The sequence below is a fragment of the Orbicella faveolata genome, unplaced genomic scaffold (assembly GCF_042242905.1).
Source record: "Orbicella faveolata isolate gen_17 unplaced genomic scaffold, um_ofav_v1 contig_24, whole genome shotgun sequence".
In the NCBI taxonomy this organism is placed as follows: domain Eukaryota; kingdom Metazoa; phylum Cnidaria; class Anthozoa; order Scleractinia; family Merulinidae; genus Orbicella; species Orbicella faveolata.
In genome coordinates this window covers 7232374-7300684 of record NW_028301552.1, presented here as the reverse complement: position 1 = coordinate 7300684, position 68311 = coordinate 7232374, and the positions used below count along the sequence as shown (strand labels likewise).

The following is a 68311-nucleotide window of genomic DNA, read 5'->3' as shown; positions in this document are numbered from 1 at the left end:
GCCTTCACATGCTGGGGCTCTACTACTGTGTATCATAAATCCATGCTTTCAAAAAGGATTCATCGTAGAAACAAAATAAAACTAAAAAACAGACAACGACAACAAAAAAGACAACAACGAGGTAATCACTTACTTGCTTAATTCGTACGCTTTATCGCAAGAGTCTGCAACAACTGAAAAAGCGAAAAACATTGCCTCGTCAAGGATGAATAAAACAAATTAAAAAAATTTAGTCACTTTTACCAGTCTTCCGGGCTAAACTAACTAAAATAAATAAATAAATAAAAAAACGCTGAAAATTTTGAAACGAAACATTTCTTCTAATGGCAGAGTCAGAATGGAACCAAACTTTTATAGCAAAGTTACGCTGTTCTTCTATGAGGTGACAGTACCGCCTGGTTAGAACACAACTTGGAAAGGCCGCTCAATTGAATAAAAGGGGGATAAGCAAAAACATTATAGTGTTGTTAATTCAATGCACCTTTTTCACAGTATTCTCCGGCGAAGTTGTTTTTGCAATGGCATTTAAACTTGTCGTGTCTGTAGCTCGGCAGACAAGTACCTCCATTTTGACACGGCGAGGACGAACAAGGTGACTGCAGAAAAAAAGACATATTTAGTCTGCCATTGACCGCGAGTTTGTAAATACTGTAGCTGTGTTGATGCTGTCTTATGCTCATTCACCATCATTATTTCAATCGTGAAGGAAAATCTTCTACATATTAAGGAACTAAAAAAAAATCTCACCACAATGGAAAAGTGATGCGAACTCTTATTTCCCCCGTAGTCTTCGGGGTTTCTGTGTCTATCAGAAGAAAGCAGCTCGCACCAAAGTACTCCGGTAGCTCCTTTGGAGGCGGCCATGTTCACAGAAAAACACAAAGGATTGCTGAGGCATTCAAAGGTGCAATCAAAGATGTCGTACACGGTGAATGTTCCAACTCGAGACACATTCAGATAATGGAACTCGTCTTTTATAAACACATGCTGTCGGACAGTTTCTGAAACAGAATAGGCATCCTTGACGAGTAACCCTGCGTTTGAAAAAAAATAGATATCAAACTGAGAAAGTGAATAGCATTTTTGAACTTTGTTGGTTTACTGGTTTTTAAAATGAAAGACATGATATCTCCCTTGTATGTTTTAAAGTAATTTTATCAAGAGCCAAACAATCCGCTTCTAAACCTCTTTCTCGTTGCAGTTATGTTCTCCGACCTATCATTTTTTTTTTTTTTTTTTTTAAACGACCTCTGCTTGACAAGTAGGCGAAAAGTTACACGGATGGTGGGCCACTGAACCCAAGACTGTTTGAAGCTTTAAACTTCGAAAATTGGAATACTTAGAATTGGAAATACTTACATCAAGCTAGTTAATCGCCAAAGTAAACCTGTCTTCGCCGAATGCGGCAAAATTTTTTTTTTTAGAATAACGGCATTCTCCATAGTCCCTGACGTGCACAACAAACACACGGTGCACTTGTCAGTCATGATCACTATCATCTGAGATACCGGAGCACGTAGGCGAAAATGTAGTATCAAATATTTACTAGAACATATTTAATGCATTGCGTACGAAATCAATTCTTCACGGATATGAAAGGCCTGCAGCCTTCTACTTTGGTTGCATGGACCAGTGAAGATGACCGAAAGGAAGTCTAAAATCAGTCTAAGAATATAAGGACCAGACAATGTGAGGACTTACCAGAGTAAGCACAACATAACGAGAAAATGATCCCAAGCGAAATATAAAGGATGTAGACCATGATTGCATCTTTCTGCTTGAAGTGAATTGCCGTTAAAGAAGACATCGTCTTCTTGATAGCGGCTGGAGAGTTTTAGCAAGTTTTCCACTCTATTCCGCAGATGTTCTTGTTTCAAAGAATAATGTTAATGAAAGTTTTTTAATGGTTCATCACCTTGTGTTGACAGAATTAAACAAAGCAATATTTATATACATAACGCCGCGGTTATGTTTTGGCGAGTAACAGGTGAAAGTCAAATAATTAATAGCCTTAAAATGGCAATTTGGAAAGTTCTCCATAGCGGACGGCTAATGGCTAACTTTTTTTCTCTCCAGGTTGAAATGCTAAAATACCGAAAAAATTATTCTAATTTTACAGATGACATAAAATTTATCTTTAATTTAATATTTTACATGTGAAATTGCAAATGTAATTGCCATGGCAACGTTTGATGCAAAATTTCCCGATACAATGAAAAAGTCAAAACTCACGATCGTAAGTGAAATTTATAACCCATGATATTAAAATGTTGTTAAGTAGTATACTTGTAAAATTGAGAAATACTTTCACTTGCGTTTTGTCAAAATTCAAATAATTTAGAATTTTGTGAAAAAGCGCGTGAAATTATTTATTTCAAATAATTTAGAATTTTGTGAAAAAGCGCGTGAAATTATTTCGTAATTTCACTTGTCTTCATTTTCGCATACAACACCCATGAAAATTACATGTATGATACTCAGGAAACCTACGGATTATTACATACTTTTACCCGATGGTTTTTTGAAAGTTTTAAAGTTACAAATGTTCTAGATCTCTCCTTTTCCTGTAACCATGGTAACCTGTTTAATAACATAACAACATCTAGAAAGAAATTTTTCCTTGATCATAGGTTTCTTTGTTTGTATAAATTGTTTTGACAAAAGTTGTCCTCTGAGTATTTTGGGTACCCGGGTAGTCTTTCGTTCTTCCGTTGCTTTATCGAGAGTAACGTTGTTTCAGTGCGAGGAAAAAAAAAACATAGCCGCACGTATTCTTTGTTTGTCCTTGGTAACGCGCCGAAACACTAAACGTGGATCAATTGGCGCTTAATTTAAGCTTAACCACCAATAAACACTTTTAGCATCACCTGGTGCGCCCAGCTAAGTCGGTTCTATGTTGCTTAATTGTAGAACGAGTTTTCCTCAGAACAGCTGCATCCGTTTTAACAGAATTCCACAAAGAGGTTTGTTGGTTATAAATTTTAATGTGGAATAACTTTAAAAAATTCTGAAAAACACATTGATTCCATTTCAAAACTAATGGATCGCTAAGTTTTAAGTTCTGGTCTTATTTACCGCTTACGCGTAGGATACAGGAGTTTACTATCCGGTGTTAAAATGCTAAACAAGGTGTATGAAAGTTACACGTTTACATTACTCATGTCAGGTTTCGACATGTTGTCGTTGTGCTATTTCCAGGGAATATGTTAGGCACTGTGTCGTCAAGTCAAGAAGCCGTAAGGTTTTAACTGATATTACTGTGAATACCACACAGCGACAAGAGTGAAATCACCAAATAAGCTGGAAATAAATAGAGATTATTTTTTCCTCAAGCATCTGAGCAGGCCTGAATCTTAAATCCTCGAATTTGATTGGCTAATCATACGCAGGTGACCGGTCCAGCTTTTTACGATACGGTCCACGGGCCGGATTTTTTCCCTGCTGCCTAAATTTCGCTCCTAAAAGTTAGCGGTAATCGTCAATCTTTTGCCTTTTTTACATATCAATCGACGATTAGTCAACGCAAGTTTATCTTTGTTCACTTTAAAATGGCAAGGAAAGTCACTGTAAGTAAATTCAATTGAGGTTTTTTGAAGTTGTGAGAGTTTGCTTGGTTGTTTGTATCTTGGCGCTGTAATGACGCGTAATCCTGTGAGTCTCTCGCCGTAAAATTTGAGTCAATTTCAGTCGAGTTTACCTCTCTGATCGTTGCTGTATTTTGGAGAATTTCTGTGGAATACACTTAACAAATTTCCTCGCTTTCTGCTATTCAATTTACGGTAGAAAAGTCTGATTTCAAGTGATTTTAAAAGCAACGACTGACAGGAATTGTTTTTGAAGAAAAACTTCAAACTTCGCACGAAATTTCAAACCCCAAAAACAATTTTGAAGAGTTTAACTGGTGAAATAAATGCAACTAACATAAAGTAGTTCAAAAAAAATCAGTTCTTTAACACATCTTTCTTTGTCTACTATCAGAGTTACTCGCTTACTTGCGAAGAGTTTTTTTACAAATCGTTAATAGACGGCGCGGAAGCCGATTCAATGACAAAGTTGCATAAACAAACCCATTTGTAATCTGTGAAACCAATTTACCGCAGGAAAAAAAAATCTTCGGAAAGTGGTCGAAAATCTTCGGAAAATCGCCAAAACGACATTATATATTGTGAGAATTCTATATAACAAAACCCCCTTCCCTAACTCGTGAAATATTTTTCAACACGAGAAGAGAAAATTGTGTATATCCGCGCGACCATGTAATATATATATGTTATTTGCCGGCTTAGGGTCGGTCCATATAGTGAAAAACTGTGACCTCGGGCTTGAAAATGCTGCCCGAGGCCGCAGCATTTTCAAGATCTCGGTCACAGTTTTTCACCATACGGACCTCCCAGCCGGCAAATAACATCTATATATTACATGGTCGCCCGGAGATACACAATTTTCTCTTCTCGTGTTGAAAAATATTTCACGAGTTAGGGAAGGGGGTTTTGTTATATAGAATTCTCACAATATATAATGACGTTTTGGGCGATTTTCCGAAGATTTTCGACCACTTTCCGAAGATTTCCGAAGATTCCCCAAAATTTGTCCGAAGGCCAGACTAACGAATCCGAACAGTTCCGAACATTTCCGAAGATGACCAAAGATTACCGAATTTAAGTGCCATGAGGAGCCATAATCGGGGACGGAGACCGTAAGTCTCGGGATTCGCGCGCACCTATGATATGGGACAATTTGTCTATTTTTAGAACAAATTGCGCCATCCTGACGTCACATATCCGCGCGGATTCACGCACATGTCGGGGGCTCTTGCCTGGATGTTGTCACGTTGCGTGATCAAATGGTGAGAGTTGAGAGATTCTCTTGCGTATTTTTCACGGTGATGGCAGGGAATAAGGCAGGGAATACGGACCAAGGCACTTATATGTAGTTTTATGCTCTGAGCTAACGGAAAAGGTGGGTTTTTCAGGGTCGAAAACAAGACTTCAATCTCGCGCTGAGAATGAGTAATAAGATCTGCTCACGCTAGTTGTAAGCTTACGCGTATGTTTTTGCGTTTGTTCTGACTTAAGAATATAGCAAGAAAACTCTCTACTCTGGTATCGAGTTAATTTGTAAGTTTCTCAGACAATTGTTAATCATAACCAAAACCTGTTTTGATGGTTTCTTATTGTTTCTGTTTGTTTGGTGAGTTTGCAAAAGTGTTTGAAAGGAAAGTCTGACGCGTACAATTAGCTCATTTGCATAGTGCAGCTCGTGCACTTTCAAGCCCGAGTCGGTGTTTTCAATTGTCAACAAATCTTGACAAAGATTTCTTTCGTTATATTTTGTTCTGAGATGATGCAACAAATTTCACGAACGCAAAAAAGGCTACTAACATCATGTGTGTTTCTTCAACATAAGCATAGTGAAGTTTTACACTGCGAAAATGAAAATAGACAAGGAGTTTTGATAACTCGATCAACAAAATCGAAATCGTTATTCGAAGTTGATTAAAGAAAGCGTCATCGTAACTTTGCTGATTATTTCTGCTTTATTCACATCTTTTCAGCTTAGCTTTTAATATGTTCTCAAACATTTATCAATCTTAAACATATTTAAAAACTATAGAGTTATTGTTTGAGTTCGATGCATGCTTTCACACGAAAGTGCGGCAGAAGTACAATTTGTCATGTTTACTGACTGTACAAAACACACATCGGCGGGCGCTCTCATTCATCGACAACAGAGAATTTACTGGATTTTTACGCGAATAAAGCTTAGCAGCATCTACAGACGTAAATTTATTGGGTCTTGATGAAACATTAAGCGTTGCTTACAATTCAAGCGAAACTCAAACTAGCAATTATTTTGTTTAGTTTTCATGGTCACTGCGCTTAGCTACACTTAGCTAGTTCACAGGCATGCCACTGAAAGAAACATTGAATATACCAACTAGACAGAATAAGCTTAAACATGCATCCCAAATGGCAAGAGACGGACCAGTTATGTATTTACAAGCATGACCGAGGAACTCCAGCTTAGCGTTCAGAGAGGGACTTGAACCCGCGACCTCCGGATTTCAGGTCCGGCGCCCTCATCACTCGACCACGCTGCCTCCTCGACTTCGTATATTTTTTCACGCTAATTGGCAAATATACTGCATGAAAATGGAAGTCAAACTATGTAAAATGCAAACGGAGAGCTTTAAAACCATCGGCTATTTGATATTTTTGGCATTTTTAAAGCTCCTGAAAATAAAAAGTGGGTGAAATAAAATGTTTAATGTCGAATAAAAACCTTTATGGGCGTTTCATTACTTTGAATTTTTCATTATTTTATGAAAAGTCATATCTAGCATAGTTTTATAAATCTAATAAGACCCGGCTTCGTTCAAAATATTATTACTCTCTTTATCACTGCACTAAAATGTAACCCATGGCTTTGATGTGTTTGTCTCCATTATCTGGTGAGTGTGTTGCCTCGTTTCCACACGTGTTGGAGTCATCATGGGCTCCTCCTGTACCAAACCCGATTCTGGAATCACAGGTGTTGCAGTCGTTTTCCTGGTTACTAATGTAACCAATTCTCGCTTTAGTATATGAAGTCCCAGTACTCCTTGCGTTGAAGCCTTCTGTGTTACAGTTGAGCTGCAAAGATGCCTCTGAACCAATCAGCGTCTTCCACGTGTTGCGACTCAGTGAGGTGGCGCGGTATTGCCCATCAGCGATCAGTGAGTACAGAGAGTTGGCCTGCTTGTTGATGACAATGAAGTTGATCTGTTGGCCGATCTTCATACCAAGACAGATCTTGGAGATGGATGTGTTCCAGTAGGTTGGTAACTTGGTCTCTTGTGAGTCAAACCCAGTCTCCCCTCCAGGAAGGTTGTATTCATTCTTATCGCTCCAGTACCCCGAGTCGTAGTGAAAAGTGTTCTAAAAAGAATGAAAAAATATATTTTCGAAGGCTTTTCTAAAATTATCCAGAAGATAATCAATGTATATTTTTGTCAGTACTGACTTTTCATTCCGCCTGATACGTTTTGGTTGAAAAGGGTCTGCATACGAGCCATGTGGCCCATTAGGCCAGCGTTTGTCCCCTGTTGTAGTGACTAGTGCTATTTGTTACTTCCCCTGGATGGTATGCTAGTCCATCACAGGGTTATCCCCCATTTATACACTTGAGTGGAGAAAAGCACCATGACAGTGCAATGTCTTGCCCAAGAACACAACCCAATGTCCCCGGCCAGGGCTTGAACCCTGACCGCACGATCCCAAAGTCGAATGCACTAATCATGAGGCCACCTTGCCTCTCCATAAGTTATGGTTATATGGTATTTTATTATCAGATTGAGCCAGGGACGTAAATATACAATACTGACAAATTCGTTGATATGTCCAATGTTTTCAAGATGAAACTAACCAAACACTCAGTGGTTGTGGCCTTGGATTCAGATTTCGCTGAAAAAAAGGCGTCCAAATATCGATATTATTGCTTAGGCCGGTAAAGCTATTTGCTTTCTTTAGCTAACTTCCAGTTAGCGAGGTTGTTCCCAGACAGCGTTGAGCGGATTACACTTCATCGTCGAAATGTAACTAGTTTTGCATTACTTCGCTGCACGATTGGCTTAAAAAGACCCCGCCCCACTTTGCCATCCAATCAGAAGTAAAAACCCAAAACCAATCGTGACGTTTGACGCCTTTATTTTGATTGAAAACTCAGTGGAAAATCTCAATTTTTGAAATCACCATTCTGCGCTATACAACAGCTGATCAGTAAATACCATACCTTGTTGCCGTCCATCTTCATGACCGGCGTCCATGCTCCATCGCCACATCCAAAGTCTCCCATGTGACACAGAACGGTAACTGCTTTTGAATTAAACCGGAGCAAAACCAGCTGACTGGCGTTCCTGCTGTTGGATATTAAAAATCTGTGAGAACCAGAGATGGTACTGTTATTGTAATGGATTGTTAGTTTTAGAGTGAACATTTCTACGAGGCGTAGATTGCATTCATCTTGACATGATGCCATCATATGCATGTGACCACGCGACATTGGAGGTGATGAATTGTGGAAGCCATAATTCACACTTCCAAATGTTTTATATAGATTATTAGTATTAATCTACTAGCCTTCTATCACGAATGCCGTTCTCTAATTGGCTACGCTACTCACCATCTATTCTGTTGTAGATAGTGAGAAGCGTGCTAGTGTGCGCTATTTAACAAAGTTACGGCCGCGTCTTGGCGTTTTCAAAGTGTCTGTCAACAGGATTTATATAAAGTTTTGAACGACTGGTAGATTTATACCAAAACAATTTCTCGATTTCTACGCATGATAGTTGATGAGGGCGTAACCCTCGTCAACTATCACGTGATAAAAATCTCCAGCTCATAATCTAATTGTTTAATAGAAACGTTAACTACAGCGAAATAACCAGTTGTTTTATGAAATCAATCACACTTAAACCGACGACAAATTAGCGACCATTTTAAATTTCTTTTGTTGGCTAGTTACGCCCTGTCCACACTACGCCAGAGAAATTTGAAAACGGAGCTTTATTTCTAGAGTTAGGCTAACCGTCTCCTCTAATGCGGAGAAATTGTCCACCGAGAGCGAAGCCGGAGGAATTCAAAAACGACGGCTTTGCGTTTTAGCGTAGACGATAAACATTTTGAAAACGAAGCTTTTCGGAAACGATAACAAAATACGCCGTTGTGATAAGTTGGAATTTACGTTAATTTTGTTTTAACTCCATTTCAAGTGTTTCAGGCCCCGTCCACACTGCGCGCCGGAGAAATTTAAAACGCAGCTTTATTTCTTCCGTTAGGCTTTATGGGCTACCTTTTACACTAATCCGCCACGAAAACGAAGCTTTTCAAAATCGCTCCTCAAACTGGAGCAATTTGAAAACGCCGGCTTTGCGTTTTAGGGTGGACAGAAAACATTTGGAAGATTGAGGTTAACGAAAACGATGGCAACACGATAATCGTGCGATTTGCTTGCCCGCGTCTTCCTCAAACACATATCAAAATGACGGACGAAATGGTGCGTTTTCCATTTTTTTTTTTTTTTCGGGGTAATATGGACGGAAAACATTTGTTGTGTTTTCCGGGTGAAAACGCCGTTTTTCAATTTCTCCGGCGTAGTGTGGACGAGGCTTCAAATACTTCAAGAAAAATTTCATCAAAGCAACTATAAAGCGAAGAAACAAAAAACAAACAAAAAAAAAATCGTAAAGGATTCGATTTGGATTTTAAATTCTGTTCGCGCAGCCGCGTTTATTTTCGCAAAGCTTGTTGAGAAATGATGAAGTCATTAAGGCGCTTTCAAAATACAGCATTGCGTGAATTTCGAGATCTGAACGTGCTTCTAATTGATATCATCTGGCGGCTTTTAAAATTTACAGGTTCAACACGGAAACTTCTCCTTCGTGGTTTCTCTGACTGAACAATGGCATAATTATAATAAACTATGACGCCAAATTCACAGGCAACTAAACACCACTCCGTATCCGAACCACTTCTAGAGATATAGACTCAAAACTCAAGGAAAAGTTGAAAAGAACCTCTTAGTATGTTTTTTTTTTGGTTTGTTTGTTTTTTATGTATTATTTGAATTCCGGCCAAGATCGTCTTTAAGATGAACAGGTTTTGCTGTGCACTAATTAAACTGCACTTTTAAACTCTAATTAACTTTCCATCTAAAAGTAGACAAATGAAAGAAACAAAACTTTTAATTATTTAAGACTAATTTCCATTCAAGATTCAATCAACTAACGCACCAAACGCACCAAAATTTGAAAACGCAACAATCATTGGTCGTTTTGGATTTGTGTTTAAGGGATATCTTCCCGCAGAGAAATATCATGGTTATCGTAACGTCATCGTTTTCAAAAAGCTCCGCTTTCGAAACGTTTTCAGTCCACACTAAAGCGCAAACCCGACGTTTTCAAATTCCTCCAATTTGAGGAGCGTTTTCGAAAAGCTCCGTTTTCATGACGGACTAGTGTGCACGGTAGGCCTGACCGTAGTAGACTAGCTGTTCACAGCCTCTCTATTTACGCTCTCGAAAGAAAAAGCGAGCGAAGGGAGCAAGATGCACGCGGGGTTGGGAGGTATGTGGGGTTTGCGAGCGAAACAAGCTATTTATCTCCGTCCTCACCCCCTACCCAGTCATATTCTCCGTTTTGCACTGGCGTCCAGTTCTCTCGCGATTCTATCGGCGCGCTCAATGGTTGAATAAAAAATACGCGAAAATAGAGGGCTGTGAGCAGCCTAGACCGTAGAAATAAAGCTGTGTTTTCAAATTTCTCCGGCTTAGTGTAGACGCTGCCTTCACATGCTGGGGCTCTACTACTGTGTATCATAAATCCATGCTTTCAAAAAGGATTCATCGTAGAAACAAAATAAAACTAAAAAACAGACAACGACAGCAAAAAAGACAACAACGAGGTAATCACTTACTTGCTTAATTCGTACGCTTTATCGCAAGAGTCTGCAACAACTGAAAAAGCGAAAAACATTGCCTCGTCAAGGATGAATAAAACAAATTAAAAAATTTAGTCACTTTTATTAGTCTTCCGGGCTAAACTAACTAAAAAAAATAAATAAATAAAAAAACCGTGAAAATTTTGAAACGAAAAATTTCTACTAATGGCAGAGTCAGAATGGAACCAAACTTTTATAGCAAAGTTACGCTGTTCTTCTATGAAGGTGACAGTACCGCCTGGTTAGAACACAACTTGGAAAGGCCGCTCAATTGAATAAAAGGGGGATAAGCAAAAACATTATAGTGTTGTTAATTCAATGCACCTTTTTCACAGTATTCTCCGGCGAAGTTGTTTTTGCAATGGCATTTAAACTTGTCGTGTCTGTAGCTCGGCAGACAAGTACCTCCATTTTGACACGGCGAGGACGAACAAGGCGACTGCAGGAAAAAAAGCATATTTAGTCTGCCATTGACCGCGAATTTGTAAATACTGTAGCTGTGTTAATGGTGTCTTATGCTCATTCGCCATCATTATTTCAATCGTGAAGGAAAATCTTCTACGTATTAAGGAACTAAAAAAAATCTCACCACAATGGAAAAGTGATGCGAACTCTTATTTCCCCCGTGGTCTTTGGGGTTTCTGTATTTATCAGAAGAAAGCAGCTCGCACCAAAGTACCCCGGTAGCTCCTTTGGAGGCGGCCATGTTATAGAAAAACACAAAGGATTGCTGAGACATTCAAAGGTGCAATCAAAGATGTCGTACACGGTGAATGTTCCAACTCGAGACACATTCAGAAAATGGAACTCGTCTTTTATAAACACATGCTGTCGGACAGTTTCTGAAACAGAATAGGCATCCTTGACGAGTAACCCTGCGTTTGAAAAAAAATAGATATCAAACTGAGAAAGTGAATAGCATTTTTGAACTTTGTTGGTTTACTGGTTTTTAAAATGAAAGACATGATATCTCCCTTGTATGTTTTAAAGTAATTTTATCAAGAGCCAAACAATCCGCTTCTAAACCTCTTTCTCGTTACAGTTATGTTCTCCGACCTATCATTTTTTTTTTTTTTTAAACGACCTCTGCTTGACGAGTAGGCGAAAAGTTACACTGATGGTGGGCCACTGAACCCAAGACTGTTTGAAGCTTTAAACTTCGAAAATTGGAATACTTAGTAAAGTCGCACACGCTTTTAACTGGCTTCGGATATTCAGTTAACGTAGACATTTATTACACCCAATGGTAGAGCGAAACACGGTAAAAGACGAATGTGATGAACCAAAGACGAACCGAAAACCAGAGACGCTCGCAGAACCCAATGACGCTACTAACTGAAATAAATTACACGCGAACCGAACTTATAGAGTATGCAAATGAACATAACATATACAAAAGGGCACAAAACAAAAGAAGCTAATTACGCAAAACTTAACACCAATCACGAAGCAAGAAGCACGAACAAATGTCACAAATTCTGGCGCCTACATTCCGGCCCCTTAAATACGAAGGTGTAAACCGTGTATTTACCAACGAAACAAACAGGCCCAGAATTACTTAAGTAATTAAAACGTAAAGCGGTAGTCACTTAAAGTCTAGACGCCTTAAAATATCAACAAAAAATACTGCTATGAAACGTCTTTTCGAGTGTTTCCCTTGAAGGCAAGTCACACGATCTTTAGCAGTCACGCAAAACAGCAACAGTCACGGAACTTTCGGTCCAAGCTGTTCAATTGACTGTTGTAAGCACAGCTTCCTGATAGGGCGTTTCCAAGTCAAAGCCTCTAAAGATGCTCTAAACTTGCTCCAATAAACAAGGTTTGCTGACTGGACGTTCCAGCATCGACTTCTTTGTTATGACCTTGACACGCCGAACGAAACCGCTGCTATTAGGGTAAACCTCACTGACTCGACCAATCGGCCATAAATTCCTAGGCGACTGCACATCCACAAAAATAACGGTGTCTCCTACTGAGAGATTCCTCCTTGGGCGTAACCACTTTTGGCGCTCCTGCAACAACGGAAGGTACTCTCTTTTCCATCTATACCAGAAGACGTTAGCCAAATACTGAACTTGCAGCCACCTCCGCCTTGAATACAACTGATTTCTTTCGAAGACACCTGGTGGAAGAGAAGCTTCCTGACGTAATAACAATAGATGATTCGGTGTTAAGGGCTCCAAATCTTTCGGGTCATCAGAGACTGCAGTTAAAGGTCTGCCATTGATGATGCTCTCGGCTTCACACATTAGAGTTTGAAGGCTCTCATCGTCGAACGTTTGCTCTTTGACTAGGCTTCCAAGGATCTTTCGAGTGGATCTTATCATTCTCTCCCAAGCGCCGCCATGATGCGAGGCCGCCGGTGGATTGAAATACCACTGGATGCCTTTCTGTAAGAGCTTTTCGTGGATCTTGGCTTGGTTCCAGCCTTCAATCATGACTCGTAGCTCCTTTTCAGGCCCTGTGAAATTTGTTCCATTGTCCGAACGTATCTCTTTCACTTGACCTCTTCGGGCAATGAAACGTCTAAGTGTCAGGATGAAGGAATCTGTGTCCAACGTATATGAAATCTCCAGAAGAACAGCTCTTACAGCCAAACAAGTAAAGATAGCTCAATAACGTTTGACCATACTTCTGTTTTGACGAACAAGAAAGGGACCAAAATAGTCTATTCCCACACAAGTGAAGGGGGGTTGATCTGGGGTCACTCGAGGGCGTGGCAAATCGGCCATCTTTTGCTCTCCAACAGCGCCCTGACGCCGTCTGCAACCAAAGCAGGATGCAAGTACACTTCGCACGGTAAGATTGGCACGGATGAGCCAAAATCTTTCTCTCAAGAGGGACAGAACATATTCTCTGCCAGAGTGACCACTCTTCTGGTGAAAGTGCTGGATCAGAAGCCGGACGAGAGGAGAATCTTTGGCAATAATTATCTGGTGCTTCGAGTCATCATACAGAGGTGCTCTGCTTAGACGTCCACCGGCACGAAGAAGACCGTTCACCAAAATCGGGTCCAATTTTGCAAGGACGCTTGACTTCTTCACACAGTTCCCTTTCTCGATGGCTCTTCTCTCTTCTGCGAAGGCACGACTCTGATTAAACATGATTACTTCTCTCTCTGCATCATTTGTCTCTGAACAGGTCAAAGGTTCCAAACTGGCTATCTGGGAGCTTCCGTCAAAGGTGTCCTGCGTAGACTTTCGTTTCCTGGTAATAAATCTCTTTTGGCACCGAAGACAAAGCGCAATGAACTTCAATAACTTGAGCCAGGATGAGAACCGCTGGACCATAGAAATGACATTGGACTGAATCTCACTCGGACGCGCACCGACAACAAAGGATTTTGACTCTCGTTTCACCTCCGGGTCATCACCAGACAGCTCTGTACTGTGTTTTGGTAGGTTAACCCATTCGGAAGGAGGATTTAAAAGGAAATCCGGCCCCTTTATCCAAAGGTCATTTCGAGTGAATGCATCTGCAGAAGTTCCTCGTGAGGCATCGTCGGCTGGATTGGACTTGGATTCTATGTATCTCCATTGTGAAGGACTCGAGTCTCCTCTAATGATAACAACCCGGTTAGCGACGTAAGCGTGGAAGCGTTTTGACTCATTCGCAATGTAGCGCAGGACAGTCATGCTGTCAGTCCAGAAGGTGATTTTATCTATTGGAATTTCCAGCTCATTCTTCAGCAACTTGTTTAAACGAACTGACGCAGTTGCGGCTGCTAATTCCAATCTTGGAATACTCATCTGCTTCAAAGGGGCAGGGGGGATTTTCCTACCAGAAAGGAGCAATGAGCCTGACCATCTGAATTGACTTCCCTAATATACGAGACAGCTCCATAAGCGCACTGGGAAGCATCGCATTCAAGATTAAGCTCCTTCACGTCCTTGGCTCTGTCTTCCGGTGGAATGGACTCTAAGACTTGTCGATCAGTGCTTGCCCATTTGGTCAAATTGAATCCGCCAATCAGCATAAGTTTACGGAGATCAGCCACATGCTTGACTGCTGCAGAACTCGACGATAAGGACTTCAGGCAATCGTCAACATAGAAATTCCTTAGGATCGTATTAGCCACGTCGGGTGAGAATTCGTGCTTGTGGTCTTCCGCATTCCGTCGCATGGCAAAATTGGCACAACTCGGCGATGAAACTGCACCGAAAAGATGAACAGTCATTCGGTACTCTTCCAGCTTCTTGGTGAAGTCACCTTTGGGCCACCAAAGGAATCGCAAGAGATCTCTATCTTCTTCCGGAACGGGCACCTGGTGAAACATTGATTGAACGTCAGCCATTACTGCAGCTGGATCCTGGCGAAAACGAATTAGCACACCAACTAGACTGATGGTCAGGTCTGGTCCTTGGAACAGCTCGTTGTTTAGAGACGTCCCATGAAACTGGGCGGAACAGTTGAAAACCACGCGTATTTTATCTGGCTTCTTATGATGGTAGACAGCGCGGTGTGGAATAAACCACACCTTACCATCCGATCTGTTCAGAACGTTCTGGGGTACCTTCTCTGCATAACCCTCACTGATAACCTCCTTAAGAAAAGCAACATAGTCCTCACGAAGTTTCGTATCACTGGAAAGCTTGCGTTTGAGGTAAGAGGCACTTCGTTCAACTTGACTCCTATTTACTGGCAATTTCACGTTGCGGTTCCTTAACGGTAGTGAAACCTGGTAATGAACATCTGCACACTGCACAACCGAGTCCTCTACAATGTTCATAAACTTGAGGTCATCCCTTGACATACTTAGACCATCGGAGTAAGGTGCATCCACAAGATCAGTACAAGCTGCACACATAGGATGAGTTTTCTTAGACGTAATGAAGAAACTAGAGCAAGGTACATACTTCTGCTTTCTCCCAGTTGGACCATTAATGACCCAGCCGAGGTCAACTCTGGTTGCATATGGGCCTCCATCAGCAGCAGGGATTATTTCTCTCGGCTGCAAGGCTTCAGGAACATCGGCTCCAATCAATAAATCCACTCCGGAATTCAGATTGGATAAGTACACATAGCCTTGAAGGTGCGACCATCGCTCGACATCCTCTTGCTTTGGGATTTCGTCCATACCTACGGGCATAGCTGGTCTGGAAAGTACGTCAGGCAGGAGGATGGCAACATTTTCGTCTAGATCAGATACCACCAGGTCGTTAACGAGAGCAGTGTCTACAACTTTACTGCTATCCATGGTGGTTAGCTTTAGCTTCGTCCTCTTGCTGACGACCATCAGACGCTCCATCAGGCTAGCTGAACAAAAGGTGGAATTGGGACCATTGTCGAGTAACGCATAAGTTTCGGTGCACAGAGGACTGCCTTTAACTTTAACCTTTACAGCCACTATAGGCAAGGCAGTAACGGGGGAACCTTCCATCGTGGTTAAGCCACAGAAGTGATCACCAGTGCTCTGGTTCGTGTTCTGGACAGTGTTCGACTGCCTGTTCAAAGATTGAGGTCTGCCTTCTCCACACTCAGTTCCAACAGAGTCTTGTTGTGTTCTGACTCCAACAACAACTTCCGGGGTACTTGGATACAACACAGTGGCATGTTCCTATCGCAATGATTGCAGGGTTTCTTCTTGTAGCAACCTTTGGACTGGTGGCTGCCATTCAAGCAAGAGAAGCAAAGCCGCTGCTTCATCACGAAGTCGCGCTGATCAGCATCGGACACTTTGGCGAAACTGGAACATTCAGCGAGAGTATGATCTGCATTGCAAAAGGGGCACTTCTTCTGCGAAGGGTTAGCTGAGTTGGACGAATCACGACTGGATGTACTGAGGGGCTTCTTGTCAGTAATGGTAAAGAGGGCAATTTGCTTGTCACCACGCTTCTCAGATTTAGATCTCAGGCCCCTGTCCCTGTTATTCTTCTTTTCCTTTTCCAAGAAAGGGAGTTTTCCAAAGACTGGATTGGACAAAGCATGCGCCTTCTGCTCAACAAACAGGGAAATGTCATCAATACAAATGTCTCTCCCTTCGGTGTTGAGGATTTTGTCGGCGTTGTCACGCCAACTAGCTTGCAGCTTCGGAGGAAGTCGCTCGATAATCTTCCGCATACAATCCGGGCTTTCAAACTTGCTGGAGTAACCAATAGCTTTAAGAGTATTCGTACAACTGGCCAGCAAAGTGGCGAAACCTTCTAGAGCTTCGGCGTCTTCGGCCTTAATAGCAGGACCATTCGTCACTTTATCCACATAAGCCATTGCAATTTTATGCTTCTGACCGAATTTACTCTCCAAAGGCTTCCTTGCCTTTAGGTAGCCTGCTTCAGCGCTTATGTAGAGACGGCTGCGCACTAACTCCTGAGGTCTGCCAGCCGTATGCTGTTTTAGGTAATAGAGACTTCCGGCATAATCGGACGCTCTAGTCTCGATCACAGTTTCAAAGGCACGAATGAAGATACAATAATCCAGCGGGTTGCCAGTAAACACGGGTACACGTCTCCTTGGGAGCGAGTTTCTTTGCTGTTGGCTCACAAACTCTTTCATGACGCGATTCTGTTGTGCGAGAATATCATAAGCCATGTCGCTCAGTCCAGATTTCTCGAAACCCGAGCTTGAACGGCTTGCAACAATCGCCTGGTCGATAGCCGCCAAATTGACACTTGCTTTAACTGATCCTTGCTCGTTTTGTCCAGAAGGCACAATCTGTGAACTTTTAATGTCATCGGTCCACGTGACCTTGGTGTTGGAGGACACATCTGGAACATCAATACGAGGGTTAGAGGCCGGCACTATGTTTGGAACAAAGTTTCCTGCTTCTGCTTGGGCATAAGCTTCTTCTCTAGCCAGAGCCTTAGCGTATTCCGTTTTGAGGTTCAGCTCATCTTTCTTCAGCTGAAGCTCGTACTCTTGACGTTTGAGGAGTAGCTCCGTCTCCTGAAGAGAATGGCGCTGATTTAAAGCAAGTACCTCGGCTCGAAGTTCGGCGATGCGGGCTGCCTCTTTGGCTCTTGCAGCTGATATAGAGCTTGTTTTGGAGAGCCTGCTTGATCTAGATCCACACTCAGAGGGTTTAGGCTTGTTTCGTAGACCAATTCCAACTTGAGAGGCACTGTCATCGGGCGTTATCAGGTTATCCTGAAGATTTGTTCCCGTAACCCGTAACCAATCGTTTACCGTTCGACAGAAGAAATCCAAACTCCTTTCGATTTCAGCGAAATAGACCTCTGATTCTTGCTTTTGACCTTCGTCAGTCAAAGCCGCATGATACGCGTGCTGGGCTTCAGCAAACTTGCGAAACAACGACGTAATTTCCGGCAGCTTTATTTTCACTGCTTCCAAATTGCTTTCATCGGTTAGAAGGTTGTCAATCTCTCTCCGTTTAGCAGATAAAGAAGATAACACTCCTCCTCTCTTCTTTCTTAGTTCTCGAATTCGTTCAAGTGACACTCCTTCGTGATCCAAAGAAGAGTTAGGTTTACGAACACGTACACTTGTGCGTTGAACAGGTTGACCGCTCTTCCCTGCAGAATCGGACAAGTTAACATCCGCAGCGTCGGAAGACATCCTGATAGACCATAAATACAAACCCGATTCGTCTTTTACGCACAAAGTCGCACACGCTTTTAACTGGCTTCGGATCTTCAGTTAACGTAGAAATTTATTACACCCAATGGTAGAGCGAAACACGGTAAAAGACGAATGTGATGAACCAAAGACGAACCGAAAACCAGAGACCCTCGCAGAACCCAATGACGCTACTAACTGAAATAAACTACACGCGAACCGAACTTATAGAGTATGCAAATGAACATAACATATACAAAAGGGCACAAAACAAAAGAAGCTAATTACGCAAAACTTAACACCAAACACGAAGCAAGAAGCACGAACAAATGTCACAAATTCTGGCGCCTACACTTAGAATGAAAAAGAAACAAAATTGTACGTGTCGGCAAAAATAGGGTCGATTTTTCAATTTCACCCAAATTTACAATTGCAAAGCTCGGTGCAGGCCAGGAGGTTTGAAGCGGCAAGACAAAAACAAGGCAAACTAAAACAAGCTAAAACGTTTATGAGTTTTGAACATTAAAGCACAGTCTATTTTATTGCGCTTCTCTGAAAATGGCCGTGGCGACTTTCATTTGTAGTCAAAAGTCAATATTATGTTAAGCCACCTGCTAAAGATAGATAGATTCTTTCCAGCCGCGTTGATTTCTAATTTTCTTCATTTATCATGTTTTGAAAATTTTTACTTTTTCTGACAGTCGATTGTTTTTTTCGAATTTCACTAGTTACCCAAGTAATAACAGCTGCTCACTTTCCTATGTTATAAGAATCGTTAAAATAATAATTTACCATTGCAACGTCGAAATTTCGACATCAGTTAGATACCAAATTTCATTGATACTCCGTTTTTGAACGCTAAAGATTGTGACAGAACATTACTCGAATATGAGTAAGTGAAAAGGTTTCAAGAATTACACCGTTTTCATAAATTTGCGACATTTTTGTTCTACATACAGAATGGCCCAAATTTCCCTTTATGTCTTTAGGATGGTGTTATTTCAGGAAAGGAAATGAACTTACTTTGTGCCAACTCTGATATCACGGCAGGCGAAACAAATAGAACGACCCAGATGATAACAAACAACATAGTGGAAAAGATAATCATTTCTGCGAGAACTGCAATAACGTTTTAACTGCCACTGAACCCGACGAGGTTAGCTCACTTTACGAGCAGAACGAAGTTTGAGGTAAATATTAATTCTTCCCGCACCAGTAAATCATCTTCCTGTCTGTTTTAACCAATCAGAAGAGTTTATTTGATGACAACTCGTAGCGTCCATCAGTCAATGCGTGCCATGGCTGTTTTTTTACCTTCGTTAGAAGATGATTTCCTCTTGATGGACAATCGGCAGCTTTCCAACAAGGAAAAATATCCTATGATTAATTATTGATTAGAGCTCTTAACAGCATTTTTTAAATGCAAGGATTTAGTTTCTGAAAAAAAAAATATATATATTTCTTCCAACGTCTTGCCCTTCAGAGTGATCAAAATGGTTATTCTTGACTAGTAACCTAATAACAGCATTATCTAGTTTAAGATATTGCATTTAATGCTGATATATAATATAAGTGACAATTTCAATGCGGACTCCCGAATAATCAATTTAAGAAAAAAATTAATGAGTCGTGAGTAATGTATTCCTGTTTATGGATTATGTTCTTTGAAATGTCTGAGCTAGCACATATTATGTATTGAGACTAACAGAGGGGACTAATAAAACTTAGTCGTTGCGATAAGTTAGGATTAGATCTTTTTTTTTGTGTGCTATTTTAAGCCCCGTTGACACTTCGCCGGAGAAATTTGAAAACGCAGCTTAATTTCTACGGTGTAGCTTGCCGTCTACACTAATCCACCACGAAAACAAAGCTTTTCGAAAACGCTCTTCAAACCGGCGAAATTTGAAAACGCTGGCTTTGTGTTTTGGTGTGGACGCTCGTGGGAGGTGGGCAAAGGCGGATTAGGGGACTTCCTGTCAGGGTGAAGTACAGTGGGACTTAGGTCCCCGGGCCACTACGGTAGCTGTGAAGGCCTGGCAGGAACCCTGAACAAACTAGCTAATAGGGGCTCTGGCAAGTCTGCAGAGGGCTAGTCACCCCCTTAGACTAATGAGCGACTACAGACACCGACACGGGAAATTTATAGTGCAAGACGACTGGTCGCCAGAAAGAGGACCACTCCTCGGATGGTAGCTAGTATTACGCTCCGTGAGCCGAACCCCCCCCCCCCCGCCCCCCCGCCCCTTCTTTTCTGGGACCTAAATTCGTAACCAGAATTGGCTGCTGGAACGTCAGAACGAAATGGACTTGCATTGGACACATACTGAGGAAAGACCCCAGCGACATTGCTAAAGAAGGTCTATTCTGGACACCAGAAGGGAAAAGACAACGGGGAAGGCCTAGAACAACCTGGAGGAGGTCAACGGAAAAAGAACTCGAGACCATACACTTGACCTGGGGTGAGATCCGGAAGGCGGCACAAGATCATTTGCACTGGAGAGAGACTGTGAAGACCTTATGCGTCCGTTGACGGAAAACATTTTGAAAAGGAGCTTTACGAAAATGACTCTGACATCACGACAATTATGTGATTTTCCTGCCCGAGTTTTCCTTAAACACAAATCCAAAATGACCGGTAATTGTTGCGTTTTCAGATTTATCCGGCGTATATCGTGAACCGGTAAACATCTGATGCTTTTTCAGAGCAAAACCGCCGTTTTCATATTTCTCCGGCGTAGTGTGGGCGAGCCTTATTTGAGCCAGACTGAAATTTCTCTTAGTTCGAAAGACAGCGATAATTTTCTTGACGCTATGAGCTCTGTCACGATCATTGTGGTTTGCCGAAAGCGAGGACAACAAGAGGATACAAGTGTCAGCCCGGTTTGCTTTCTTAGTTAAAGGGAGCAGCTACTAAATGCGTTGCTACTCTGTGACAGGAATGCGAAAGAGCGACAGAATTTTCTTGAATATCAATTTGTTTATTCCATCTTTACTTGACTTACATGTAACATTAATTCAATCTTAGTAGCAGTAGCTTTTTTCATTTACAAGAATAAGAGGGGAACTGCCTATATCCTGTCTTAACTTAATGATAATTGCCTTCTTTCACCTCCCAGACTAAGGTGATTCCTAAGCCTGGGAATTATATTCCTTTTCTTATCGTACATAGAGCCCCCAAAAAGTCAGTGTTTTAATTTACAAAGCAACTGACATGTGAACGTTTTTACAGTTACCGTACAATTCTGAAAGAACTCCGGGCATGAAACAAGGGCTGATTCTCCCGCGTGCCCAAACTCTTCATTTTCAGCCTTTTATGCATTTTAAATTTTATTCCACTAGATGCTTAAAGCCTGGTTTTCACTACGACAATAACACAAACACAAACATAAGTATAACGGTATTGAGAACGTCCATGACACAAGTATGGGCACAATAAGCAAAGCAAGCGCTTTTTTTCTTCTTTAGCTTGTGCTTATGCTTAATAATTTAAGTGTCAAGTGAGAACACGCTGCTGTAAGCACACACATACGTACGTACGTACAAAATTATCTTCATATTGAAGGAAACCTAAAGCTAGTAGTATAGTAAGATTAACAAAAAAAACACCAAAGAGATAATAATAAACAAGAAAATATGATCAGGATCATAATCTGTTGTATGTAATAAACCATAAAGAACCAAAGATGGTTGAAGATGGAAAAGCTGAGCACGGATTAGTACAAGCGACGAACTTGAAAAGTTTAGGCTAAACTTTTCTTATAATATACTCCTTGGAGGTAAGCAACGTAAAAGAGGGTGGCAAAGGTGGGGTACCAATCACGCACCACGATGAATTTTTCTATTTAATCACGCATCACAGAGAAGTTTTTTCACCAATCACGCGTCACATAAAAAGAAGTAGGTACATCACCAATTTTACTTCCTCGACCCTAAGAGCGTCGTTTAAAGAAGAACTTTGCCGATTCAACCACAAAAATGCATTGGCAAATATATGATCTCTCACGCGAAAACGTTCCTTACGGTATCTGTTCGAACGACTGATCATGAACGCATGGCAAGTGGACAAGCCTGCGAACAGGCTCCCAGCGAGGGCGGAAAAGAATCCGGCGGGGGGTGGAAAAAAAAATCCGGCAAGTGATGCGAGCTGTTAATCACGAAAAAGGAATTCCGCGAATTGTGCTAGGCTGTATGGGTATATGTGGGGGATTAATGAAATGTAGGCTGTGTAGGTATATGTAGGGGATTAATGAGATATAGGATGTGTAGGTATATGTTGGGGATCATGAATGAAATGCAGGCTGTGAGGGGATATTGGGAGGATATTTAGGGGGATGGTTGAGGAAGAATACTTGATTATATATCCAGGAGGTACTGTTTTAAGAGAGATCAAGAGAGATGTGTATATTGCGGTGGAGTTAACTGGCCACCCAACCATCCGGGTGGTGTCGCACTTATAAAGCGAAAGACCAAAAGGCTTGGCTGTGAGCCAATGAGAAAGCACTGACATCATAGCCAAACTGGACAAACGAGTTCCTTACACCGGCTGAATTTGATTATTCAAAATGGCGGACATACCTTAATTTAAGGTTATAATATGCTAATTTGCAAAACATTCTTTATATGCACGCTTATGTTCTGTAACGGCTTTGTAATTTATGCTATACACACAGTTATATATTAAAATACGCGTTCACCGTGTGTATCTTGAGTCATAATGACCAGATTAAGCCTTGATTGATGACGTTCGTTTAAGGTTCTTTCTGCCATCTAATATTACATGTTGCAGCGAAAAGGGTAGTTCAAATTCGTCGACAACATCCACCGTCTACGAATGCCTACGAGCGAAAACAACTTCCGGTGCCTCGCCGCCTAAAGCATCACAATTTTCAGTGTTCTTCCACCAGATATCATTTTCTCTGCAACATTTAGATTTGAGGTCAATTAAGTGGCGAGATCCCCGAGAACTGGAAGCTATGGAAAGAGAAATACTGCAATAATTACTTGGTTCGGAGTGAGAAAGTTCCGAGTATCATTTCGCCGTGTTCAAGGACGTTATTGATGACGATGGCCTTTAAGTGTTCAAAGCCTTAAGCTATACTGAAGAAAAACAATCTCCGTGTAGTAATGGGGAGGATGAAAAGGTATTGCACTGGCGAAGTAACGTAAACGAGATTGTTTCAGCAGGACACGTAGGGGCCAAACCACCCCCCAAATGTTTCGTCAGTTCTTGGATATTTCACATTATTTCGCATTACTTAAAAAGTATTGACTCTTTCTACACCAAACTTGGCAGATGAGCAGGAGACCTATTGCTAATTATATTTACGTGAAAAATGTCAGTAAATGTCAAAGTTGTGACGTCACAGTGATGACGTCATGTTCTTTGCCACTTTTAAAGTTTTTAATATGCATATTTTTTACAATGTGTTGGAAAAAGCACATCAAGGGGAGTTGAAACCTGAAAAAATTTTGTCCATATCACAAAAATTAGATGAAATATGGCATTTTTAAATATGAAAAATATCTCTGCAAAATATGGGGTCCCCCCCTTGAGGAAAATCCCCAAATTGGAGCCGTAATTTTGTTCCAGCAAATACAGCTATGTTGCATATGTGATGTGCCAGATGACTAAAGCAAAAATAAAGAAGAAAATCGTAATAAAAAAATTATCCCTCTAGCGTTATTGCGTTAAAATAAGTTTTGTTACGTCATAACCTGTGACGTCACCCGTTTTTTTACTGCTAATACCATCCTAACAAAGCCGAAAATCAAATTTCTAAAACCATACGATTTTTGACAACATCAAGCTTTCTATTTTTCTAGATTATTAGCCTTCCTAGAAAAAAACTGAAAAAAAATAAACCAGAGAGACTGACTTAAGAAGGACAGTATGGTTAAGCAAATTCCGGGGTGGACACCAAAAAAATATTTAATTTACCATATCTCAAAAAATAATCATCATAGCAAAAAACGGTGTCCGGCATTTTACTCCTCAAGTCAAGGCCTTTCCAATGACATAATCTTTACATCAGATTTTACAAAAAATTATAGCACGTTTTGGTGACGTCATCAATTATGACGTCATAATCTGACATTTTGTCACAGCTTCTAAACTTAAATAAACTGGAGAACAAAGAAAGCTTATCTGCCAAGCTTGGTTCAGAAATATATAGACCAAGCAAATATAGCCTTCATGAAACATTAGGGGGGTGGTTTGGCCCCTACGTGGGAAGGAAGAACTTCCTACCGAAACGCTCGACAACTTAAGCGTTGAATCAAAGAGAACCTTGGCAAAGAATTGCAGTTGATGTGATTTTTTACGGTTTTTACACAATACTCTCATCTGCGTTCGACTGGTCTTAGGATAAAACATGAGCAAAGCACCAAGCAGCCACTTACGATGACAGACCCCAAACATGAAGCAAGTGTATCGACCTTCCAGCATCCGAGACTGGTGATGCAAATATAGGAATCTTAACCATGACGACGGCGACGCCGAGGAATTTGTCCAGGATGCCTATGGCTCTAAAACCTCGCTCAGGCTAAATATGTAGTGACAGCGTTCAATTCTAAATGGAAATAAGAAAAATTAGCGGTTCGACGGTAACGCCAAGGACGACGGCTGGAAAAAAAATGGACCTAAATTTTACCTTTGAATTTCGCAATTATCTAGAAATGTTCTGCAAGCCGAGCGGTCTAAGACCCTACTCAAACTAAAGATGTAACGCCAACGAATAATTCTAGAAGAAAATACTAAAAATTAGCCGTCGAGGCTCCTGTTCTTCAAAATGCCCAAAACTTGGTCATTTCACGTTGTTGTTTTGCAGAGGACGGCAAAGAAATGTACAAAGATTTATAACACACGTGCACAGCTATTGGTCTGCTCATTAAACCTTTTGTTTAACGGCGTTTTCGTTGCCGTTGCCGTCGTGGTTTGCTTAAGCTCCCTAACGTTGTTTTGCAGAGGACGGCTATGAAATGTTCAAAGGTTTACTGAACACACTTGTACAGCCCTTGTTTTGCTCATTAATAAACCTTTTGTTTGTTTGTTTGCTTGTTTGTTTTGTTTGGTGTTGCTGATTGACGTCGTGGTTTGCGCCAGACTCGTCCAGCTACTTCAGAGGAATTAAAAACGCATACAGCTTCATCTCTACGGTTAAGCCTACGGTCCAGAGTAATCCGTCACGAAAACGGAGCGTTTCGAAAACGCTCTTCAAACCAGCGGAATTTGAAAACGCTGGCCTTGAGTTTTCATGTGGACGGAAAGTATTTTAAAACGGACCTTTTCGAACACGATAGGATCAGGAAAATCACGTGATTTCCCTGGCCGAGATTTCCTCAAATAAAAATATAAAACGACTGGTGATTGTTGTGTTTTCAAACTCCTTCGGTGTAGTGTGAACGGCCGGGCCTAAGCTTCCTAGGCTTCTGATCGATGAAGTCAATAATCAGACGGCGTTATTCAATGAGTTCAAAGAGTAAAAAATCGGAGGAGGACCCGCGCAAAGGAGAAATGCACCATAAATAAACAGCATTAACAAAATAAATATTTAGGGGTGGAACTCTGTAAGGACCTCGATCAAGTTAAATATTCGTTATATGTTACTAGCATTATCACGAAGGCTGACCCGGTGGCTAAATAAAGTTTTACTTTATTTACTTTTACTGTCGGATTTATCAGAAGGAACCTGGAACACATTTAAGAAAGGTCCTTGTTATTCATTAGTAAGAGACCATCTGTGTGGGATTCGCATACCTAAAAGGAAATTCATGACATCCAGATCTAAGGTGTACAACGACAAGCCGCTCAAACATTTTTATTATTCCCCTATAACACAATCGGGAGCCCGCGGTTCACAGGCTAAGTTTGAGAAGACTTCTACGCGACCTTTGCCATGCTCTAATATACAAGCAATATTTGTGTCAAAGCTTTACCCCTTCAGATCCTTTTCTGTGCGGCAACGTTTTTGTGTCTGTAAAGGATATGACGTATTCAGTTAGGTCTTTATGACGACCTTCATTAAGTGGGACTCAAACATTTTCCTTGTGTAGTCTCTCTTGCTTACACAACTGTCTTCTCGAGCGGTATAAAAAGGTACCAAACTCTAACGTGTGTTATCGTTTTAGCCCTTTTGGACGAAATTCGTTCAAACCTTTTATAGATCTTTTATACGATAACCGCACTTGGATATGGTGTGTCATATTCTCTTGGCCTGATGCACTGCCAAAAATGATCGGTCGATAAAATGGACAAAAATAACACTGAAGCTCATAGTCCTTGTACAAAGTCAAACTCGTTCCCTGCATGGGTCTCTCATCTTACCGCGCCCTGGAGCGAGCATCATATAAAGACCAATGTGAAAATTTTATTGAAGTTTTGCAGCACGCACCTTTCAAAGTCGACAGTAGAAAGTATAAACATCAAACATTGAATAATATTTTGTCGGGAATTGCGAAGTTTTGTAAATAACGGATGGAATAAGCCAAGTCATGAATTACTTATAGCGGAGCTCCGGCAGCCCGAAAGGCCGCCGAGCGGAGCCCCATACTCATATAGGAAAGAAAAAGAAACCCATGAGTTGATTTTCTCATGGTTATCATGGCTAGCGGTATTGCTCGTGGGCGCGTACGCACGACGGTGACGACGGCGACGGAGTTTCCCAACATGGCGGCCATACTCCAAATAATAGGTTGACAGACATGCAGCCTTGGTTTACCGTGTACTTCCTTGATATTGGACATCCATGTTATGATCAATTGACATCTTTCAAAACAAGGTATTCGCTGACCAATATCACGTGGCCATATCGCGAGCTCAAGTTTACAGCTCCTCGAGGTCTCGTGTTTTTATTAAATTGACCGCTGACTAAGGGCTGGTTAAGGATTGGATCGCGGACTCATATTAGGTTAACTTGTTGGAAACAGGGCAGGATTGCTCGGAAGCCGGTTAACGCTAACCCAGGATTAAAAGTTAACCAAATTATAACTTTTTCCTCCATACAAATGGTTTTTGCTGTTTTGTTTTGTGTATAGGGTGATTATTAAAACTCAAAACAGAAGGCCAAACAATATACAGAAAACCTCACCGCAAAGTTACAAAACTCAAATCAAAATTCTACCTTTTTCTGGGTTAACTGAATCGGGCTTTGAACAACCCGGCCCAGGAGCTACGCTTTTAGGCTGGCCTAAATCTATATATTATTCAAAGACAAAGGTTTATTGAACTGGACACCAAATGACTTTTTATGTTGCACTTAGAAACCATGGTATATATTTCACTGTCGTTCATAATCTTACAATAACGTTTTCTGAATATTGAATTACCTTAGTGTTATACTGCAAAATCGTACTCTACTGACGGAAATGTGCGACTTACAGTAAAGCGCAGCGTTCCGTCTTGTACGTTTTTAATTACACGCCTTTAGAAAAGCAATAATTAAGATCATAAATAATTACGATCTTCTCTCGCGAGTTTTGAATACGTGGAAGCGACCGCTCTGTATGCTGACACCTCGTTTGTTTGCCCTCTACAAAAAGAGTGATCCTACTTAAGAATTAGAAAGTATCTCGGAGTAAAGAGATTAAAAATCAGTTAATCAAGAAAACCTGCACAGCCGCTGGAAATTAGACTGGAAATAGAACAAAGCAGAGGACGGAAAATTTTCGGACAGAATGCAGTAGCACTGTTCTTAAGATCATCAGCAACAATAACGACTTCGTATAAAAGAAAAAATATATATATAGAAATATCAACATAAGTTGGGTAAAGGGTTTACCTTTACACAACTTATAATTTGATTATTAAGCGGCAGCTCTTTCAACCTCACAGTTCTAGGATAGAGCGTCACTCTATCATCATCGTCATTTCTCTTTCGAGAAAAAAAAGAGATAAAAGAGAAAAACAAAACAAAACAAAACAAAAAACAAAACAGAAAAAACAAAACACAACAACAACAACAACAACAACAAAACACACACACACTCAGTAACGACCACCACGTAAACTAGAATCAGCGCAGAAACCACAATGTTTAGATGATGTTTTTATACGGGTTACAAACATTTGCATGTAAAAACCCCAGCTTTCCCTGCTATGCCCGCTTAAAAATCCCGACTCGACGAACAAGTATCCTATTAGACTAGTTAAAAAAAACAACAAAACAAAACAAAAACAAAAACAAAAAATAGGACTATCAATGCACTGTGAGAAGGAACTCTTTAATTATATGTCATTAAAAATAAAGCACATTCTATTTGGAAGAAGCAATTTTCGATTCAAATAATCTTCCATTCTTCTTTACATTTTTCGCAAAGATTATATTCATCAGTCAATGCTCGGATTACACGGGTACACTTCTTTTTTACGCGCGTATTCAGGAGGCAGGAGGCACGTGTCACGCACGAGGATTTAATCGCACGCAAGCAACGTAGGCTTATCCTGGGTTTACACAGGGCATATTTCTAACAGAAGTTACTAAACAAAGAGTGAATTAACAAAAAATAATAGCCGTGAATAACCCGACAAAAAAAAAAAATCATTATCTTAAAACATGTTTCTCCCAGAAGTAAATTAAAAATTTGCACAGTTGTTTTCCGGGAAAGTGCCGTGCATAAATAGCAGCCTAACCCATCCCTCCCTCTATAAATCTTCACATCCCTTCTAGCCCGCGCCAATCTGCACGCTACAATATATATATCTGTATATCAACTTTATTTGTTATTTACATGACGTGCTACTGTTCATATAATAAGGTTTTCTTAGAATAATTACGAGCTACATGCATTCAGTTAAATTCTAGTAATCTGAACCAAAAAAAAGCAATTACCACTTTCCACCAAACAAAGAATAAACCGAGAACTCTCCGAAGTTGCATGTGACATGAACATGACGCACCGTAAGTAGGGGAACAAGAGTCCTGTTCGGGAAATCTTCGTGAAGACACGAACACTTTTCTGATTTCAGTTATCCAATCAGAAAACAGCTAAAGCAGTCGAGATCACTCGAAAAACCGTGACGTCAACTTATCTCCACGAGGACACACCACGTTGCCTGGTGACGTCCTAGGGAAAACCCTGGATTTTGACTAAAAATGGCTTCTTGTTCCCCGACAGTGCCTTTTCCCCTGAATCATTACATGCTACTTAGCAACTCCTACAACCAAGTTCACATAACTGCAGGCTCAGAATGTCCTCGGGAAAAGAAAATGGTCCTAAACACGTTACTCACTCCTCCGCTTATGTCATCTTTCTGATATCATGCCATTTTAGATTTGATTTGATTCTGCTCTTGAGTCCTAGAATTCAAAGTTGATTTTAAAGAAGTTACGGCACGATACTAAACATACTTTTCTAATGTACAAAAGTCCTTTGAAAACGAAAGAAGTTCGAAGAAGCGGAAAATAAACGACGATGGTTACCGCGAAACGAAGATTTAAATAGTTAACGAACAAAACTTGTGAAAAAAAAAAAAAAAAAGAAAGAAAGAAAGACGGAAATGGCCAATTTTGTCAAAAGATATGCCGTCCGTGACGTATTTCAGGATCTTTTCAAGCACGTGTAACCAACGTGATCTAATCAACCGGCGCAAATATATATATATATTTTCAACCAATTAAGGAGCAGAGCCTTAAGGAAAACCACTTGTGTGCTTTTCCGTGTTTTTCACGGCTCCCCTGGATTTCAACTGGTTGTGATTGCTTCACTATTTGTGTTTCTTCTGATTAGCATCAAAATTTTACATCGTTTCTTTTCCTCACAGCAACCCGCTGCAATTTTGTCTAATTTATTTTCCCGTAGTTTTTCTTCATCACAATCGATGAGAAGATAAACCACGGCTATTTTTCACGAGCAATAGTATCAATCCGCATTGTGTCACAATTGAAGAATCTGCAAAGAGCGGCTTTAAGCTTTCCGTGATTCATGTCATTTACAAATTGTCCTTAAAATAGGTCTGCTCATTTGGTTTTCCTCGTAGATTGTGTTTGTGTAGCTATTACTGCTTGCACTCCACGCTGAAATGCTGCATTGTAGGCCGGCATAAACGCCTGCAAAGATAAAAGAAAAAAAAAAAACTGTAAACAAAAATAAGGTAGCCTCTTAGTTCTGATGTCAACATAGAAATTTCCAACCTCTCGCGATATTTATGAATTGTTACAGCACTAGCCGGAGTCGGTTATGGTCTGTCTACAGAGCCTGTATTTTGTATTGAGTTCGTCGAGATCGCAAGCTTAGCAAAATATTAACCCAGCGCGAGGGAAATCAACGAGCCTAAACGCAAGGGGATAGGGTTGGGGCAAGACAAAAATTGCACAGAGTTCGCGACCGGTCTCGCGCGTTCGAAGAAAGAGAAAACCTGGTAGCAAAAAGATAAACGTCCGTGGACAGACCACCGGAATTCAATTGATGACCAAGACAACTTCCTTTTCTTGATCTTTTATAAGCTATCCTTTTCCTATACTTTTAATATTTCCCAGCCTAAGTTTTAAAACATATCTCTCACCACATAGGAGAATGAAAAATAAAAGACTTTTCGACAATATTTTACGCGTTCGTTTTGAACGTGTAAAGTCTATAACTTAAGATAAAGAAATCGGAAACCTCACCTCGTCCCAGATAAGCTCAGCAACATGATCCAGCTTAGCACCGTATTCCCTAAACTCTCCACTGAACCGAATATACGACCATACTACTATAGCTAACAGACCAGACCATATGACCAGATTACACATGCGCACAAACGCCACCAAACCAACCGAACCGAAGACACTGGAGAGAAAGTATCCCAGCACCACCAGCGTGAAGAACACTGCCGGGGTGCGCGCGGCGTTAAAGATGTTCTTCCCGTCATTGAGCTTCACAAAGTTCTCAAAAGATTCGTCGATCTCCTTCAGAAGTCTTTCCAAGTACTCTTTGCTAAATTCGCTGCCTCCCATCTTGCGCGTTCCTTGAAACATGGCTAATGAGGTTTCCTTGGCTTGCTGGTGTTTCTTTTCCAGTTCGTGGGGAGCTAAGTATGGCGTATCGCCTCCACACAGCTACAATACAAATTGAAAACAAAAAGAATGATTCCAGCATAGCTATTTCAGTAAAATAAAGCATTCCTTGTTTTACTCCGAACATTCTAATGTAACGAGTAAAGGGAGGGAATCATGAAAACGCTTTGCAGGATTAAGTTTTCTCTCACAACGCAATGTACCTCTAGCTTCTTCTTCAAGTCAGTACCCTCGCGCGTAGCTCTCGTTTCCCGCGTGTCCGACGTTTTCCTCGCGTGTCAATGATTATTCTACCGTGGCTATAAATTTTCTTTCACATCGATCAGTGCTTGCTTAACCATCCTTAGGGACGCTTCATAAATATAAGAAGAGCGAGAGATAGGATTTTCCACATTCGAGCTAGCAGGGTTCAACAGTATTTGATTTAAATACTCTAATTATGTGCGAATAACTCACATGTTCCATGTTTTTGTTGTAGGAATCTTTTGAACTTGCCAGAGCAGCAAGGTTGTTTGCTTCAGCTGTGGCCTGAAAAGAAGCAACAAATAAGCAAACAAAACACTCAGGATCAATATCCAGGTTCTCTTTAATGGGTTTCATACATTTCCTGTCATGTGATTTTCTTGAGAGAATTAAAGTTTTAGTCAAGATATAAATTTCAATTCGATGATCATGTCTTTTCATTTAGTGATGAACACAACAGATGATTAAAGGGTGTCATTCAAGGAACACTTACTAGATCACGGAATATACTGAGTTCATCGAGAGAACAAAGAAAAGTGAAGAGAAAAAAGGGAGGAAAACATTACTCCACCAAAACAGGAAACGAGATACGCGGGAAATTTCTCCTCTCTGCTCTACTTTCTTTCTTTTTTTTGTTCGTTTTTTGTTTGTTTTACTGCGTATCCCTCGATAAACTAAAAAGAGAGGTACTACTCCAAGTTAAAAAACTTACCAGCAACATAGACTTAGGCTGCGGTAGCTCCTCACCTTGAAAAATCTTCATGTAAGCCTATCACAAACAAACAAGGCACCGTTACAATTGGGATGAAAAAGAAAACACAAATCGCGTAACTTTCAAGAATTGACGGAGCCCAAGGTTTTGCTTATACAGTACGCTTGCTAAGTAACAACACAAACCCTGATCAGGACAGCGTTCAGAGTACTCTAACCAATCAGGAGCGAAAGCAAAAGCAAACGTCACTTGGGTTATGCGCGCTTTCCAGCGCTTAGTATAGGTTGCATGTTTTCTCGCACTAGGCACGGATTGCATGTTTCACCCGGGTTGACGGAGGCTGCATGCTTTACCGCCCTTGACACGGGTTGCATGATTTTATCGCCCGTGACACGGGCTGTATGTTTTCCCGCCCTTGACAAGAGCTGTATGCTTTCCCGTCATTGACACAGGCCCTTGACACAGGCTGATTTTCCCACCCTTGACAAGAGCTGTATGTTCTCCCGCCCTTCACAAGGGCTGTATGCTTTCACGCCCTTGACACAGGCTGCATGCTTTCCCGCCTGCATGGTTTTCCCGCCCTTGACAGGGGCTGTATGTTTTCCCGCCCTGACAAAGAGTGCATGTTTTCCCACCCTCGACACGGGGGTATAGAAGCTGCATGTTTTCCCGCGCTTGGCACGGGTTGCATGTCTCTCCACCCTTAGACGGGCTGAATGTTTTCACGTGCTCGGCTGCGTTATTTCCATGCGCGGTGTTTGGCCAGATGTGACTATTTTGGTTTTGCGACATTTAAACCGTTCTGCAGAGAGGGATATAAATTACAATTACCTTAAAATACTCCAACAGTCCTCTACAAGTGACCTCTCCTCCGTTTATGCTCTTAGCAACAAGGTTTTCAGAAGACAGCACAGAAGGAGTGAGATCTCGTAAATGGGCTTTAAACTCCTCGTCAATATCTATGAATAAAGTAAAAATGTGTGTCACTTAGTAAATATCACCTAAATTAATATATCCACCGTGAAATTTACACCGCTTTCACCAGCACCCCTTCCCATTGTCCCACTGTTTACAGTCCCTCTTAGAAAGTTCATGCATAACATAGATAATCTTTAGATATTTGATGATTTCTCAACTGTGGTGGTTTGTAGATAGTCTTCCCTCCCCCTGACATTTTGTAACTGCATTACAACAGCATTTAATAAAAGCGTTTTGAGCCTCAACTCCTCCATTCCTCCAAAAAGAAAAAAGATTAAGGAATTTCCATGGAATGTGACCGTTCTAAACAAACACACATCTAGACAACTGCGAGAAACGGCCAATCGTCCAAAGTTCTTTTAAATTCCATGCCTCTAAAATTGTCAACCCAAACCCTCACCTGAGTTATTCAGTGCTGGCAGTACGAGAAGTGAAACACTTTTTTTTTTTACATAAGTTACCTGACATGGCCAGAGTATTCCAGGCCGAAAAAAAGTACTTATGTCTCCTTCTCTAAATTAACATTCCCCCCCACACTCTTTCTGAGTGTTCTTTAGGAAGGGAGGTGCATGATGTAAAAGGAATGTTTTGTTTTTTTTGGGGGGGGGGGGGGGGGGATTGCTTATTCACAGAAAAGTGCTTAACTGAGAAATTTGTGGGGCACCTGGTTTTTGCAGTTGCAAACTTTAGACATCTAACTGTTGTTAACTCTGGTACCCAATGTACTAACCCTTCAGACTTCCATCAAATGTGGGATTTGTGGCAACTTTCAGTCCAGGGTGCGGCATCAGGAAACAGCTAATGTCACTAAAGCAGGACTTGATGTGCTTTCTCACTTGCATCAGTTCAGAATGCTGTTTTTCCGTCAACCGCAGACGTTTCTCCAAGATTTGATGTCCACCTTCAGACCCATACTCTGCTTCATACGGAAAACTCCAGTCACGTACCAAGAACACCAATCTCTGAAAATATTTATCACACAGAAATCAAGAGCCTGTTGTTCATTTGTTTGTTTGTTAATTTGTGTTTCAGTCTATGTTTGGAATGTGCAATGGCCCAGATTTATGAGCAAGTAAAAAATATTCAAAACAACTATGCTCTGGGCTTGACAAGTTGCTACAATGGTAGATATGTTTTTATTTATTTATTTATTTATTTTATTTTATTTTGTAGGCGAAAGCTCTCAGACTATACAATGTTCATTATAGCTCAGCCATTCTATTCAATTCCATTCAATTTTAATCTAAACTCTCACAAACATTAATCTGCATAAACTGCTGCGTTGTCTTCTCTATATTTTAATGGGTTACCCCACTGACAGTGACCAATTGCATTAAATCCATTTTTGCTTGCAAAATGAGCCACAATATACGCTGAATTAATAATATTATGATCGTCAATGGCTGTGTGCATAAATTGTTAATTGCTAACAACAGTAATTTTGGGGCTGTTAATTTAGCTACTGTGTGTATTCTGTAATGTATTTTTGTTGAAATGAGTTTTTTTTTCCTTAAATGATGGTCGATGACTGTGCACAGTTGTGCATGATTTAATTAAACAATCGGGAGGGAAGAGTACTGCCTTCTCAGTCAATGAGGTAAGAACACGATTAGCATGATTGTATTTTAATAGTTATTTCGCTTACACATCAAGTTTGTTCTACAATAATAAAAAAACATGAGCAGATGAAGTTTGGAAACAAACAAAAGATATGTGAAATCAATTATTAATTGTTTTACCTGGAATGGCTTAATGTTGCTTTCTTCCATTGCCAGTTTGCCATATTCCGTAAAAAGCTGTGTAAAATAGAACAAACTCAGTTTGTTATTGGAAAACTTGGTAATCATTCACATAAGTATCAACACTTGTTAGTCAATAGGCTTTTTAGACTTTGCTAAATGTAATTTAGGCCAAGTTAAAATGGAGACAAGTGGTAGCCAGTGGTTTTCCTCCTTGATGAGGGTCAGTCTGTGGGTTTTGCAGGGAGGCCCAGGAATTTACAGCTCTCCTGTCATTACATTAATACAGTTGAACCTCCCAAAAGCAACCACCCAAAATGTCAAGCCTAAATGGTTGCCTAAAAGAGCTTAGACCATACTGGTCAAAATTTTGCCTCATTAGCATAATTATGGTAACTGCAGAGACTAATCCCATGTTTTAAGTGTTTTATTCATTTGAAAAGTCAATTTTAAGAAAAAATCTGGTACTTCCCATTGAGAAATTTCCATCTCTTGTACTATCCAAGAATGGGATAATGTTACTTTACAACACCTTATTATCCTTTCAAACTTTAAGCCCTAAAAGTGGTTGCAGTCGCTTACAAGAGGTTCCAAATATAGTAATTTGACCTGGAAACTTGACATTTTGGAAAACTGGTCTCTGAGGTGAGGTGGTCGCAACCGGAGGTTCAACTGTATTATTATCTATTTTTCTTGAAATGATTTTAACTGTACCTGGAGATGTTGAAGATCATCTTCTTGAATGTTCTGTGTTAAGTTGTAGATCTATGGGCAAAAAGCAGTGCAAACTTGGTTAGAAAGACAAAAACGAAATTCCAACAGAGTAAGCAAAAGCTAAACTGCTTACAAGTACATCCTATCAAATTGAGCCAAAATTTCCAATAAAAGCTGTTCTGCAAATTGATAGATGCATAATTTGCATAATATACACAAAATAGGCTATGTGTTTGAATGAAATCAAACATGCGGGGATAGAGTATGAAGTGTACATGTACTGTAGGTCTAAATGACTATTGTTGTTGTTATGTGTAAATTAAAGTTCTAAGCCTTGGGAAAAAAAAAAAAGTATAATAATTATTTAATAGCTACATGTAAGCTGTGAAATCCCATATGAGTGAAGCCAATCATGAAAATTGTAAGTTTGAATACGTGATCCTGTCAAGACCAGTTCCCTCACATTTGATGTAAAGCATGAACTACACTAATACAAACCTGTGTTGAACTGGTCATTGTACTGAGAGCAAAAATTGTTGCACAGTCTTTCACAGTTGATGTGCTGTCAAATGCACCCTGGGTGTCCATCAAGAGTACAACGATCTGTATAGTGTGACGAGGACAATGATGTGAGACAAATAATATTATACACTTAATGACTGGTACCAAGGGAAAGAGTTTCATTTTCCCAAGAATCTTGATGTTTTCTGAGAGGAGATCAGGGACAACATTTGAGGGAAAACAGATCTAACTGCTTCCCAAGAGAACAAGTAATTTTAAGGTGTTTTATTATATAGCTGGAGTTTAGCGTGCAAAGTGATATAGCAAGAAGAATTAAGACCCAAGTCAAAGTAGCCTCTTGTTAGTGGGGGAGCAGGCGACAATGGCATAATTGTCGCCTGCAGGTCGTCGTTTAGATTTGGCTATTTCCGTGTGTCGTAAAACAGTCAATCAGAGCATGTATTAGATTCAACTTAACTCCAGCTCTGTAACAATTACCGGTAACAATTTAGCATTGTTATCAAACTTTGCATGAAAGATCTTCATTCAACCATATTATGATCAAAGCAGAAATGACAAAATCAACAGGAATTTCAGCCTTCTGTTTGAGTGACAGGATGTTTTTCTGTTTTCTGTGAGAAACCTATCACCCAATATTCATTCTAGTAGTTGCTGAAACACATGCCTACTAGGAATTTGCTTAACAAACCACAGTGGGGGTACACCGTAAAGTATCACTATGTGAGACAGACCTCCCTTAATTCTTAGCTACAGTGAACCTTAACCAAACAAAGAGATAGTAATAAATGGTTCATGAACAGTAAAGAAATAAGATGAACAAACCTCTTCACCACTAGGGAGAACCTTAACATACGGCTTGCTCCACATAAGGATGCCAGTCGTGTCTCGCTCTGATCCTCCTCTCCAAGAGAACCCCTCCAGTGCCTCTTTCTCTCCTCCAATCCAGTCTGGATAGGTTCCCTGAGAGTAAATACGTCCAAATGTAAGGTAAATGTAAGGATATTGATATTGTAAATGTAAGGATATTGAAGGTAAACATGCAAATAACATAAAACCTCTCAGCCCCTTCGCTAATAAGCTCCCATTTTAAGAGCAAGAAATCCAATGAACCCTTCCCCTTCCACTCACTTATCTTCTGGTTTCCTCCTTTAATCTTTATAACCAAAACAATAAGTTAAACTACATGTACATGAACATGAAGTGTAGCTCTAACAAATCCAGTTAGACACAAGTTGAGTATTTGGACCAAGAGCCTCCAGATGTCAAATCAAGCCCTAATGTGTCTATCAGTGTCAAGCCCGAAGGGGAGGGGACCCCAGCATACAGGGGGCATTTGATTTTTAAGAAGTATTTCTGGTCAAAATCCCTACCAGTGGGCCCAAAAATGGGAAAAATCAGCGTAGCACTGTACATATAGCGTGTTGTCAGGTTCAGGAGTGAAGCTGGTTCTAAGCATGTGTTTTTGTTTTTGTTTTTGTTTTGTTTTTTTGCCAAAAGCTCTCTCATATCCCTTCACATTGTATTATGATAAATAAGAATGTTGCTGTCGGTGCTCTCTGAAGTAGGTGTCTGGTGATATAAAAAATAAATTTTGTACTCTACCCCTTTTTAGAATTTCATTTTTATTCCCTGGAGTGACTTTCAGGTTTTTGGGTGTTGTAAAATCAAGGTCTGTAGCTCTTAGTGCAAAGGAAGAGACTTGTCATTCACACCATTTTCATAAATCTAGTAATACATACACGGTCATATACATGTTATTGAACAAGTGCAAGGTCCATATTGGAGAAATGTTGAAGAAATGTGTTTCTGTTTGTTTGTTTGTTTGTTTTTGCTTTGTTTTTGCTTTTGTCTTTTTGCAAGTTTATGAACTAAGCCACAAGCAGTGGAGATGAAGGTGGACTCCCAAGTCAGAGATTGGGTGTTCAAATCTGGGTGAGTACAAAATGAAAGAAAAATAATCCTGTCATTGTATGGAAGTATTATGGTATATGCTGAGAAGTAGGTGGTTGATATGGCATCCTAGCAGGGGTAAGGTAGAGTAGGGTTAGGGACCGAGCATAGTAGGGTAAGGTTAGAGACTGAGTGGGTGGGTGAGTGGTACGCATGCTATTCTTTTTAAGAACCTCCCAAAAAAATGAAACAAAAATAATATGGTTTGAACAATTTTTAAGCCAAGGTAAGAACTGGACCATAACATGTTAAACAATATTTTTTTCCTCAAAGCAAAGGTCAGAAGTGTGGTGATGGTAGCAGAATCATGCGTTTACATATACAATGTACCCCTTGACCCCCCAGTTCCCACTACTCCACAAATATGGGTGCAAGGGGCAAAATCCAGGGTTGACAAGTCTCTTTGAGTACAAAGTACATAGTGACCCAGCTGACAAAAGAAAAAGAATCTTGTAAAATATGCAAATCACGATACAGGACTTCAATCAATCAGTGTATGCACATGTTTGACCAGCAAGTTGTTCTTCAAAGTGGTTGACTCTAGAACTGTTGAATCCTGGCCTGGGTATCTGCTTAGCTTTGGCATGGCGCGAAATCACCACATTCATAACAACATGTTTCAACATTTACCTAACATTGTTTATATGCATAAGCTTAGCCCTAATGTGTACATACATGCATAACATAATTGTTCCGCAAAATATCGAAGACATTTAGCAAAACAATATTATTACACACGATTATTGCAGAATGATTGCCATGGTTGTCTATGATGGAGATTTTGATGAATCCATTGCGAGTCTTCGTTCATACTTGCACCTGTATCAACATAAATGGCGTTCCCGTTTTCCTCGCTAAATAATTCAAAATTGAAGAAAAAAGGCTGACAATGTTTTATTGTTCGGGATGTATCACGCTTACTTTGAGGAAGAAATAAACATCGATATAAGTATCAGACACTGCTATTTTTTAGATGTTAAATGATGTGTTAATTTGTCAGAGTGTACAAAAGTAACTGGAATTGTTGTACAATCATTTCTACGTCAGCTACCTTACCTCCCTGTCCAAGTACCGCAAAAAGAAATCCAAGAGGAATGATTTCCCTTTCCTAAAAGCGCCAGCCACGGACACTACGGCTACCTTCTTGTCCCTTACGCTTTCGTCGAGTAAGATTTCTTCCAGAGCTTTTTCGTCGAGCTCAAAACTGTGGGTTTCCGTGGCCACTACAACGGGCACCGGTCGCGCGCCCAGCAATTTTGAATCCAAATCGTGTTCTTGTGTGTGGGTCATGGTTTCGTCACTCCCTTTAGAAATGGAGATTGATGTTAGTAGAGTGAAACAGGCGACTGGGTAATTCTAATTGTAACTTTTCGCGATGAACTAACCGCCTCTCGGATGAACTTCCATCTTGTATGTACGTTATTTGAAATTGACCTCCGGGCTTTTTTTTGTAAATTTCCAAAATGGCCGCGCTACCACTTCCGATTACGCAGAACCACGGGACAGATTTCGCCTTTAGAAGAGGCTGTAGGGTAGGGTAGGTAAAGCACGCAAAGCACTTGATTTTGCCATTTTCCCGAATTATTTCCATTAGGTAGCCAAAGAAAACTCCATTAAGCATATTTTGCCGCATCATATTATAACTTTGAAGAAATTAGACTAATGTACTAGATATTATCTCTGTTAACTGCGAATGACGTCATTACATCCACTCCCTACCCTGGAGGAATAGCCCTGTCTTCCTCTTTTGCATCGAGAATCCTGGGAAATTTTCAACTTGGCGGACATTTTGTTATGCACAATATTCTTCACTCTATTAACTTTTTTTCGTTCTAAACCTTCGGAAACATGTCAGAGAACTATGGTAGGACAAACATCAACCAAAATTATTGCAGGATAATTCAGTTTAGGAATCAGCTGGTTTCGTCTTCGTACAAAAACTGTGACCTGCGTTACTAACCTTGTTCGTGTTCTATCTTCTTGCAGATTTTCTTTTTAAGTTTTTGGTGATCGGCAGCGCTGGAACAGGGAAGTCGTGCATTCTGCACCAGTTTATAGAAGGAAAATGTAAGTTGCCAACGCCGTTTTGTGTAAAATAAGTTCTCTTAGCGAATAGGATGATCACCGTTATCAGCGTTATATATCGATGAGCTCGCAAAGGTCTATTTCTGTTGTTTGTGCTTTTATTGAAGATTAACTTTACTTAGGTTATAATTTTACCCTCTTACTGAAAGTGTTAGACTTCAGTTTAATTTTTTTATCTTTCGTTTTGTTTTCTTTCACTTGTTTGACAGTTAAACAGGATTCTAGCCATACTATCGGCGTAGAGTTCGGTTCTAAAGTTGTGAATGTCGGAGGCAAGTCTGTAAAGTTGCAAATTTGGGATACAGCTGGACAGGAAAGGTTTAGGTACGTATTAAATACACCGATTGTTCGCTTCCATATTCGGGAGGTGGATGATTTTGAACGGTAAAAATTGACTTTATATGTTGTCGACACCTTTTGGTGATAACTTGAGTTAGAAATTAGCTTCCTTGTTTAAAATATAGGCTTAGTCATAATTTGCTGTGTTTTAGACTTTATAATTTTCTTTTCTGTGAACCCTTTCAGTCTGGAGTTAAGGTTTCCTACAGAGTCTGTAATTTCTGAAAAAGTATGGAAATGTGCAACCTACTGTAATTTTTCTAGACCTAGAAAAGACATGGAAAGTAATTATGAGGTCTGGAAACAATAGAAAAAAAAATTGGAGTTTACTTAGGAAAATCCTGGTCATCAGATTTTTTGTAAATTTTCCAAGAACCAAATTGATGAATTACAGAATGGCAAAAACCTTCTACTCACCACCAGGTCCAACATTAATATTTTACTATTAGACTATGAAATTGAGATTAATTCTATGAGGTGATAGTTGATGAGCCCAAAGGCGGAATCAGCTGTCACCTCTGTAAGGTATATATCAAACAATAGTAACAGCTTTATTAAAACTGGCATAGCCTATAAATGGACAGTTTGGATTGGCTAACGATGGAACAAAAGCATTGTCTTCTGAGACATGCACCTGCCAAAGACCTTCAATTGAAATGGCATACTTTTTTAGCAAGCACAAGTCATTTCTTTGTTTGCTTTATTGTTAGGTCTGTGACAAGAAGTTACTACAGGGGTGCTGCTGGAGCCCTACTTGTTTATGACATTTCAAGGTAAATGTCACGTATTCAGTCAGCAATTAAACAGGGGTTTCAGTAACATTTTCAGCAGGAGTACAACTGCTTTTCACAGGCGGGTGAAATTTTCTAAAGTGAACTTCTTTAGAAGAAATTTTTCCCTTGATGGTTATATTGTCCTAGTCAAATCATCCTGGTTAGTTTGCCTAGTGGCCGGCCCTTAATGAAACCCCTGAATTGATCCTGTGTAGAATGTAATGGGTTACAGAACTTTCCATTAATAGGAGAATTTGTAATTCTCCTGGTTGCCTTATGCTACATGTATGGACAGTCAATGAAAACAGCTTTCAAACAAATCAAGTAAGCGATGACACAAAATATTGTCTTTGCATTGCACAACTTAACAACACTGCAAAAGTACTGAAAGTAACAAACAAAACAATTTGTAAACTTTGAAATAGTGTTTGAATTCTGTTTTTGTTATAGCCGTGAAACGTACAACTCACTTACAAACTGGTTGACTGATGCAAGGACCCTTGCCAGCCCAAACATTGTTATTATCCTGATTGGAAACAAGAAAGATCTTGATAGTGACAGAGAAGTCACGTTTCTGGAAGCCAGCAGATTTGCACAAGAAAATGGTCAGTATAGAGCAGTTTTCAATTGAGTGTTGTAAAACCAAAACCAAACCAATAACTTACCAATTAGACTTCTCAGCCAATCTCAAACCGCAGTAAAACCAAAACCAAAACCAAAGTAATTGTCTAATTACTTTCGACACTCAAATGAAAACCGCTCCAAATAAGCATGTGATTTGTATTCTGTGATTTTATTTTCTATGTAAAGACAATAATATCAATTAGATAGACTGAAACTGACTTACACAGTGTCAGCTAATTTCCAAACACAGGGACTGCTGAGGGGAAGGGGCTGGTAGGGTTATAGCCTTACCACTTTTATTGCTGGGATTTATTTTCTAAGGCTGACATGGATTAAATATGGATTTTACTACTTGAAATTAATATTGGCCAGATTTTTTAGTCCTACCGCTTTAAAAATAATGGTCTCCGCTGTCCCTGAAACACCATGAATAAGGAGGGAAGTAATTATAAGAGCCAACCACTGGCTAATTTCACTGCCTAAAAGGGAGCTTATTAGTTATATAGTTTCACAACCTGAAATTTCACTGTCTGCAAAGCAAAGACTTGGGGCAATGTTTAAGGTCCACAGGCCAGAAAAGTGAGGCACTGCAGTAGCTAATAAGCCAGCATAGTTTTTTCTTTGCTACAAAGAAATGAAGAATGAAATTTGAGGTTTTTGGATTCCAGATATAATACATGCACCTCAAGTATTTGATATTAATTTATCCTCTAAGTTAAATTAAAGCAAATGAGAAGACAGGCAAATAAGTAAAGCACCTAATATCCCCGCAACAACTATGTACATGTATCTAACCCTCTGTCATAGATGATTGTTATTGTGTTACAATTCTTAAAGCAACAAATTTTACACAGCAGTGGATGTAACATTTTTTACATTGATTAATTGCCAAAGATTGTAACTTAGCTTTTCTGTCTGAGGGAAGCAGTGTGCTGTCTACAGGTATTCATTGATGTTACACAAAAAAATCAATAAAAAAAACTATAACTTCTTTAAATAATTTATTTATTGCAGAGTTAATGTTCTTGGAAACAAGTGCTCTGACAGGAGAAAATGTTGAAGAAGCTTTTTTGAAGTGCTCAAGAACCATCCTTGGTAAAATTGAGACAGGTAAACTTGAGACAGGCACTTTGTGTTGTTTGGGGCTGATTACAAACTGTTGCAGGAACTTTAGCTTCATCTCACAAATTTTGATCTTCTGCAATAGTTTTGTTATCAATGGAATTTCTGATTACTCTTATCTTTAAGTCTTTAAGAATGTCAACAATGGAAAATGTGGTTGGCTTATTATAATTAAAGATGTCATAGCATTTCTTTTCTTTTAAAATATTCTTAAAACAGGCCATAGAAATACAGTTGAAGCCCACTTTTCAAACTTTCAGCCTCAGGGGAAATGAAAAATAGTTCGTGATAACGGGAGTTCCAAAGATTAATAAGCAATTATAGTAAATGACTGAGGGGCAATTCCGAGGGAAATGGTGTTGAGTTTGAAATAACAGAGAATTGGGAATAACCAAGTTTGAATGAGTGGGATCCAACTGATCTAATTACTGATGCCATGAAATTGCCTGTATCTAAAAGTAACCTGGAATTTTTGTGGTTTCCTGCAGGTGAATTGGACCCTGATAGGATGGGCTCAGGAATACAGTATGGGGATCCATCACTCCGAAGAACAATACGTCCTGGCAAACAAGAGGAGAGGCAGAAATGTGCATGCTAGTCTCCTGGGTGATCAGCACAATAACTTTTTTCACTTATTTACTAGAAAACCGTCGAGATACTTGCCAAGTTACCAACTGGAATATTTGTTTAAATAATGCATGTCAAGTTTAAACGCATCTAAAAATAATAATATCATGACTATTAATGGCATGATATAGTGCATTGCAAGATGATTATTGTGTTTAGAGTCATAATGTAGTCTTTTTGTTTGCTACTGGCAGAAATTAGTTAATCCTTTGGTCTGCAGGAGGGATGAACTCCTTAAATGACATAAATCTTTACTTTCTTGTAGTAAGTACACTGTGTACTAATGAACAGATTGGACATGGACATAATCATTCAAACAAAGGATAGGCATCTTGGTTGAGAATTCAAATTCCCCCAAGGTGAATAAAAGGAAAGGTTTTAAAAATATTCAATGATCAGAAGAATTCTTGTGTTAATATTGTCACATTGTACCTACATGTAAAGTTTAGTTTCATTTTACTAACAGTTTAACACTCTGCTTTTCATCAGAAAAAGTGCTGCTACATGTAATAATGTGTGTTTTACTAACAATTTTGGTAATTTAAGATTTTCGCCTGGTTATGTTGTCACGGTATGAGCATCTTTTATGTAGCCTACAGTAAATGAACAGAACCATCTCTCATCACATACCCACTTCTTTCCCTGCTTGAGAGATGTCTCTGGTTCATGCTCGAAAATAAGAATTCCGTACTTGAGACACAAGTAGCGCAACAAAAATCCAAGTATTAACTTGTTCATTGATTGTTTTGAGCTTTTGTCCCAAAGTGATTCTCCCACCCTATCTAAGACACCACATGGATTTCTGTTGTGTGATCTTGTCAGACCAAACATGGAATTTTTCAAGTCAGGGGAAGTTAATTAAACGTAAAGAGGGCAAAAATCAAGTGAACTAGTTATTCTAGTGAAACCGGTGATCCCATCATTTTACTTGGACTGTGTAAACAATTTCGTAACATAACTGTCAATGTATATAGTAATGCTGGATGCAGTAAATTTTAATCTGTAGAGTTGTAGTATGGATTTCTTGTAGCATGTCTGTTTAATCAGCAGGTGTCAGTGTTGGTTTACTTACAGGTCTGGGCATGTTCTGTAACTATGATACTCGCTAAATAGCTTTGTGTATTTTAATTTGAGAAATCCCAACGTCAATGGCTACAGCTGAACATACATGTATGGGCACTTTAATGGACTATCTTAAATGTCCGGTCCACAAAAAGCCAAACCACTCTGGAAATATAATTATCACTTGAGTCAATGGGTGAAGATCAGATGTTGAAACACCATCATGGTTGTTATTTCCTGTGTTGAGCGTCAAATTGTTTGAGTTTGAGAAGAAATCAATCACAAATGATTTTACACAGCCTAATAATAATGCACCCCGGTATATAAAATACATGACTTGTATATGTAAAATTCACATGCCGTGATTGTTTCACTTTTAATACCAAATTACTGTACTAAAACAAACAAAATACAAGGACAATAAAATTAGTCAGTTTTGGTCACCTTATAAAGTTACTTATGTAATTATTCCTTTTTTTTTTTTTTTTTGGGCCTATTTTACAAAATTAAAAACTCAAATAGCAATCTGTCTTGTCCAGGAAAAACACACTTTCCAATACACCTAACAGATGTACTGTATGCTATCTCAGAAAATGTCTTTTGACATCTTCCTCTTTACAAAAGTTCCTTTGATACTCAGTCATCCACCAAGTTTTAGGAAAAGCAACATCTACATCAAAGTGTGAAGGCACCTCTTTCTTCTTCACTGCTTCTTCTCGGAGTTGTACTTTCTTTTTTATCTCTTGCTGTCTTCTTTTCTGTGCACGAAGGGCAGCAGGATAAACCTATAGAAAGGTTAATTGGATGTCAAATTTAGTTGGCATTTTACCCTTGCTATAACAAGGAGAAACAACTGACAGGTTCACATGCTCAACTGTCCAGCTGGTTTGTCAAGAATGAAAACACATTTTGATGCAGAATACATGTAGATTAAAATAATTCTGATGTCTTTCTGAGTTCAAGTTACATCCTGATCAAGAGACACTGTGATTTCATCATAGTCCATGATTTGACAGTAGTATGTGTAGTGCCTTTGAATTTTGCACATGCAATTGGAAATTACAAGAATATTTCTCAAGATCACTCTCAATGTAACTTTTTTTAGTAATTTTCAACTGGAGCACTTAGAGATGATTTCCAGTCTGTACTGTGCACTCTCGAGAGTTTGTTTACGTTTTTTGTTTTGTTTCATGTAAGACATCACAAAATGTAAACATTTTGCAACTACTTGCATGAAGTAACGTTCAAAGTTCTAAAACAACCACCATTATGGATGCAAAGCGGTCGAAGCTTTATGCTTCGTTCTTTCTCACATCACTTGATGAAACAACTGCGCAGCTGTGAAAATCAATTAAACTGTTGGAAAAAGAATTTGAAAGGCCTCAAAGATAAGATTTGTGGTTTGGAACGAATTACAGTGATTCGCATTCCATTGAATGAGATTTCCATGTATAACACCTATAAAGGTTAGGTTGCTGAGATTACGCAGTACGTACTGGAAATCATCTTTAAAACAAACCAGAAAAAAAAAATGTCTTGATGGATTTTTTTTCAAGTATGCACCATTATAATCCATCGTAAATTTTCACTCGTGCACGATTGGTCTAAATGGATGAAATGACTGAATATCCCTCAGCTAAAGTTGGGCAATGTCTGGCCCTATCCCCCACTCGGGGGCAAGGAACTAAGCAGCAAAGTTGGGCAATGTCCGAGTGATATTCCCAATTTTCAAAACCATGCACATTGTAAAAGATATTTGAAGGATAATGAGCACACTGCCTCCATTTGGTGAGAAAATATGCTCGGATATTTGTTCTTGGATTTTATCTTTTCCTTGAAGCTCACAGTTCTCCTCAAGGTATGCTCTTGCAAAACTGTTCACTTCTCAGAACAGAAAATGCCTGCAGACAATTAATATTCAAGCATATTTTTGCACCAAATAGAGGCTATTGTTTATCTTTTCCAAGTTTTAAGTCACAATCTGATCAGATTTTTCAGAATTATGACTTAGCGAACCCAGGAAGGGATTTTTAAGGAATTAAAATCCAGAACATTTCCTGGGAGAAGCATGCCCCAGGTCCCCTTCGGAAGCTTGCAACTTCAGCACTCATTACACAAATTGGTCACTATTTATCCTACATTAGCCTGCGAGCAGGCTCACCTTTGAGTTGCGTGCGAGTGGCGAAGAGCAAAGCGATCCGGCTCAAAGGAGTCTGGTGAAGAGGCGCCAAGTAAGTGAGCCTGCCCTGATCTCTGTATTTTTTTTCATTTTTGCTTCGCCTGAGCGAAGTGAAATACCATTGGTCGAAAAGCGGGAAAGGCAAGAAAACTGTAAATCCATTATGTTTGACAAGGAGCAATCAGATCCCCATGGAGTCGGTAATTTAATGCATGTTCTCACAATAAAAATTAAGTCATCCATATTTGGAGTCAGAAGAGTTAAGTGCGCATATTACTGACGTTTTAACAAAGTTCCAGTCCATTACTGGTTAAATAAATTTCAAACTAAAGAGGGAGTAGGAAACAGAAGTTGAAAGTTTGTTAATGAATCAAGACATACTTGTCATGTTGCCAACTGCATATGGGAAGAGTTAAATATTACAAACGTACGTGATTGCAAGTGGGCAATGAAACATGTACTGAGGCATTTACCTGTTTACCAGCATCACCAAAGACCAGACTCCCAAAGCATGATCACTTGGAATTACATGTAAGTGTGTGTCCTTGCTAGACATCGGCAAAACTTTATCAACAATGTATATCATGCCTGCATGTTGTTGTGAAATCCCGAGAAATCTGAGCTGCCAAAGTTCATACTTCTGGTGAAAATTAGTTGGCTTATTTTTTCTGCAGTTTCCGGGGTGGAAATGAAAAATTTGCAGAGACCAGAGCAGGCTCACTTTCTCGTCTCGCGGATTCGCTGCTCGATTTTGCGCTCACGGCTGCACCCCGCGTGCTTGTGCTCCAACGTGAGCTTGCTCACAGGCTAATCCTACATCTGCATCTGCTGCTCCCCCCCTGCCCCCCTCCTCCTCCACTACTAAACTGGAGAGGCTGTCATGTGACCATCAAAATAACAGGTCAGCCAGACAGGTGATTAGAACACTTGCATTAAATATTGTCATATTGTTTTCCCAAGCTTTCTCAGGATATATCAAATTTCTAGAAGACATCCACTAATCATAAACTAAATTACTTAATAAAACCATTTACTCACTGGCTTCATGTAAATTGATAAACCATATTAAAACTTAACTTAAGAAACTTCTGAAATCAAATTAAAGCAATAACATACATCTAAGTTGTAAGCTTGTATTGCATTGTCCTTCGAAACGAGCTGTTAAAAGCGATCAGTATTGATTAACTTACCGAAGATCTGAGGTCGAAGTTAAGAAATTTGTACCATGCTTTAGTCATCTTTTTTTGACATATTACATGCAGCATTACAGTAATTTAGTAATGACCTGATAGTGATAAGACTTAACTACTAACCTCTGGCTGTGCAGCAAGCACATTGTGAGTTTTCCACTTGTCTACAGGTCCCTCGTTACCCCTTCCGTACGGAAGGAAAGGAGCTTTCTTCTTTCTTTCCTCAGAGTACTGATTCTTTTCGGGGGAAGCTGAATGTGATCGGTGTTTTCTTTTTTCTTCAGATGATCTGTGATGTTTCCGCGCGCCCCGATCGCGTTCCTTCGATCCCGAATCGCCCGCAGCATGCGGATGTTTTGGTTTTTCCTCTTCTTCTTCTCCATACTTCAGCTTTTCAGGTAGGAAAAAAGTCTTATCAACAGCATGACCGTTTTCTTTAATCCCTTTCCTCTCTTCCCAAGCTTGTTTTGGTGCTCTTTTATCTATTCTGTCCTCACGTGGAACAAACTCGCGGCGACCTCCATTGTAGCTGCCATCGTCTCCAGGAATCTCTTCAATATCTTCATCTTCTTCACTTTCGCTGTCCCAGCTCCACGGCTGATGGCGATGTTCCACCGACCTTCGATCTGATCTGTACTGCAACTTGCTAATAAATTCCTCCTTGCTAAAGTTATCCCACAAAGGTTCCTTGTAGGCCCGTCGATACGCTGAACTGTAAACCATTTCGATTTCGCCTTCCCTGAAAGAACGCGAAAGGATGCCGCCAAGTCAAAGTTGTTCTGGATTCTGATTGGTTAACCAGATTCCCGGTTGTCATGGACGCCATCTGCGATTTTAAGGTTTTCCCGCGAAAGATTTTTGATTTGTTTATGTTTTCTTGACCGTAAAACACGAGACAAGTTAAAGTTAAATTTCCAAAGAAATCTACGCAATTGCGCTAAAAAAGAAATCCATGTAGAAAATCACTCAGAAGATAAAATCCTCTACACACCAACCATTTCTCACAAACTGCAATCTTTTCATAAATTTCACGGGACTTCAAATGAACCGATTTAGTAAACCATTTCAGCAATATTTACCAATCTTCATTGGTTAAAAACTTCCACCAGGTAAACGATGTGTCTCTTGCCATATCTGCTTTCCTCTTCGATCGGCAGTCTGCAGTAAATAAACTGCCTGTTTCTTTGTCAGCCTTTGCTATCCATGTTTTTACACTCACGGGACAGTTACAATGTAACTGCACGCGCTATTGGCCTTTGTGTTCGGTCACTTATACCAGCCTCCGAGCAGGCACATGCGCGAGTTAGAGAAGTGTTCGGGCGGGGAAAGGTCTGGGTCAACGTTCGCGCGTGTACGTGTGGGCTGCTCGCATTTTAAGCTGACAGTTGCTCTTGTTTGCTTTCTTTTTGTTTGTAATTATAAAGCACCATCTTGGCCCGGAAGTAAGGAAAGCGTCGGGAGAGAGGAAACCTGAGCGTCCTTAGGATTCGAGTAGGGAACCCTATGGTTTGCGGCTCAAGGGCTAAAATTGTCCAAACCGGCAAAGCTCGCCAGGAAAAAAAACGTTGCCACTGCGAGCGACATATAGTCTTTATATCGCTTTTAAATATGGCGTCAGTCTGCAACAAGTGCCCTCAAAACCTGATAGAGTTAGATGAACTTCACTGATTCAATCAAATATTAATTTTATTAACAAAACTGAAGTTTACACTCTATCTCATATTGGGCTTTCCCATGGACAAAAGCTAAAATTCGCACCATGAAATTGCAATTGCCTTTATTATTCTAACTTAGACTTGATCACTCGACGAAGAAAAGTTATTTCAGTTAGAACACTCTTCGTGTTCAGTAGCAACGAACGTTAATGTAACGCAAAAATCAAAATTAAGTTCTTGCCGTTTGATATATAGTTCAACTGGAGTCCAGTGTGACCCAATCAGATCGAGATTACATCAAAAAAAAGAAAGAACAAATGTTCCATTAGATCCAAACTGATCACAGTTAGATAGTTATCAAGCCGTTCTTAAACTTGCCGTGTAAATGTTTTCCTCACTAAAAACGATACAAAAATTAGAAAATGTTTAAAGTGGAGTGCAATAGTCATTTACCGTCCTGCAGCTAGTAGTCTTCAGAAGCCAACCACTGTTTCTTTCAGTCAGTATTTTCTTGAACTTTTCTCAAACTCCTTGACCATCTCACTCAGTTTGTGCATTGCTTCATAAATACCCTCGCCGTTCTTCGCGCACGACTCCTGCACATGCCAGGGGTTCGCCTTGTGTTGCAGAAGAGATAATTGCTGGGCTAACTCGTGTGACTTTAGAGCGCGAGGAAGGTCCTGCTTGTTGCCAATGACTACGACAGGCACGCCTTCCATCTCGGGGCTTTCAAGAACGCTGAAGAGCTCCTGCCTGGCTTCTGAGATTCTTTCCAAATCAGAACTGTCCACGACAAAGATTAATCCTTGGGTGTTTTGGAAATAGTGGCGCCATAAAGGACGGATCTTCTCCTGGCCGCCGACATCCCAAACTGTAAAAGTGACTCCTTTGCAGGGACAAACAGTTTCTACGTTGAATCCAATAGTTGGGATAGTGCTTACTGTTTCGTTCAACTTGAGCTTGTATAAAATCGTGGTCTTTCCAGCTGCATCCAAACCGACCATGAGTATACGGGCGTCACGATTTGAGAAAGAGCGGTAGAGATCGCCCATTCGTTGGAAGAACTGAGAAATCGTGATTCCCATAACTGCGCTGTCTTGTCGCCTTCAAACTGGTTTTCTCTCGCTGCATTGAACTTAACGCATGAAGAAGAGTGCCTTTTATATGCTTTTTCCATAAATCGCTGTAATTTAAAACATAACTTTTGTAAACCCAGTGTCGATCGACGTGGCATAATTTGACAAATCACTTTTTTCGCCAACACAGCCCACGCGAAGCTAAAAATAGCAAATAATATTATTGTTCTCGAGCCTCGTTATCACACATTCTGACCCATGCTTCCCGCGTGTAAGAGGATTTTCAAGATGGCGGGTCAAGTGGAAGAGGAACCAGATTTGCCCGAAGAAGTCACCGAATCTCTAGAATCTTTTCACGAGGCCTTGGGAAAAGTTGAAGATGTATTCAAGCCCCTTCTGGAGACTTCAGTTGATGACTTGAAGGAAAAGGTTGGTCGTTTTCCTTGAACCCGCCTGCATTCATAAGATCGATCATTTTCAATTCACGTGGGTGAATTTTTAATTGAGAACTACCAACATCCTTTATTGTCACCTTTTGGGGGCTTGCGCTAGAAAGCAATAAATCTATAGAGATTAGTGGTCAAAATCAAGTGAAACTGGTAAGTAAGCCATGTATGACGGCTTACTTTGAGAACATTTCAATCACGTTTGCTCAAGTTCACATGGAATTTTACAATAGGTTTCTATAATTGTTACTCGAGCTTAAGTGTAAGCTTAAATAAATTTAAAAAAAAAAATGTAGTGGACTTATCATATCTACACTTTGTTAAAGCTTCCATTGTTTTCAGTATGTTTTTGATGAAACTGTAATGTTATACGCTTGTGGGTGTGGACGGAACATGGGGTAGGCCATGGCTAAGGCAATGGCCTAGGCCATGTTGTAGGCCATGGCCTACCCCCTGTGGCCTACCCTATGGCCTACCGATGGTCAGATTTTTAAAAACATTAACAAAACATCGGTAAGAGTTGAACAAGTTAGCTGGTATAAAATTATATCCCTCTAATAGAGGTATACTAAAAAGTCACTAACACGATTCTCAATGTCAGAGGGAATGAACAATGCAAACCTTACTGCACTCAGCCTTGAAACATCCACATCATTTCTCGTTGTCTTCGACGTCTAGCTTCCCCAGCCAAGCAATCAGCCATAACAGCAGTTTAAGAAGGAGGGGAAGGGCCTGGGGGGGGGGGGGGGGGGGGGGACTCCCATATAAAAGAGACAGGAGTGCTGGTCAGAAATTTTGGAAAGAACTCCTAAGAGGTACCAAGATCCTGTTTTGCAGGCATGGTTTGAAATTTTTTTCTCCCCTAAGAGGTACCAATTCTTACAAAAGACATTATCTCCTGTCATATTTCACAAAAGCTCCTGCTGTGGACCTTTTGAGGCTTAACACACTACATTAAGAAGTACCGAAACTGCATTTTTAACCCCTAAAAGGTATGACAAGCACTCCTGTCATTTATATATGGGATTCCTCCCACCCCCCAGGGAGAAGGGCCGATATCACGTGGTCGCTGAGAATATCCAAAATGGCGGCTCTACGATCCATACTGGCTGCCAGTTTGTAACATACAGTATAGTGGATTGCTAGTGTAAACATGTAATGAACGGTGTTAGCGACTGTTTGTGTTATTGTTACACACGTAGTTAGTGACTTTTTTAGTACACCCCTATTTAGAGGGATGCAAGAAACCACAAGAGATATAATTTCATGCCACCTTACTGATTTGACTCTTACTGATGTTTTATTTATGTTTTTAAAAATCTGACTACTGGTAGGCCATAGGGTAAGCCAGTGAGGGTAGGCCATGGCCTACCCCACGTTTTGTCCACACCCAAAGCTTGTAATATAATGTCATATTTCTTACCCAAGTGTTATTTGATTTTTTTTTTTTTTTTTGTAGATGAATCCTCTTCAGAGTGCCAAACTTGATCTTGTTGTCGCTTACGCCATCAATTCTATGTTCTGGAGTAAGTGAAAAAAGCTCTTCTTCAAAATACATTTGGATTCTTCCAACTTTTTCACATGTACCACATATATGTTCATGTACAAGAGCTTGAGTAGCCTACATGTAGCTATGGGTATGGTCAACACAGGCTAAAGCTAGAGAGATACTGTAGAAAAGTGCCACATGTGACACCTTTTCTTCCCTTTCCCAATGCTGGGTAGAACAACTTGTGACATAAATACTCAACTTTAGAGCCAAGTTGTATATGTATATATTGCATTTACAATATCACCCATGCCAGGCACATGCTAAGGTTATGGCATCATTGTAGACATACAGTAATAATAATCCTACCCTGATCCTAGATGTCAAAAAACAGAGTTTTTTAATATTATGGTTGCAGTGCTGATCATGAAGTAGCAAAGATTATTCTGGATTCTGGTTATTCATGAAGTAGCATAGATTATGTCCAGTAAATATATGTACCAATTGCACACGTTTAATGTTCTAATTTTTTTCTTCTTTTCATACTGAAGTGTATCTAACTACACAAGGTGTCAATCCTCGACAACATCCTGTCAAATCTGAACTGGTGAGGAACTTGCACCTGTAGCAAATGCTCAACATGTGCAAATGTGTGTTTTCAATGTTCCTTATTTAGTTTGATTGAGTAAATTGGTTTTTTTTTTCATTTACAGTTGGTAAAATTCCTCTTGCTTAGGGCACATTAGAGAAGTTTTTAATTCAGTGTCGTAAACCAAAACCAAACTAATTACTTACCATTTAGACTTCTTAGCCAATCTCAAACCGTAGTAAAACCAAATCTAAACCAAAGTGATTGCCTGATTACTTTGACGCTCAATTGAAATCCGCTCTGGTGAAAATCTATATATTTATGTACAAGAGTGGTCGCTTTGATGCATATGCACTGTTCAGTAATGCTTTTATTGATTCTTCAATCTTAGGACAGAATAAAGAAGTACATGGGTAAAGTGAAGGAAGCAACTGAAAAGAAAGAAGGTTGGTTCAATGTTAACCTTAAAACCAGAATTTGTTGTGAAAGTTTCAATCCTAACTCATTAAGAATTTCAGAGTTCACATAAAAGTATGAGATTATTTCACCGGAGTGTACAAAAGGGGCCCTCTATTAACACACTTTATCTTAATTGAGCTTTATTCTCTGTGTTAAGTCCTTAGTATTTTAATCCCTTTAAGATGCAATGCAAGAGTGATCAACATCAATGTTCTCCTAAGTCCTTGTACATGTTCATCATTGCTGTTTCTGAGTCATCCACTGAAAAAACAGTGCCTTGTATATCAGAGCAATCTTGCTTCCAGAGCCCAAGCATTTTTAATCAGGGATGGCCAAACACCTGACACTCTCTGCAAAATCAAAAACCAAAACCAGGAAATCCTGGTTCTGGTTTGATTTTATGCATGCATCCAAGTTTGATAATCAGGTTTTTTATCATGTGTAGAGAGGGCAGCTGCTGTGATTAATTCTGGCTCACCTTCTGATTTCACTTTCCTTTTGATTTTGCTTGGTGTGACAAGAGAATTGTGCCTCTGAGAATATGTATGTTCACAAATGTATGCATCACCCGGGAATTGTTGACACACATGTAAGGCATGACATGTACCATATTACTACACGGTAGAACAAGCACTAAGAATTATAGGGGACTATTAGATAGAACCTCTGTGCTCTTCAGGAGACTTGCATGCGAAACAAAGGTTTGTTAATCTCAAGATGTGATTTCCTTTGGCATGCCTTATGATTGATTTCTTATCTGTGACAGCATCTGCAAGAATTGATAAAGAAGCTGCCAAGAGATTTGTGAAGAGTGCATTATGGGAACCTTCAGGTGATGCAATGATAATTATTACTCGACTGTGCATATTTATTTGTGATCACTTAATACACGATAGTTTGAATAGTCTGATACTTTACATGCGAGTGTTCAGTGTGGTTGTTTTTTTTTTAAATTATTGTTTGTTATTTTTATTGCAACCATTGTCAGTATTTGTGACAAAAAGTATAGTTACATGAACATGTTTAATGTGGTGGAGCATAACCATTTCATGCACAAGGAAATGACATGGCCAAGGAGTTGAACTTGAGACTGTTTTCATAACAGCCAGAGGGCTTAAATTCAAGATTTCTCCTGATTTCTAGTCTGTCACAGTACCCTGGTCACTCATGCCCAGACCTGCATTTAAAGTGTTTGCATTGTCACAAATTGTGCAAAGAACAGTGCATAACATGCATCATTTACATCACTTTTTGAATTGTGATTTTTAAACTATAGATAAAGAGGCGACATCCCAAGATCAAGGAGAAACCTGCCACAAAGAAGGTGAATAAATAATTTTTAATGTATATTCGTCACTGACAGGTGGATGTACTATATAATTTTTACTTGCTGAGTACTAAAATGATACGTGATGCAGGTTCCTTTGCATAAGTGCAATGTATTTTCATAAGGTTGAACGTTACTGTGTCCTAATTACTCCCACCCTCCACCCAACCACCTGTATACACATCAGTGCCAGATTCAGAAGTCACGACTCTGAATTTTATAATGTACTTGTCTTCTTTAAACTTCTCCTCAGTCATGCCATGTAAATAACCACCTGATGAACACTCGACGCATTGATTGTGGTTCAGAATGATGTTTTTATTTAATTTGACAGTTTGTGTGATGGACGACAGTGAGAACTCTGGGTACTCTAGAAATGCCCAGGCGACAAGAGTGTTTTATCTGAGTGTGTGTGTGAAGCAAGGGGGGGCTTAAAATCAACTTTCTGTCGGGATCAAACAACCGCTTTGTCCGAACTTCATTGTTTGACAGAGTTGCTCAATGATTAATTCACACTTTTGATAATTGAGGGTCCAAAAATAACTTATTGTGATGTTTGCTAGAACCTGGTCGTCTTTATCCACTTGTCTTGTTTAGTTGTACGAGGTGTGTGATGGTTGAAATGTCGTCATTAGTTTACATAATAGTTATAATCACTCAGTTAAAATTGGTTAGTTGCTTATTGAGGAACTTTGTATGTTTTGTATCATGTTGCCTCACGCCTGAGTCGTTTTGGTGATGTATTTTAATCTTTAGACTCAAAGAAGAACTCTGAGAAACGTAAAAGCGAAGGGAAACCTTCTGTCAAGAAGAAAAGGACGCGATGATGGCGAGAATTCGCGGAACAGGTGGAAACTGGATTTAGGAATGACCTTCAGAATGTCATCATGAACGACATTTTCAAGTTCACATTGCATTCTTGGAAATTGGACATTGGTGAAGTGAATCAGCTATACTTCTTGTGTGATCTGGCGGAAAGACCACGATAAAAATTGGAGCAAAATCTTCAAATGAAATATACTGAAGAAAGGCATCGTAGACGGGCAGGAAATGTTCGACTCGATGACAGTTTTTTTTAAAAAATAATATTAGTTAATGTTGCCGCTGTTTGTTAGTCATTTACCAAGAAGTATTTCATAATGTTCAGACCTTCGTCACTTTTGAATCACGCAAACACATTCTAATATATTTTTTTTAAAAATACATTTGTAGGAGAAATGCACGCGCAGAGCTCTTTTTAAGTTACATGTAAACAGGAATTACAGTTCGATGTTATCGTTACAGGGAAACTGCTCATTGAAATGTGGAACGCTTTCGCCGGCGAGTCGGATGTAAATTAATTCATCTCAATTGCGCTTGACTGAACAGTTAAAATTACCATTTTGTCTCATGGAATCTTGAAATACGCAGTCAATAATTAAGTGAATGAGTGTGATTCAACCGATTCTGGGGGTGATACCTACCAAACTGCAAGTTTATTGTAAAACATTGTGTGCCAATGGTTTATTTTTCGGCGGGCTATTTGTGTTTTCAGGAAAGTTGTTCAGAGTTTTGCTGCCCTCTCGAATACAGTTGTGCCCCAATATGTTACTGACCGGTGGTGATGTAAACTTAAGGTTCTTTAGATTTCTTTAGAACTCTCACTGCATTTCAGGGCAACACTATTCATTTCACTGTGGCTAGGAAGAAAAGATGACAAATTGAGAGAGAACGTCCGATCGAGTAAGATTAGTGCGACTTCGAATTTTATCATAGTTTAAAATAATCGAGCGTGGAATAAACAAAAAACGAAATGTGGAGAAACATGATTGGTTGGGAGTAGTTGGCAGGAAAATGTATCGTGTTTAGTGAGGGCGCCATCTATTGTGAATAGCGAGCATTCGATGACAGTAATTTACACTGAGCTGATCAGAAATCTGACAACACGGCAAGTAATTTGTGAAGAGATTATTTACCCTTCAAGATGCACTCGTCTCTTATCATGTGGTTTATTCTGTGGCTATCATGTGTTACTGTGATCGTATCCGCAACAGTTGATGACAGTAACGGTTCAACCGGGTCAAAGGCATCCACGGCTCCCACGGAAAAGAGCGACAGTCCAGATATCGTTAACGTGAATCAAGATTCACGCATCATCGAGAAAGCCATCAAATCTCTTGAAACAAGTTTGGAGAAAAACCTCCAGCGACTCATACACGTAGTCAACGCTACATCTGGTGGAAATCGTCCCGATGAACCTGGTAACTTATGCTTGATTATGTTGTTGATTGTGGAGTTTTTTTAATTATTATTTTCTTCTGGTTTGTGCTTAATTTTATTGCATTTTGTCTTGGGCAGATACCTTTTCATCGTGTAAAGAGATTTACGTGAATCACAAGTAAGTCGTTAAGAAGGAAAGAACCAAATCGAAACAAAACACAATTTTTAGTCTCAATGTGTCTCTCGGAAAGAGCAAACTAGACGTTATAAAACTAGGATAAAGGGCCATTTGATATTTCAGGATTTTGAAGCGTCGGAAAGGATAAGCGAGCTTTTCTTTTAGAGAAAAACTACCAAAAATGTTTTATAGGTGGAGCAAGGCATAACAAAGACGAGGTCTATATTTAATGTTGTTTTATCTTTTTTTTTTTTTTTGTCTTGAGTTCCGTTCTGACCAGTAGCTGGTGTTCGGTAGCCCCGACTGAGTTGAACTCGTCGACCACGTTTGTGAATAGCCAACTGGTTTGCTTCCTGCTAGTGTTAACCATTAAATGTTCATCTGCATTATTTGTTTCATCATTTGCTTCCATTGGTCCTGAAAAACCCCATTGGGGGAGTGGTCAATTAAGATATATATAGAAGATGTATATAAAACTGTTGGAGCGATCTGTGGCAATTTGGTCACGAAAATTGATAAGATGTACATATAGTTTGTAACTACAGTTTAATACTACTTTATTAGTACATGTTTTGTTTTGCAATCAGATGGGAAGGCAACAAAGCTTACCTTCTCCAAGTGGGTTCTGTGAAGATTCCTGTTTTCTGTTACATGACTGGCCTTGGGCCATGCGGCGGCGGTGGATGGACCCTGGTCATGAAAATTGATGGCGCTAAGGTATGACGTGTGCATTCTTTGTCCAATCGATGTTAAGAGTCAGAGATGAAACGCGTTACGTAATTGAGACTCACTGCACATAGATGTTGAAGTTGTAACTTGTGAGCGCAGCGCTTCCATATATTTTGACTAGAGAACTGGGTTGGTCGAATATGTTTTCTGTAAAGTTTTCCAAAAAAGTTAGCCAAAACTGCTGCTTTTGACCAGGATTTATATGGAGACGTCCAAACGTTATTGTGAAACCCTTTTGTGTCACAAAAATGTTTACTGAACAAGGCAAAATAAAGTTATATTGTTTATTATCGCGTGGTAAACACGCAGAAAAATCCCACCACAGGTTGTATTAATCATGTAATGAGCTTGTCAACGAAATAATTCCACGTTTTTAAACAGGTGCCCTTGATGCAGCTGTCGTGGAAGTTGGTGCAACCTCCTCTATGTGGCTTATGTGTATGACTGGATATTTTTTCACACTGTTTTTATTTTGTTCTCAATAGTCAACCTTTCGTTACGATTCCAACTTCTGGAGCAACAAAATCGACTTTAACTTTCCAGGAGGTAAGACTTTGTTTGATGCACAAGAGACCAAGTTACCAACCTACTGGAACACACCTTTCTCCAAGATTTGTCTTGGTATAAAGATCGGCCAACAGATGAAACTCATTCTCATCAACAAGCGTGCAAAGTCTCTGTACTCACTGATCGCTGACGGGCAATACCGCGCCACCTCACTGGGTCGTAACACGTGGAAGACGTTGATTGGTTCACAGGCCTCCTTGCAGCTCAACTGTAACAAGGAAGGTTTCAATGTTGTGAGTACGTCTTCTAATTCCTATTCTAAAGCCAGAATCGGAATTGTTGGTAACAACGAAAATGACTGTACCTCTTGCGACTCCAGAATCGGGTTTGGTACAGGAGGGACTCCCGATGACTCCAACGCGTGTGGAAACGTGGCAAAGCACTCGACTGATAATGGAGAGAAATTCATCAAAGCCATGGGTTACATCCTGGTGCAGTGAGAAGAAAACTGACATAGCAACTTTAGACTGACCTGTAGAAGATAGAAAAATAGGAAAGTGCAAATTTGAAGCTAAAATGATATTGACAATTTATCTTTTGTCAGTAGGTCCTGTCAGTTTTTTTTTTTATTATTATTATTTTTTCTGAGAAACAACTGTAGAAAATTATATAACAAATAAACGTGTGTTGGGAATTGACTTGTTCAGCTGATGTCTGAGTATTTTTCACGTATGCATTACACGAGATGAGTTCAACCCTCGAGATTCAAGCAACTGGTGTTCATCCTCACAAATCAGGGAAACTTTGTAGAGCGCAAGTATCTTCCAGAAGGTGAGGCTTCTTAGATGGGATGCTCTAATTGTTCGCCACTGATAAATTCAGTCATTTTCTTGAGCAAAGATCCCTGTCAATATTAAAGGCTCCCTACTAATTCCCTTAAAATAATCCAACAATAACTCTTGTTCCGTCTAAGTAAACCACCATGCTCCCTTGGTTGCTAAATAGGCCACTGTGAGCCCAGAGCTTGGTAACTGTGGCGCAGTGATCTGAGCTTTATTATCCTGTGTACTATGCAGACGTCTTTGTCTCGTTCATGCGGCGGAATTTTTTTCTCCTTTACGTGGCGGCGAGTCACCATATAAAGACCTGACGGAAACCGCGCATGAAAAGCCTCTGGCACCCTACCCACCCAGGGGATACCATATCCAAAGCGCATCTCCATGGCCTTCAGCTGAGTCGCCAGTGAGTTAGTCAACATTCGATTGATTGCAGCACTTCTTTACTATTCATGATTAGGGAAAGACCTTTGCAGCCATCGTTATGGTCGTTATGCGACGCTTCTCCCCGCTAAAGCGTTGCGTTACGACCCTAATTCTGGCTGGGAAGGAGACTAGGAAAAACTGGGGAAATAGAAAAGCCCCTGTTTAACTTCCAGCAGTCAACAATGGTTAAAAAGTACGTGTGCTGTGTTTGACACGTACAGGTAAATTTTCAAAGTTTTTTGTGCACCTTACTCACAAAGATCTGTATGTGTAGCTGAACGGAAGTTCAGAAGAAGTCAGTGTTCAAAACGTAGCTTCACATTTTTTTTCAAACTCGCTCACGCATTGGCCGTGATTTGGTTTTGTTTCACAACAATGTCTGATCCTGTTGTCTTGTTTTGGCCTTCATGCGCGCGAAAGGTTTACAATATTTCTATCAATGAAAACACTTTTCAAAGTGGAAATGATTCAAATGTAAACATTGGCCTTCGTGTGGACGGCGAGGCAGAACTAATTAGTTCTGAAGGAGACAACGTATCAATTCCAGTCCGTCTGCAAACCATGAAAAAAAAACAAAAAACAAAACTGAAAACAATATGTCTCGTTATTTCGTAATCACTGAATTGAATGGGTGACTTGTCTTTAAGACATCATATCCTGTGTCTTTGTTGTTTTTGGCTAAATGGATTTTAAATGAAATGTCAAATGCTAGGTTTCCACGGGCGGTTTTATTTCTGCAGGTGCATGGTTTCTCAAGTAAATTGCTTCCACTTCCTGCTTTTCTTTCTGCAAACAGAGTTTCCGGACTCTTTTCGTACGTTACTTTCTCTGGATAGCAATTTAGATACAATGCAAAAATCATTTGCAAACTGCAGCCGGTTTGATTTTCTTTTCTTTTCTTTTCTTTTTTTTTTTTTTTGGCGGGGGGGGGGGGGGGGCGGGGGGGATTTTTTAAATGAGACAATATATGGCGTATTTAAACCAAGGGTATTTGTTTGTTCATTATGATTAGTCAACGAATAGCGCCTGACCCAGTTAGAAAACGCGTCATTTCTGACGGACTGTCAAAAAAATATGGAACAATTCTCAGGCAACCATCAGGTAAGTGCCATCCACATTCGCTAATGTGTTATTTACAGATGAAGAGATTCATGGAGCTCCATCTGCCTTAGCGGAAAAACATCATGGGTTAACTGATTAAACTGGGTAAATAGGCGTTGCCTGTAAAAGCACCTATTTATCGTGGTAGCTTTCGTAATTAACCATTTAGCTTATGATTTCAGCAACTTGCATGATCAAGAACTTTTTTTTTTCTGATGATTATATCACCTTACTCCTAAGCAAGTATAATGGCCGTCTGCGAAGAGCGTTAAATCTTCACACGGCTTTGTAAACATGCGTTCAGTTGCATTAAACTGTCAAACATAAGGAATAGTCGCGTCTGTCATAAGGAGTAGTCGAGAACTGAACGGTGTCTTTTTTCTTCAGCCATCGGCGGAAGACCTCGAAGATCGGATCTGCGTTCCGTGATCCTTACCCTTTGAGGACTATTTTCTCAGGTAGATATAAACGGATAGTTGACTGGGCTGTTTCAACACTTTACTTATGTACACTTTAAGTTCAATCTGAACTAAAACAAAATGTTTGAAAACTGATATTCGTGTGACAATAAAAGTAGTATAGCTTAAACAGGGAACCATAGCCGAAGTTACATTTGATTGTTTTGTTCCTTTTAGCAAACGTTCAATTTTGACTTTGTCATTGACCCCATAATTACACTATCGAAAGTTAAGACGATAGGTAAAAGTAAATTCTTCATGCAACCCGGGGTGTATCGATAGCAAAAGGTGTGATGTTTAACATTAATATGAAAAATAGATAAGTTGTTTATATTAAACGAAGTCTGGTAATTCTACTTATGATTTGGAGAAGCATCTCGTGATTTCAATTACATTTCGTGTTATTTACCATTTTTTCAGTTTGGCCGAAAAGAATTTTGAGGATATCATATCTTTTTTTGACATCTATACCCGCACTGGCAATACGGCTTAACAAGCCCTGGATATGTTGCCAAAAACAAACGGCAAGAGTATAGGACTGTACGTAAGACATCACTATTCCAATAAATAATTGATAGTTGCTAATGACTTCAACTGAGATATTATGTAAACAGGAACACGAAGATGTTATCGCGACTCGTTGGCATTTTAACGGATGTTCTTATTCCCCAATATCAAGACACAAATTTTCCTTACTCGTTCCTTGCCTTACGCATTGTTTTGAATGTAGGAATTTGAACCATTGTTCAATCTAGTTTATTTCAATAAAAATTTAATAACTTTCTTGAATATTTCTCGAAATAATATGCCAGCAGGATATTTTGTTTTTTTAAAGGTAAAAAAACGCCTGATTTACTATTTGCTGCAGATAATTTAAAAAAAAGTTATTATTAAATCAAAAGGTGTGAATGTCGTTTTCCCCTTTCCGAAGAAAATATTAGTCTTTCTGCTATCAATAGCAAAAAAGAATTCTGGCAAAGCAATAAAATTACTGAAGCAAAGCAGCTCATTAAGTGTTCCACTTTTTGACTAATGGAGGCGGCTGTTTTCCTCAAAACCAATTTCTGTTCTCTGTCATATGGGAGATTTTGGATGTGGAGATGGACGATGGACGCCGGTCATGAAGATTGACGGCAGCAAGGTATATTACAAGCTAGTGTAAGCCAAAGTTTTCAAAACTCCTTTCGGAATATTGAGTTGTTCCAGACCAACCCCTTTTAAACCATTCATCACGTTTGAGTTATCTCTCGTAAATTCAATTCAATAGCAGCAGGTCTTTGAAAGGTTATTTTCTGCTGTTTCTCCTCAGATGACGTTTCATTGTACTTCGGGACACTGGAGCGACAAAAATGAATACAATCCTTCTGGAGGGGAGACTGGGTTTGACTCACAAGAGATTAAGTTACCGAACTACATCCTTCTCCAAGATCTGTCTTGGTATGAAGTTCGGCCAACAGATCAACTTCACTGTCATCAACGAGCACGCCAATTCTCTGTACTCACTGATCGCTGACGGGCAATACCGCGCCATCTCATTGGGCCGTAACAAGTGGAAGTCCCTGATTGGCTCGAAGACCTCCTTGCAGGAAATGTGTAACAGTGAAGGGTTCAATGCTGTTTGTACTTCTGATATCCATTCTAAAGCAAGAATCAGCATCATTGGTAATGACTAAAACGACTGCGCCTCTTGTGACTCGAGAATCGGGTTTGGTACAGGAGGGTATCCTGATGACTCCAACACGTGTGGAAACGAGGCCAGCCGTGGGTCAGATAATGGTAGTAAGAAGATCAAAGCTATGGGTTACAGTTTGTCTCAGTGACGTTCCAAAGAAACTCAACATTTTTCAGTTTTGGAAAGAAAATTAGCTTTGCACAAGACTAAAACATCGTAAAAGGCATGCACCGTAACTTTAGTAAGTAATTTAAGCTTTCATTAACGTGTATCATGCTACTTCATGTAAGTCAGTGCTGTTTGAAAACTAATAAACCTAGTGACGGGACACAATCCGACTGCTCGTAGTTTGATAAGTTCTTGAAAAATAGGGCCTGGACAGGAAAAAGCAGACTTTTCCATAAACTTTTCACGCTTTATTTCAATTGAATTTAAAAATAAATACAAATGTAAAACTGATCCGCTGGTAGCATTGGGCTAATCTAGGCAGATCAGTTATTATCAAATTACTTAAATAACAAAATAATACATGATTGAAAAAAGAGATTGTACTTTAATTAAACCAACTTTACCGTACAGTTTATGAGAAAATTGGAAGAAATAACAGACTCATGTTTTACAGCGCACATTTACATGTACACTCGTTTGATACTTGACATAAACACTTGAACCCCGCTAATTCGAACACGGTTTTTCCCACGGCCCCTTCGAATTCGGATTTCCGAACTGTAAGTGAAATAAACTGCACAAGCTGCGATCGAAAGTATTAATCAGTTGACTTCGTCATTAACATCGGAGACGCCTTTCGTTCCCCAGACCCAGCCAGCTAATAGCGTTTTTGCAGAATTGCAGAGCAGGTCTCCGAAAGTTTCAAGAGGGTGAGCCGCAGCCAACAGAGACCCCGTCTCTAAAAGATACAGAGCTAGGACCTTCTACCTCGCAGCCGTATCCAATCTTTCAGAATATGTAGTGCGCTCTGCTGATCGACCGTTGGCATCTGAGATAGTTTCAAAGGATGTTATGATACTAGAAATAGGAAGAGAGAAAGTACCGACGAAAGCAGAGAAGGCTAACTTAGAGAGGAGTGGAGAAATTATATCAGGCGTCGAGATTGACAGAAAGTGGATGCCAAAAAAACTTCACCAAGAATTTAACGAAATTATTGGCAGCTGAAATGAAAGGCTTGTATTTACTGTCAATCGCAACTTGCGCAATTTTTTTTCTTTTTTAAATGCTCAAGAATCGAATTCGAAGGGACCATCGCCATCTCTGCTTGGCAAAAGCACCGGGTAGAGAACTACCACAAGATATTATGGGTTCAGTGATTTGAGAAAACACACAAAATTAATTATGAACACGCGCAAAATTTATTCAAGGGAGTAAAGACTGTCAGTTTTGAAAACAATTTTGCACTCTTACAAAATTAAACATTGATTCTAGGCTACTAAAAATATAATAAAGAATGGTAAAATTAATTCGGTGGTTAAACAAAATGTTTTAACGATAAAAAATAAATAAATAAATAAAACTAGACGCTCTAAGAGCGTTTACTCGGGCTTCGTACCGTAGTATCAAATCGTGTTTTACGAAAATACGTATTGGACACAATAAAAACAATTAAAGCATCAGGATATTTTTGGCAAAAGAGTTCAGCTTAGATATTTACTATTCAAGCTGTTTCGTTGAGTATCCTCCTAATCCAATCGCAAGTTGTGAGTTTAAACCATTTTGGTTCAAGAATGAAACACAGCTGTCCACGCATTAATGGAGAACTTGTTTGCAAAGAATTTTCCAGGTCTTTTTACAACTTATGGGGATTACATCGTACATGCTAGCAGAAATTGTACGAAGTTGGTTTACTGGTCGTGGTGATCCGAGTAAATTGTGCAGCTGAACATCTCTGCCGTGTTGCGATCTTAAACCCTTTTCAAGAGTCTTATCTCCTTTGGAGAGCGAGTAGATAAACTCCTTCGCGAAACTACAGTCCTATGGCAAGGCGCAAATTACATTGCACTTAAGTTGTGTTTTTTGCGGATAACTTCCGAGAATTTGCGGCCCTTAACGCAGTTTATGAAAAAATATTTAAGTTACATATTTTATTCAATCAAGGCTGGAGTATTTTTAAAAAGGAACTCATTTATAAAGGGAGATGCGGCATTCTGTTTTAATATTTATTTTGGTTCCATACTCGTCGGTTCATGTCACACAACATGATTTTCTTTAGCAGTCAGACACAGTTTTCTTAAAGAATTGGCGATTGCTAAGATTGCTAAATATATTTGAACTACTAGTGAAATAAATTTGGATAAGCTATCATCCATGTAGATTTTCCTTAGGACTTGGCAAGAACGTTAACATTGGTTCGTCAATAATCCCACACGACAATTCCCAACACAATAGAAGTTTTAATTTTCCCGCACAATTTGTCTCCAAAATCTTACGTTATTTTTTTTCCTGCACCATATTAGAAAGCCAACTAACTTGGAGGTAAGATATTTAATTCAAGTTACCGAAAGTCTTATCTTTACAAATTTGGAGATTGACATATACTGCGCGGTGCAAGAAACAAGTCGCATGCTTTTAATGAGCTACCAGTCCAAAAACGTTTTCGTATTTAGCTCGTTTTATTGCAATATGATTTGTTTTACTGCAATGTTCTAAATAATAGCATCAGTAGCCACATGCAGTCATTGACTGCCTATTTTTTGTCAGTGTTTTCGAGGTTTGAACTCATACCGCGATCGCCTCAGTTGTTATCTCACGAGAACGTTTCGAGCTTGACCTTTGCTTACCTGGCTGGCTTTCAAGCAGTATAATTCGTGGACCGACCCTTTCCGAAAACGATCGACATCTTTGTATGTGAGATGAACGTATAAGGCGCGATTCTAACCAAAACGTTCTTCGCAAAAAACCGCATTCTGTCATGAAGAGCGAGCAATGTCGCGTTTCTCGTCCCCAGTTTCCATGGTCTACGCAAGGAACGCCTGGGACCATGACCCCCCTTTTGGCGACCAAAACGCTTGCATTTTATGACTCGGGTTCTTCTAGGGAAGCCTGAGTAATAATTCTACCAGACTGTAGAATTAATTCATACACAGTTAAAAATTAAATGCACCATTTTGACCAGAACGGGCCTCCATACAAAACACCTTGAGACACTGACTAATGCAATGAATTACCTGCGTTTTATAATGAAGTTTGAACAAGCACTGCTGTCGCCCCTTTTAAATGCGTTGCTGTTGCCCCCTCTTTCGTCCAATACAACGTTGAAATCTATCAGGGGAAATTGCAGGTACTGGTGCTAAACCTTGTAGCTGGGGTTGGGGAAGGCGCTAGATATAAATAACAATATTATTCTCTCTTTTGCAAGAACCCTGAGTGGACAAGGCCTCGGAAACAATGTGGTTTAGTCGGCTGAGGCCTCGTACCCTGTACACCAAGTGTTTTTTTTTTTTTTTTTTTTTTTTTTTTTTCTTTTTCTGCAGCGTGACATGCTCCAGCGAAAAGGTGTCATTCCTTCCCTTTTGTATCCTACTTTGAGTTCGAGCTCAAAATGTACTGTATATTTCTTATCTTATTCATGAAAGTTTGGTGGCAGCTCAAGACAATCTTCAAGCGTTTCATATGAAATGAGATCTAGTAATTCTAAATTGTGGTTTAGAGAACCATCTCCTGATTTCAACTACCTTTTCCACGATATATCATTTTCCCAGTTTGGTCGGATAGTATTATGAGGGTGACATAACCGGCATTAATACCTTTACTGTGGATACAGTGGTTCAAATACACAATAAAGGTATACAAATACAAGCAAAACAAACAAACAAACAAACAAAAAACAAATACAAAATCCCAAATGAACAAATCAAAACAAGTAAAAAACAAAACAAAACTAAATAAAAATAAACAAACAAAAAGCAAACAAACAAACAAACAAACAAACAACAACAACAAACAACAAATAATCCTGGAGATTTTGCCACAACGTACAAGATGTAGGGCTATAGCTAAGACATCAATATACCAATAAATAATTGATAGTTGAGTTAAAATCTGGCAACGGTTACCGACTAATGCGTTTACGTCGTATTCATGTAAAAGCTTTGCTTTGCACTAATGCACTAGGTGAATCTAAATTTCCTATAAGCAGAAGGAACGGAAAAAGTACTCATTTACATTTTATGGACGATTCACATTCCCCGATGTCAACACACACACACTCTCGTTACTGGTTTGTTGCCTTAAGCTTAGCTATAGTTGGAAGAATTTGAACAGCCGTTCTCTCTAGTTGATTTTACTAAAACACACAGTAACCCTATTGATTTTTTTCTCGAAAAAAAAAACGCCAGCAGGTTTTTTTATTGCTTTTCGAGATGAAAAATACCTTGAAATGTGATATACTGTTAAGAATTTTAACAGGGAGGAGTTTCGTTAACCCTCTTTCGAAAAAAATACTTGCCTGTTTACTGTCAATAACGAAAAAAGAATGCTGGCAAAGCAATTAAAAGAAGAGCAATCTAGCTCATTAATGGATGTTCCACTTCTCTACTAATGGGGATCCGCTGTCTTCTAAAAACCCTCTGATTGGCCATAACTTCAAAACGGAAAATGCACAGCCATTTGGTACCCAAAAAGTCAAATATTGACTTTAAATCTCTCAGTTCATTTAGATACAAAGAGAAGTTGGTCGTTACAAAAGCGAAGCTTCGTATTGGGATTGAAGACTTGTTCAGCCCTCGTTTCCTCTCACTATGTTTAATGTTTTAATCTTCGCCATTTTATTGGTTTGTTCCGCTCTCGTACAAGAGACAACCTGCTCTAAAGGTGGGTTCAGTCCTTTTTATCCTTTTGTCTGCGTTTCTTAAGACTCATTTTCTTACAACAATACACGCTATGTATTTTTTTCCTGTCTTCTTTCCTTACAAGAGGCCAAATTTGATCGAAATAATTAATACTTATGAAGATTGATAAGGAAAGCGTTCCTAATGGGTTGTTCGCTTTATAGCTCGATGATATTTCATCTTAGAAAGTGACTTAGTTTTACTAAAATTTTCCTCTTTGATTCTAAAACCAGCACAACATGACAAAATGAATTTCCCGTTATTGGACGAGGGAAGGGAAATTTAAAAAATTGCACTACAGTGCAAATTGATAGAGGCGCGTTTGTTTGTTTTTTTCCCAGTTATGTAATACACGATCAATTCTGTGAACGCGGGCACAATTAAGGATTTGACTACTCGTGATATTTAAAAATTTATTTACCTTGTTCTCGCCTAAAAGCTCACGCAATTTTGAGACAATTTTCAAATTTCACTCGTAGTGTAAG

General features: G+C 39.6%; 11 protein-coding genes across 19 annotated transcripts in view; 3 read left to right on the top strand and 8 right to left on the bottom strand.

Annotated features, from left to right (window-relative positions):
- LOC149110159 (putative skeletal organic matrix protein 5) overlaps positions 1 to 1863 on the bottom strand; it is a 6674-nt gene extending 4811 nt beyond the window's left edge. For 3 of the 5 annotated variants that reach the window (XM_089292075.1, XM_089292076.1, XM_089292077.1), the window contains exons 1-4: positions 1702 to 1863; positions 748 to 1034; positions 482 to 596; positions 134 to 173 (exon numbers count right to left, since the gene is read on the bottom strand). In XM_089292075.1, the coding sequence (XP_089148201.1) occupies positions 134 to 173; positions 482 to 596; positions 748 to 1034; positions 1702 to 1807 (548 nt within the window). In that variant the 5' untranslated portion in view covers positions 1808 to 1863. Of the gene's footprint in view, positions 1 to 133; positions 287 to 481; positions 615 to 747; positions 1035 to 1701 lie in introns of those variants that run through there. The other 2 variants (XM_089292078.1, XM_089292079.1) reach the window with 2 other exon arrangements.
- Positions 1864 to 5517: 3654 nt separating this feature from the next.
- LOC149110155 (putative skeletal organic matrix protein 5) lies at positions 5518 to 19511 on the bottom strand. 4 transcript variants are annotated; one of them, XM_089292209.1, is made up of 6 exons: positions 19011 to 19511; positions 11065 to 11350; positions 10800 to 10914; positions 10452 to 10491; positions 7771 to 7915; positions 5518 to 6917 (listed from the first exon to the last, which is right to left on the bottom strand). In XM_089292209.1, the coding sequence occupies exons 2-6, from the start codon at positions 11212 to 11214 to the stop codon at positions 6399 to 6401; spliced, it is 969 nt and encodes a 322-aa protein (XP_089148335.1). In that variant the 5' UTR covers positions 11215 to 11350; positions 19011 to 19511; the 3' UTR covers positions 5518 to 6398. The 4 variants fall into 4 exon arrangements, with proteins under 4 accessions (XP_089148335.1, XP_089148337.1, XP_089148336.1 ...); XM_089292211.1 differs by having other exon boundaries at positions 7771 to 7894; XM_089292210.1 differs by having other exon boundaries at positions 7771 to 7897; positions 19011 to 19510.
- LOC149110158 (uncharacterized) lies at positions 12272 to 14224 on the bottom strand. The gene is made up of 2 exons (XM_089291578.1): positions 13108 to 14224; positions 12272 to 13023 (listed from the first exon to the last, which is right to left on the bottom strand). Exons 1-2 carry the CDS (start codon positions 14222 to 14224, stop codon positions 12272 to 12274), a joined length of 1869 nt encoding a protein of 622 aa, XP_089147704.1.
- On the bottom strand, positions 14230 to 15855 carry LOC149110157 (uncharacterized). Its single transcript, XM_089291577.1, has one exon. The coding sequence runs from the start codon at positions 15853 to 15855 to the stop codon at positions 14230 to 14232; it is 1626 nt and encodes a 541-aa protein (XP_089147703.1).
- On the bottom strand, positions 15924 to 18335 carry LOC149110156 (uncharacterized). Its single transcript, XM_089292196.1, has one exon. It carries the CDS (start codon positions 17985 to 17987, stop codon positions 15924 to 15926), a length of 2064 nt encoding a protein of 687 aa, XP_089148322.1. The 5' UTR covers positions 17988 to 18335.
- Positions 19512 to 28186: 8675 nt separating the features above from the next.
- On the bottom strand, positions 28187 to 39350 carry LOC110051362 (atlastin-1-like). Its single transcript, XM_020757399.2, has 12 exons — positions 39223 to 39350; positions 38894 to 39141; positions 36710 to 36847; positions 35864 to 35968; positions 35366 to 35416; positions 34652 to 34708; positions 33643 to 33874; positions 32766 to 32893; positions 31935 to 31991; positions 31436 to 31507; positions 30590 to 31021; positions 28187 to 30031 (listed from the first exon to the last, which is right to left on the bottom strand). Exons 1-12 carry the CDS (start codon positions 39242 to 39244, stop codon positions 29942 to 29944), a joined length of 1632 nt encoding a protein of 543 aa, XP_020613058.2. The 5' UTR covers positions 39245 to 39350; the 3' UTR covers positions 28187 to 29941.
- A 234-nt stretch (positions 39351 to 39584) lies between these two features.
- LOC110051365 (ras-related protein Rab-4B) lies at positions 39585 to 44921 on the top strand. The gene is made up of 7 exons (XM_020757402.2): positions 39585 to 39701; positions 39824 to 39904; positions 40132 to 40246; positions 40972 to 41034; positions 41485 to 41639; positions 42673 to 42768; positions 43269 to 44921. The coding sequence occupies exons 1-7, from the start codon at positions 39686 to 39688 to the stop codon at positions 43376 to 43378; spliced, it is 636 nt and encodes a 211-aa protein (XP_020613061.1). The 5' UTR covers positions 39585 to 39685; the 3' UTR covers positions 43379 to 44921.
- On the bottom strand, positions 44832 to 48619 carry LOC110051364 (uncharacterized). The gene is made up of 2 exons (XM_020757401.2): positions 47962 to 48619; positions 44832 to 45254 (listed from the first exon to the last, which is right to left on the bottom strand). Exons 1-2 carry the CDS (start codon positions 48559 to 48561, stop codon positions 45051 to 45053), a joined length of 804 nt encoding a protein of 267 aa, XP_020613060.2. The 5' UTR covers positions 48562 to 48619; the 3' UTR covers positions 44832 to 45050.
- Positions 48620 to 49506: 887 nt separating this feature from the next.
- Positions 49507 to 50729, bottom strand: LOC110051368 (uncharacterized). The gene has a single exon (XM_020757404.2). The coding sequence runs from the start codon at positions 50576 to 50578 to the stop codon at positions 49994 to 49996; it is 585 nt and encodes a 194-aa protein (XP_020613063.2). The 5' UTR covers positions 50579 to 50729; the 3' UTR covers positions 49507 to 49993.
- A 76-nt stretch (positions 50730 to 50805) lies between these two features.
- Positions 50806 to 56682, top strand: LOC110051366 (nuclear nucleic acid-binding protein C1D-like). Of its 2 annotated transcripts, XM_089292219.1 has the most exons (7): positions 50806 to 50998; positions 52475 to 52541; positions 53056 to 53111; positions 53485 to 53539; positions 54319 to 54384; positions 54829 to 54876; positions 55636 to 56682. In XM_089292219.1, exons 1-7 carry the CDS (start codon positions 50828 to 50830, stop codon positions 55704 to 55706), a joined length of 534 nt encoding a protein of 177 aa, XP_089148345.1. In that variant the 5' UTR covers positions 50806 to 50827; the 3' UTR covers positions 55707 to 56682. The 2 variants fall into 2 exon arrangements, with proteins under 2 accessions (XP_089148345.1, XP_020613062.1); XM_020757403.2 differs by lacking the exon at positions 55636 to 56682 and having other exon boundaries at positions 54319 to 54875.
- A 136-nt stretch (positions 56683 to 56818) lies between these two features.
- Positions 56819 to 59190, top strand: LOC110051363 (putative skeletal organic matrix protein 5). Its single transcript, XM_020757400.2, has 4 exons — positions 56819 to 57119; positions 57217 to 57256; positions 57844 to 57973; positions 58471 to 59190. Exons 1-4 carry the CDS (start codon positions 56843 to 56845, stop codon positions 58990 to 58992), a joined length of 969 nt encoding a protein of 322 aa, XP_020613059.2. The 5' UTR covers positions 56819 to 56842; the 3' UTR covers positions 58993 to 59190.
- The last annotated feature ends 9121 nt before the right edge of the window (positions 59191 to 68311 follow it).

Excerpts from the sequence above, each read along its gene's own strand:
- LOC110051363 (XM_020757400.2), top strand. The coding sequence starts at position 56,843 with ATGCACTCGTCTCTTATCATGTGGTTTATTCTGTGGCTATCATGTGTT. Across the intron at positions 57,257-57,843 it reads GAGATTTACGTGAATCACAA|ATGGGAAGGCAACAAAGCTT; the intron begins GTAAGTCGTTAA and ends TTTTGCAATCAG. Across the intron at positions 57,974-58,470 it reads TGAAAATTGATGGCGCTAAG|TCAACCTTTCGTTACGATTC; the intron begins GTATGACGTGTG and ends TGTTCTCAATAG.
- LOC149110158 (XM_089291578.1), bottom strand. The coding sequence starts at position 14,224 with ATGAGTATTCCAAGATTGGAATTAGCAGCCGCAACTGCGTCAGTTCGT. Across the intron at positions 13,024-13,107 it reads TCTTGTTCGTCAAAACAGAA|ATTCCTTCATCCTGACACTT; the intron begins GTATGGTCAAAC and ends CGTTGGACACAG.
- LOC110051368 (XM_020757404.2), bottom strand. The coding sequence starts at position 50,578 with ATGGGAATCACGATTTCTCAGTTCTTCCAACGAATGGGCGATCTCTAC.
- LOC110051365 (XM_020757402.2), top strand. Across the intron at positions 39,905-40,131 it reads CCAGTTTATAGAAGGAAAAT|TTAAACAGGATTCTAGCCAT; the intron begins GTAAGTTGCCAA and ends CTTGTTTGACAG. Across the intron at positions 40,247-40,971 it reads GCTGGACAGGAAAGGTTTAG|GTCTGTGACAAGAAGTTACT; the intron begins GTACGTATTAAA and ends CTTTATTGTTAG.
- LOC149110156 (XM_089292196.1), bottom strand. The coding sequence starts at position 17,987 with ATGTCTTCCGACGCTGCGGATGTTAACTTGTCCGATTCTGCAGGGAAG.
- LOC110051364 (XM_020757401.2), bottom strand. The coding sequence starts at position 48,561 with ATGGTTTACAGTTCAGCGTATCGACGGGCCTACAAGGAACCTTTGTGG. Across the intron at positions 45,255-47,961 it reads TGCTTGCTGCACAGCCAGAG|GTTTATCCTGCTGCCCTTCG; the intron begins GTTAGTAGTTAA and ends ACCTTTCTATAG.
- LOC110051362 (XM_020757399.2), bottom strand. The coding sequence starts at position 39,244 with ATGGAAGTTCATCCGAGAGGCG. Across the intron at positions 31,022-31,435 it reads ACAACAAAAACATGGAACAT|CTGTGTGGAGGCGATACGCC; the intron begins GTGAGTTATTCG and ends TTTGTATTGTAG. Across the intron at positions 30,032-30,589 it reads CTGAGCTTATCTGGGACGAG|GCGTTTATGCCGGCCTACAA; the intron begins GTGAGGTTTCCG and ends TTATCTTTGCAG.
- LOC149110155 (XM_089292209.1), bottom strand. The coding sequence starts at position 11,214 with ATGTCTCAGCAATCCTTTGTGTTTTTCTATAACATGGCCGCCTCCAAA. Across the intron at positions 10,492-10,799 it reads CGGAGAATACTGTGAAAAAG|TTGTTGCAGACTCTTGCGAT; the intron begins GTGCATTGAATT and ends TCGCTTTTTCAG. Across the intron at positions 6,918-7,770 it reads TGAAGATGGACGGCAACAAG|AACACTTTTCACTACGACTC; the intron begins GTATGGTATTTA and ends CATTCTTTTTAG.
- LOC110051366 (XM_020757403.2), top strand. The coding sequence starts at position 50,828 with ATGCTTCCCGCGTGTAAGAGGATTTTCAAGATGGCGGGTCAAGTGGAA. Across the intron at positions 50,999-52,474 it reads TTGATGACTTGAAGGAAAAG|ATGAATCCTCTTCAGAGTGC; the intron begins GTTGGTCGTTTT and ends TTTTTTTTGTAG. Across the intron at positions 52,542-53,055 it reads CATCAATTCTATGTTCTGGA|TGTATCTAACTACACAAGGT; the intron begins GTAAGTGAAAAA and ends TTCATACTGAAG.
- LOC149110157 (XM_089291577.1), bottom strand. The coding sequence starts at position 15,855 with ATGGAAGGTTCCCCCGTTACTGCCTTGCCTATAGTGGCTGTAAAGGTT.